The 72089-nt window shown below is 34.9% G+C and overlaps 1 protein-coding gene across 1 annotated transcript; it reads right to left on the reverse strand.

Annotated features, from left to right (window-relative positions):
* Positions 1 to 4410: 4410 nt before the first annotated feature.
* On the reverse strand, positions 4411 to 39410 carry LOC103252937 (cyclic nucleotide-binding domain-containing protein 1-like). The gene is made up of 3 exons (XM_008051520.1): positions 39248 to 39410; positions 22663 to 22735; positions 4411 to 4528 (listed from the first exon to the last, which is right to left on the reverse strand). Exons 1-3 carry the CDS (start codon positions 39333 to 39335, stop codon positions 4411 to 4413), a joined length of 279 nt encoding a protein of 92 aa, XP_008049711.1. The 5' UTR covers positions 39336 to 39410.
* Positions 39411 to 72089: the final 32679 nt, after the last annotated feature.

Genomic DNA, 72089 nt, shown 5'->3' on the forward strand with positions numbered 1-72089 from the left:
AGACATAATCCAAGTTTTTTTTAACTTTTACGTATCTTAACCCTTTATAAAAATAAATCTTTATAGAACATACTTGATATTTTAACCATTTTCTTCAAAATTAGCCAATGTTGATTTTGATTAATTTAGAAAGTATGCACAGACATGTGTTGCTTAATAACCAAGATACTTTCTGAGAAATGCAATTTCATCCTTGTGTGAATATCATAGAGTGTACTTCCACAAACCTAGACAGCATAGCCTACTATACACCTAGGCTATATTAATATAGCCTGTTGTTCCTAGACTACAAACCTGTATAGCATGTTACTCTACTTGATACTGTAAGCAATTGTAACATAATGGTATTTGTGTACCTAAGCATATCTAGATATAAAAAGATACAGTTAAAGCAAAAATACAAAATAAAAGATAAAAAATGGTACACCTGTACAGGGTACTTATGACAAATGGAATTGCAGGACTAGAAGTTGCAGTGAGTCAGTAAGTGAGTGGTGAGTGAAAGTGGAGAACTAAGACATTGAAGAACACTACTGTAGACTTTATAAACACTGTACACTTAAGCTATGCTAAATTTATTTAAAAGTTCTTCTTTTTCCAATAATAAATTACCTTAACTTATTGTAACTTTTGACTTTATAAACTTTTTGTTTTCAACTATTTGACTCTTTTGTAATAACACTAAGCTTAAAAAACACAAGCCGACGGGTTCAGTGGCTCAGCCTGTAATATCGTGATTTGGGAGGCTGAGGTGAATGAATTGCCTGAGCACGCGGGTTCGAGACCCGCCTGGGTAACTTGGCCAAACCTCATCTCTACAACAAATCAAAAAAAATTAGCCGGGCATGATAGCGCGCACTTGTAGTTCCAGCTACTTGGAAGGCTGAGGCGGAAGGATCGCTGGAGCCCAGCAGGTCGAGGCTGCAGTGGCTGGGAGCATACCACTGCACTCCAGCCTGGGCAACAGAGGGAGACTCCAACTCAAAAAAAAACCAAAAAGCACAAGCACATTGTACAGCTATATAAAAATATGCTTTTTCTTTATATCCTTATTCTTTAAGTTTTTTTCTATTTTTAAATTTTATTTTATTTTTTTAAATTTTGTTTATTCACTATAGAGTTGTGGGGTGGCACAAGTGAGGACTGACTACATAAATAGGCTGCATGCAGATGAAGTTTTGGCTTCTAGATAGCCCTCATTGCCCTTGGTAGTGGACCAGGTATCCATTGTATTGTCATATGCCCCCCATCTTCCTTATTCTATAGACAAGGATATTCTAACCTTTTCTGAATTAAAATGACCAAAATTTGGTAACCTTTTTATAAAAGTCAAATAAGATTATAACAAATATGCAAACTTCTTTGTAAATACATGAATTTCTACCTTCATAAAAATGTCACTTATGGGGTAGTATTGATATTTTAACAATACTATTTCTTCCAATCCATAAGCATGGGATATATTTCAATTTAGAGGCTCTGCTTCAATTTCTTTCAACAATATTGTAAGTGTTTATTATTATTATTATTATTTGTTTGTTTTAAAGATGTGAGTACAATTAGTTTTCCCTGTAGAGATATTTCATTTCTTTGGCTAAGTTTATTTTTAGACAATTTATATATTTTGTAGCTAATGTAAATAAGATTATCTTCTTAGTTTCTTTTTTGTGTTGTTTGCTATTGGCATTTTTTTTCCTGATTTCTTACAGTTAATTTTTTGTTTTGATATGATCAAATTATCTTATAAAATTCCCTGTAAATATAACATCTCATAGGTTTTAATGTATACTTTCTCATTTTAGTTATAATTAAACTGTGATGCAATTTTGATTTACTCTTTTGGAGATTTTAATGGTTATTGCTATTGCTTGAACTTCTAACGATTCACAATTTTTGTTCTAATTCTGATATTAATATAGTCTATCGCACTATAGTCAGAGATTGAATCAGTTTCTGTCATTGTTTACATGAGTTCAAAGTTCATTGCCAATTTCTCAAAGTTATACTTTCCCTTTCATAATTTCTTCATGTTTGTTTAATCTGATGTTGATTGGTGTGACTTCAAGAAATTTTTGATCATGGTTTATGTGTCCATTTGCCATTTTTCTGTCTAGACCTATCACGTAATGTGTGAAAATGAAACCAACCCAGCGAAGAGGAGAGAAGCAACCCATGCTTCTCCTGTTTGAAAAGTTTAGGCAGTCTGGTTTTTTGGTGCAGGAATATTTTAGGATATTGTTTTATAAATGTGTTGTGAGCTGATAAGATAGTGCACGAACTCCAGCTTGAAAAAAAGATGAATTGTAAATATTATAGGATAATAATCTTTGAGAGAAGTATTTTATACTCAATATATATAGATATACAGAGGGAAACTGAGTACCAATGTCAACATGTAAGCCTGAAGCTAGCTCTATTTCTGAACACTTCAGAAATGTGATCCTTAAAATTCTTCTTGCTGCTTACGCTAATTTATTTGCCTTTTCTGACCTTAAATCAAATAAATTTGAATTATTGTAGTGTCTTTCCCTAGTCCTTGCATATTTAGCAGTCCACTCTTTACTTTCATATTTAAAGCACAATTTTGCTGTTAAAAATTTGGAATCTTGGTCTTTTTTTGGTCTTAAAAACGCTAAGATGGTGTTTCATTACTAAGAGTTTTAAAGCTACTGGTGTGCATCCCTGCAGTCCTCTCAAAATAATATCTTAACTAAAGGAATAGACGGGTCCTGGTAGATTAATGAATAAATATGAAGGCAAGATGGATATTTCAGCTATTCATAAAAGCTCCTGGACCATTATTCTATAGAACAAAGTATACAAGTCTCATTCTAATCAACAAGATTGGAATTAAAATTGAGTATACTTGAAATCAAATAGTACAAAATATTTTTATTAGCTATTTATATGGAGTGATGTTAATTTGATACATTGCAGTATAAGTTTTGTATGATCATCATTCCAGGTAGGCATTATGTCTAGGGACTAGTTTGATCTAGATAGCAGATAAGAGCTTATAGAATGTTATATTTAAATCCGTATTTTCATGAGACTTTTATTAATTTAACAGAATGTTCTTGAAAAGACAGAGCAACACCATCTCCCAGATATGAAGTTTTCCCCAGTTAACTTTGCCTGTTATAGTCTACAAAATACTGCCTTATGGCTATAAATAAAAGAAAGGTGTAGGTTAATAAAATAGATCTAAGTCTGTCGTGCTGATGTCCTCCAACCTCTGGAAACATATTTGTTACAATAATTTTGTTTGGCTTTGTACCTTTATATTGATAATATAAGCGATGAGAACATATTCTTGATCAACTCCCTTACAAGCCAGTGAGTAGCATGTCCATAAGGTCACACACATCTATTAGTCACAATTAGGGATCAGCCTCTCCCTTGTGTCAGAAATACAAATGCATTAGTAAATACATAATTGAAATACAGTTGTATGGATATGGCAGCAGAAGTTATACAAGGCACAAAAAGGGAGTAGGGCAGTACGGTGTTTGAGGTTGTGGATAGAACAATTCATGAATAAAATGGGTTGATGGGTTTGTATATCCACTATAAGATACTGAAGAAATAACTATGGCAATACTATTCTATGAGACACAACAGTGTTTTTGGATCTGATGCTGCTCTGATGTAAGAACCTTATAGTTCCTCTGGGACTAGTGACAATTTGAGAAGAGTAGTATCACTACATGATCTGGCAATCCATCTTCATACTTTGTAAAATTTATTTATTTAGTTATTTATAAAATGTGTAGTACAAATGAGAGTTAGATACACACATGGTCATCATATAGTTAAAGTGTGGGTACCCTTACTGATATTATATGACCCCCCATCTTCATTCTTTACCGGGAGGGCAGTCACACTTTCTGCAACACACTTAAGTAATCTCATTCTTGGCTTTTAAAAATACATGAAATATATTTAAATACAGATCCACCTAGAATCAATACAGTAGGCTTCTCAAAAGCCCTTCAGTTGTTCTATGACTTTGTCATGTACTCCTTGATTCATAACATACCTCCAAATATCCTTCACCTGAAAACACTCTATTTCCAATGTGAAGTTTCTCATAAAGCCTACAGAGTTCTTTAATGCCTTTCATAAACACTTACATTATTATCAAAATGTAACTATTCTTTGACAAAACATTCAAATAAATATGTTTCTCAGCTGTGAACAGATATTTTTACTCAAGAAAATGAACTTAGCCTTATCAACTGACCTCAACTTCCTTGACTGCTCCCTAGCATGGAGGGCTAGGAACTAATCAAAGAATTTTAGTTTTGAATTCCATTTGTGGGAGCTTGAGTGCACTCGTGCACGCGCGTGCACACACACACACACACACACACACACACACCCCAAACTCACAGTTGAAAGGCAATATTATTACCTTTGCTTCTCCTGTTTGAAAAGTTTAGGCAGTCTGGTTTTTTGATGCAGGAATATTTTAGGATATTGTTTTATAAATGTATTGTGAGCTGATAAGGCAGTGCACGAACTCCGGCTTGAAAAAAAAGACAAAATAAGTTGTAAGTATTATAGGATAATAACCTTTAAGAAAAATATTTAATACTCAATATATAGAGATTAATACTATACTGACTATCCACTTTAAGAAACAAATGACAAAAATATAAAACAAAAATATTTTATTCCTTACGAGTATCCACCAAAAATTGTCTCAGCGAGTGTACCTCAGTATACTTCAGTGTACCTCAGAGAGAAATATTTTAAGAATTATCAAATTATGGTAATGTCAATGTCAAAAAATTAATTTTTTTAAGATGATCTTTCTTCAAACTTTTATTTCTGTAATTAATTAAAGTTCTTACATAATATACCACATAATTAAAATATCTCCAAAATGAATAGTTACATATACATTGTTGGAAAATGTATTTATCTGATTTTTTGCAGTGATTTACTAAAATATCATGCATTATTTATTTAGGTGTAGAACTAAAATGTGTTAGAGACCAAAAGATCAGCATTTTCCAAATCCAGATCACTGAAATCATCTAGGATGTTTTTTATAAGTAAAGATTCCTGATTATTTTCCTGATGAATCATAAACTCCAAGAGTAAAGCTAAATGGGCTTCTCTTTTTTAAATATCCTCCTCAGGATAGCTCTTATATGCAGTCAGGTTTTGATCTACAATAAATATTTTAAAATGCTAATAAATAATATCTATGAAAATGTAGCAAATTGTCATTAAATGTTAGCCAATATTTGTTTCTGGAAAATCTGCTTCATTCAATTTTAAATTGAAAACACTCTGAAAATTTGGTCAATTTTTAAAAATATTAAGCATTCATCTTGATATCTGATTACAATAATTATCAAAAATGATCATAATTCAAATTGAACACTGACAAACATTTTAGTCAACATTTGCCTCATGGTGAATGAATATAAAAGTCCTCAGGATAAGGTTTTTTATTTTATTGTCAATAAAAATAATAACAGATTCTAAATATGTATAACAACTTTTTCTTCTCTTGGCTAATGTTCCTAAGGCACCATATTGATGCTTTACACAAAACAAATTCTACACACTTTAAAAATCTTATTTATTGGCAAAGCCTCAGGGTATAAAATAAATGTGCAAAAGACAATCGCATTTCTATGCACCAATAATAAACAAACAGAAACCCAAATAACAAGCACAACTCCACTCACAATAGCCACAAAAAAAATGAAATACCTTGGCATCTTCTTAACCAGAGATGTAAAAGACCGTTACAATGAAAACTACAAAACACTGCTCAAAGAAGCCAAAGATGACACAAACAAGTGGGAAAATATTCCATGCTCATGAAATGAAAGAATCAAGATTGTTAAGATGTCCATTTTACCTAAGACAATCTACAGATTTAATACAATACCCATCAAATTACCAGCAACGTTTTTCTCAGACCTAGAAAAAACAATACAGGAATTCATATGGAAACATAAACAACCAAGAATAGCCAAGAGCAACCCTCAACAAATAAAAACAAAGCAGGAGGTATCACACTCCCAGACTTTAAATTTATTATAAGCTACAATAATCAAAACAGCTTGGTATTGGTACAAGAATAGGCCTATAGGCCAATGGAATAGAATTGAGATGCCAGAAGCAAAACCTCAATTTCTGAACCAACTCATCTTCGACAAAGCCTCCACCACTTGTTACTGGTGAGAGGAGAACCTATTCAGTAAATGGTGCTGGGAAAACTGGTTGACCACATGCAAAAGATCGAAACAGGACCCCTACTTATCCCCATAGGCAAAAATTAACTCTAAATTGATCATGCACCTAAATGTAAAACCTCAAACTGTAAGAACCTTAGAACACATAGGAGGCACTCTTATGGAAGTTGAAACTGGCGACCAATTCCTGATCAAAACCTGAAGTGCCCAGGCCATAAAAGATAAGATAGACAAGTGGGACCTCATTAAACTGACAAGCTTCTGCAAAGCCAAAGAAGCCATCAAGAGAGCAGGGAGACATACCACAGACTGGGAAAAAATGTTTGCCAACTCCATGTCTGACAAAGGCCTAACATCAAGGATCTACAAGGAACTCAAATATGCTGAAAAGAAAAAAACAAACAGCCCCATTACAAAGTGGGCAAAAGACATGAATAGACACTTCTCAAAAGAAGACATATGAGCAGTCAACAGACACATGAAAAAATGTTCATCCTCACTAATCATCAAGGAGATGCAAATTAAAACTACACTGAGATACCACCTAACTCCAGTCAGAATAGCCATCATCAATAACTCAAAAAAATAACAGATGCTGGAGAGAATGTGGTGAAAAGGGAACACTTCTACACTGTTGGTGGGAGTGCAGGCTAGTACAGCCTCTGTGGAAATCAGTGTGGTGATTCCTAAAAGTTCTAAAAATTGACCTTCCATATGACCCCGCAATCCCTCTACTGGGAATATACCCGGAAAAATTCAAATCACTTTATAAAAAAGATAACTGCACACATATGTTTATCACATCATTGTTCACAATAGCAAGAACACGGAACCAACCATGCCGCCCATCAAAAGAGGACTGGATTTTAAAATGTGGTACATATACACAATGGAATATTGCACAGCCATAAAGAAGAACAAGATCATGAACTTCTCAGCAACCTGGATGGAATTAATACTGAGTGATCTCTCACAGAAACAAAGAGCTGAGTATCACATGTTCTCATTCATAAGTGGACCTTGAACAACTACTGTAATACTATAAGGAAGGGATTTACAGTAACGGGAAACTGCGGGAATGTGAGAGGAGGTGGAATCGACAGTACTTGATATCTGCCTGAGGAAGGGAGGGTCACACCTCATCAACAAGGGTACTTGCACAATGAATATTTGTATACCTAACCCTGAACTGTATCCCACAATTTTAAAATAAAAATTAAAAGAGAAAATATAAATAAATAAAAATCTTATTTAATTTACTGTAACTTAATTAATTCAGATGACACAACATGGATGTGATTTAATGTGACATGAGACATTTCATTTCTTTTCTCATACTGTATAGACACATGGGCCAGCATTTACCTTTTCTTAAAACTGACCATTGATTTTATTGGAGGTTTTCCAAGGATTTTTTTTTCTGTTTCAAACTCACATTCTACAACCATCTATTTTACATATCCACCTGTTTTTTAAGTACTTAGCATATTCCAAGCATTGTACTAAGATCTTTACATTGTTTTTGTGTTGTTGCATATTTATTTAACCTGATTATATCAATATGCTTTACTGCCCCTTCTACACAAAATAAAACTGTAACCTTAATAATTTGCCTAATCCATATAACTAGCAAGGGGAGGATATAAATGAAAACTAAACTGACTCCAAAACCCATTATTTTAATCTCTGGAATATTCTGCCCCTCGGTTAATAAAATGTATTTGCTCTTACTGTGGGCCACACATAATTCTAGGCAATTTTACATGTAGCTATACATAAGATTTTTATACACAACTAGCTAGATACTCCTATCATCCTCAATTTATATTATTGTTGTTGCTTTGTTGTTGTTATTTGCCTGAAATCTCTATGAAATTGAAGTGAAGGCCAGAGGGAAGATCTACACTTATACGCTTGGTAAATTCCAGATGTGAAAGGAAAACCCTGAGATGGACAAATGGTTGGATCCTTTGGGTTGGCAGTTTTCCAAAGCTGTGGCTCTAAGTGGTAGAGATTGGGGTCTGTTTCTTCATCTCCAGGACAATATGCAGGATGGAGGAGTCTAACAACAGGGAAGGAGGGAGTGAAGGGAACCAGGTTTGACCTGAAAGTGAGAAAGTATTGGAGCACAGCCCAGTTTTGTATCTTTCACTTTATTGTGTCAGATAGAAGAGGGCAGTGGTGGACTGAAACACAAGTCAAGTGCTTGATTCAGCCACCAGTGGAGAAGAGGCTATGAGCGCAAGCCTATGTTGGAACTGATAGGTACATCCTCATTTTAGACCTGAAGATTGTGCAGCCCAAAGTAGAACAAAAGTGCAGACACATGCAGCCCGTGCTACAAGACTTGAAAAACTTATTCCAATCTGTGATCTGAATAGATCATCTTTGAAGTGAATAGAAAGTTTATCCCAAAATATTAAGACCTTTACCCTAATCATCATTTTCTGTGTGTGACTAAACTGCCTCCTTCACCTAATCCCTGAGACTTTCCAAGATGTGGTGCGGATATACACGGAGTCAGTGTTTATGATCTGAGTCTCCAAAAGTAGTGTGCCCAAGAAGTGAAATACATGAAAGACTGAAATGGAAGAGTCAAATGCTAGACTGAGTAATGCCATCATTGTCAGAATGAAGCCCTAAGTGCCCTGTAATGTTTTGGTGCATGTTCTGTGTCACAAAAATATAATTTGGGAGTATATTCCTATTTCTGAGTCTCTTGTTGAAAAAAAACATGTCAGTATGTTCAGTAGAAATGTATTATTGTACCAAACCATGTGAAATCTATAAATGAACGGGTCTGAATATAGAGAAGAGAAGTAGTCTGGGGAAAACATAAAATAAATATAATTAGAAAGCCAGCCAGTAACAAAGAAATTTTTAGAATTACAGTAGGGTTGGAGAGTAGAACATGGGCCCAAATAACTATCTGACACTTGTATGCTGTCCAGAAGATATTTTTCACAATTTACCAGGCTATGGGTAAAAGTCACCTATGGACAAGAAGTCTGCCTCTTCACTGAAGCTTACCTACAAAGAAATTCATCCACAAGAAAAGAACTCCAACTTCCTTAAGCAAATGAGAGATGCATTTAAAGCCTGTATGTTTACATGACAGAACTCTAGAGCACTTTCAAGATGCTCTGTATTGAGGGGTCACAAAATTAAATGCTAACAATGATCAAGTAGGTATCATAAGGTAGGAACTGTGGTGAACTAGAAAGAGTATGCTCACATAGAGGGAGCTGTGATCTCACTCTTAAGCACATTTTTCTCAAGTACTAACAGAAGTCCAATGTGGTCAGGTCCTACAGTCTGTTCTTGTTGTTGTTGTTGTTGTTGCTGCTGCTGCTGCTGCTGCTGTTTATACAAGCCAGAAATCTGAACTACCACGTAAAAATTTGTTACTTTTTAATGTTAGTAACTGCTATAGACTGAGTTATGAACCTCCCTTCAGATTCATATATTAAAACCCTAACCTCCAATGTGACTGTATTTGGAGACACCTAAATGAAAGAGAGGTTGGGAAATATTGTCTAGTTCTGTACCCAAAAAGAAGATAGAGTTTGGGGAAGCATAGAGGGATTTTTAAGATAGATATAAAATCACTGACTATTAAACCTCAAATTGTTCTTATTAGCTAGATATGTACCTATCATTTTATAAATAAGGAAACAATGTGCAATGTTTACATTACCTGCCTAACCTTATATAAAGTAGAGAAATTCGTACACACATTTCAGTTGTCTTGACTCTAAAACTAGGGCTCTTCTATTTCTTTCCATCTAGTAGAGAAGGCAGGAACTAAGGACATATGTCATGCACTCAAGGTATACTGCCAAGGCCATTAACTGGTACCCCTTTCCTGGTCTGGGGTAGTGTACTTGATGTTCTCAGGCTGAGTTCTAGTCATTGGAACATGAAGCAAAGAGTAGAAAGGATGTGCTCACCTCAATCCTCCCCTGCAAGAAATCCCCTTCACAGGGAGGAGATTCTCAGTGCCCTTTCCCCTTCCCACTTGAAGCAGAGAAACAGTGGCCTTGGAAGGCACAAAATAAAGTTGGGAGAGCAGCCTGGTGACTTATGGAGACACTGCCTCTAAAGCAAACAACAATAAAAACAAGTGGAAGAGCAAAGTCTAAGTTCCTAAACCGAGAGAACAAGCTGTCAAAGAAAAATATCCCTTTATGGCATGATGTGGGAAAGAAATAAACTTCTGTTGTACAAAGCCACTGAGATTTAGCAATTATCTCCAGCAGCCGAAAACTCCATAAAACAGTATTTCTTCCACATCTCATTCAGTTCTGCTCACAGATCTGGAAACATAATAAGCTTTTAATAAAATACTTATTGATTAACTATATTTATGTGTTTGTCCTGAGGCAATTTGCATTTTATTATAAATTTTAAATTAATTAAGACAAATAATACAAGTTGAATCTATTCAATCACTAATGGATTTTTTTCCTGAATTTGCCTTATAAATATTGTAGCATATATACATGAATTTGATGAAAATTGAAATAATATGCTTACATAATAAAGGGACAAGTGCAACTTGATATGAATTATATATTTTATATATATAATACATTGTAAATAATACACATCCATATATATTTCAACCTTTTATGACAATGAGTTTTAGAAAAAATGTCCTGGGTCATCAGTTTTTGCAGATGCCACCGCAAAGCACTTATTTTTAAAATTTTTGGAAATGTGACTCTCTAGTTATGAATCATTTGATCATCTTTCTTATCTATGGACAAAGCTCATTAGCCAATGACTATGTCTTCAAAATTATATCATTTCAAAGGAGCTCCACATGCTGTCGCAATATGTTAATCATAAAGATTAATCTCAACCCTTTCATTTTCATATACAGTTCTTGAGGAAAAATTAAAAGATCTGTTTTGACAAATTAACTGCAAATACGTGACTTTAAGACTAAATCTAAATCTTTTAGGGAGATATTGATCTGTCTTAAAATTTTACTTCTGAAATAACTGAAGTTCTCCCTACTTTGAGAACAAATGTGTGATTTGCCTATAAAACCAAAGTTGTCCTACAACCTTATACAAGGTATTTAAACCTCTCATTTATTTATATATTTCTACAAAAGAACTACCTACCTTTAAAATTGCTGTAGTAGTTAGAAATAAAGAAAGTAGTCAGGTGCAGTAGTTCACACCTATAATTCCAGCATTTTGGGAGGCAGAGTTGAGAGGATTGCTTGAGTCCATGGGTTTGAGAACAGCCTGGGCAACTTGGTAAGACCTCATCTCCACAATAAATCAAGAAAAAATAGCCAGGCTTGGTGGCACATTCCTGTGGTTCCAGCTACTTGAAAGACTGAGGCAGAAGGATCACCTGAGCCCAGCAGGTTGAGGCTGCAGTAGCTGTGAGCATGCCACTGCACCAGCCTGGGTAACAGAGTGAAACTCTGACTTTAAAAAAAAAAAGAATAATGAAAGTAAAGCTCTGGGATAACTGTTTGTAACATATTAGGCATGGTAAAAATGGTAACTATTAATATGAATCCAAGTACAGAATATACAGCTTTTAGAAGTTAGACAATTTTTTAAAAATTTTATTAAAACTGTGGGGCTATACACCTCACCTTCAGTGTCAAAAAGACAAGATTTTGAGTCAACATCAAATCTTCCTGTAACAATACATGTGAATACAGTATCTGTCATGTTAAATGTTATTAAGATAAAAATAGTCCAGCCGTGAGAAAAATTTTTTAATGAAAAGGACCTAGACATTGACTCAGAGAAAATTTTCATCATTGGAATTCATTGTCCTGTAGTATAGAATATACATTATACCTTAAAAGTACATATATGTCAGAGAGAGGAAAAAAAATATTCAAGGTCCCTACAGCATGGCAGTCTTTATTCTCTAAAGAAATCTGTTTTTGCATATATGCTGTGTAACAAATTTTTGGTGCATTGCTTATTTTACAAGTTAATCTAGGTCTCCAAGAACCACCACATTGCAAACAAAAAGAGGGAAAAGTGAGTGGACACTTGAGATGTAAGCAACAGACAGAGAGGAGGAGTAGGGTGTGCTGAGGGCTGTCACTGATAGGAAGGACCATTGCTGGAAGGAATGTGAGCCTTGATCCAGGAACAAGGAGGAGAGCACAGCACCAAAAGCATGATTCAGGATATTAAAAAATAAGCTAAACTTTATTAAAATTTAAAACTTCTGCTTTACTGTATATACTGTTGGGAGAATAAAAAGACAGTTCACTTTCCAGGAGCAAATATTTGCAAACACATATCTGATAAAGAGTCAGGCGATCTGGGGGAAAGCCTGAGATTCTGTCTTCTATTTTTTTGAGTTAGGGATCTCTGTCACCCATTCTGGACCGCAGTGGCACAATCACAGCACACTGCAGCCTTTATTACCTCCTGGGCTGAATGGATTCACCTTTCTCAGTCTCCTGAGTAGCTGGGTTTACTGGAACGCACAACTACACCAAGTTAATTTTTTTTGGTGATGGGTAGAGATGAGGGCTGGCAATATTGCCTAGGTTGGACTCAAATTCCCTGACTCAATCGATCCTCCTGCCTCAGCTTCTCAAAGTGCTAAAGTGACAAGCATGAGCCACTGTGCGTGGTCTGACTTTCTGCACTTCTAACAATCTCTCCAGTGATGTCAATGCTTCTGATCAAAGGAGAATATTTTGTCACACTTCCACCAAGTGGTAGAGCCTGGGTTTATTTCAGTTTATCTGACAAGTAAACAAAGATGAGGGCTTTCATTTTTCTTTTTTTTTTTTATTTTCTACAATTTGTTGTGGGGTTACCAATATCAAATTAAACATTCACTTTCATTTAGAAAAAGAGTTGGCAACCAAAATCTACAAAGAGCGCTTAAAACTCAAAATAAGAAAATGAATCAATTTAAAAATGGGAAAAATCTGAACACACATGTCACCAAACAAGATAAACAGGTGGAAATTAGCATATGAAAAGATGCTACACATCATATGTTATTAGGGAATTACACACTAAAACAACAAAATACCACTATACATTTATTAGAATGACTAATATTCAGAACATTGACAACACAAAATGCTAGCAATGATGAGGAGCAACAAGAACTCCTATTCATTTTTGATTGAAATGCAAAGTGTTACAGTTACTTTGAAACACAATTTGCTAGTTTCTTATAAAGCTAAGCATAGGCTTACCATATGATTCAGCAGTTGTGCTCCTTGGCATTTGCCAAATTAGGGGAACATCTATGCTCACACAAAAACCTGCACGTGAATGTTTATAGCAGCTTTATTTACAATTGCTAAAGTTTGACGGCACCCAAGATATGCTTCAGTAGGTGAATAAACAAAAACGCTGTGGTATAAACCATATGAGGGTGTGGAAAAAAAACTGAGAATTATTTTTTTGAGGACTAGTCCCTTGTTGTTCAGGCTTCCCCCAGTAGGTAAGTGCTCTAGGAACCTATCAGCATCATTGTATCAGCTGGCATCTTGTGAAAGACCACATTCGACTTCAGTGATTTTTTTTTTTTTTTTTTTTTTTTTTTTTGAGTTGGAGTCTCACTCTGTCGCCTAGACTGGAGTGCAGTGGCCGCTTCCGGCCACCGAAGCCTCGACCTGCTGGGCTCCAGCGATCCTTCCGCCTCAGCCTTCCAAGTAGCCGGAATTACAGGCAGGCGTTACCACGCCCAGCTGATTTTTTGATTTATTGTAGAGATGAGGTCTCCCTGCCCAGGCGGGTCTCGAACCCGCGGGCTCAGGCAATCCACTCACCTCAGCCTCCCAAAGGTGCGGGATTACAGGCTGAGCCACCGAGCCCGGCTGATTTATTTTTTATTTTTTATTTTTTTAGAGTCTTTCAATGCATTTGCCCACCTGATTATGAGCTCACCTACCCACACTGCACTGAGTGTTAGCAGTGTTTGACCAAAAACAGCACGACTCCCATGTCCCACCCTCCCTGTTCTCCCAATCTTATCCCAAATAACTTTTTTTTGTTTGTTTGTTTACCCAGATGAAAAAAGTCCTCAAAGGAAAATGTTTTGCCGATGTGGAAGACGTGAGACAAAAAACAGCAGAAGCACTAAAAGTCATCAAAATGGGCAAGTTCAAAAACCATTTTGAGCAGTGAAAAAGCCTCTTGATAGGTGTATTGCATCAAACGGAGAGTACTTTGAAGGTGACTGAAACTTAAACATGTAAGAATAAATACACAACTTTTTATAAATAAATTCTTGTTTTGGGGGGGTTCTCCCTTATACAACAAATATTATTCATTAGTAAAAGAAATGAGCTATCAAACCACAAAACAAAACTGGAGAAATCTTAAATACATATTGCTCTGCAAAAGAAACTACTGTGGTTTAAATGTGTTCCCTAAAATTTTATGTGCTGGAAACTTAATCCCCAGTGCAATGGTGTTGGGATGTGGGGCTTAATAAGAGGTGATTGGGTCATGAGGCAGAGCCCCCATAGATTAATTAATGTCTTTATCATGGGAGCAGATTAATTATTCTGAGAGTGGGTTGATATAAAACAAGTCCAAACTCTGGCGCCTTTCTTCTGCCTTCTACTCTTACATCATGAGATGACCCTCAGCAGATGCCAGCAGCATACCCTGCAACTTCTCAGCCTCTAGACATATAAGAAGTTGGGGGTGGGGAGAAGGGAGAGAGAATAGGCAGAGAACAAGGGGATTTTTGGAGTAGTGAAACTCTTCTGTATTACACTGTGCTAGTTGATACATGTCATTATATGTTTGTCAAAACCCCTACAATGAACAACATACACAGCCATCCCTAATGTAAACTATGGGTTTTAATTAATAAATACCAATATTGGCTAATCAATTGTAACAAATAATATGGGAAACTAGGAGGGGAGTCAGGGTGTGTATAGAAACTCTGTACTTTCTGCTCAAATTTTCTGTAAAATGAAAACTTCTCAAAAAACATCTACTATAATACATAAATAAATAGATTTAACTTGTAATACAAAATGTGGAATTAAGATGAGAAGAGATCTGAGAATGTAATTGCACCTGAAAGTTTGATAGTCCTGAATTCAGGTTCTTAAAAAAAGCTAGAATTAAGTAGTGGATTTTTTTAAAAAGAGAGTAATAAGTAATATAATATACAAAGGAACAGCAGAATCTAATTACAATATATGGAGAAATAAAGATAAAGGAGAATTAAACATACCTGCAAGATTTTCATGCTTTAATTACTGGTTAAATGGCAACCATTCAACAAGTATTTTTTGAATGTCAACTATGTGTCATGCACTGAAATAGGCAATAAAAGTTATGTGATGTACCAAACTCACAGAGCTGTTTTTCTCCAAGAGTTTATAGTCTGACTGTGATAATATGGATAGGAAATGGAGAAGGGAAGCAGGTTTTCAGGAAAGAATAAATTTGTTACTTAAATCAAGATCAAGGGAAATTTGAAGGTTAATGAAATCTTAGAGATTATCTATAGCAACTCCTCTAATTGGAGGAAGTTTATCTAAGATAATATCCTCTAAACCGATGTAGGAGGGAGGGTGGGAGAAGGAGAGATATTGGCACTTTTGATGGGAGAATGTGCAAGATTTTACTGCACATTACAAAAGGTTTAAAATTTCTAGCACCCCCTTGTTGTCGTGATTACTATAAATGTGTTTACATTTCCAAGTGCTCCCCAGGGGAAATAGAAAAGATCTCTCAGGTGGTGATCACTGCCATAGAAAACTGGTTATAAGAGTGTACACTTTGGGTAAAAAGATTAACAATCATACCTTGAATTACAAGCCTTCAGCTTGTTAACAATCTATTAGATAAATGTAAGATTCCATCTGTCTCTCACCATTAAAGACAACAAGGCTGTGTTGTATTGACAGTGCCAACTGGTGGCCATTGAGGAAGATTGCTCAAAATTAAAAATGGCTTCATTCCAGACAAAGTAATGTCATTGGATCACAGCTAAGATAATTTCTTTCACGTGTATATAAAATACTATTTTAAAAGCTCTTTTTCCCTCTCCTTTCTTTTCCAAAACTTATATCCTTAAATATAAAAATCGCCTATCCATTTCTTCATTTTTAAGCCAAAAACACACACTTAATTATGTCTAGATGGCCCACAGTTATCAAGATTCTCATTGAGTAAAAGGATGACAATATATTTTGAAACAAAAAAAGTGACAATTAAGAATCAAACAGTCATGCACCTTCTCAGACCACAGCGGAATAAAAATAAATATCAACACCAACAAAATTTCCCCAAAGCCCACAAATACATGGACACTAAATAGCATGATGCTGGACAACTCCTGGGTCAATACTGAAATCAAAGCAGAAATTAAAAGATTCCTGGAAACAAATGAAAATGAAGAAACACCTTACCCAAACCTCTGGGATGTCTAAAAACAGTTCTAAGAGGGAAAATTATATCTCTATGACCACACATCAAGAAAATGGAAAAATCACAAACTGAGAGACTGATAAATTACCTAAGAGAGCTAGAAAAAGAAGACCACCAAAACCCTAACTTTAACAGAAGAATCAAAATCACCAAAATAAGAGCCCAAATATGGGACATAGAACAAATATATCATAGAAAACATCAACAAAACAAAAAGCTGGTTCTTTGAAAAAATTAACAAGATTGATGGACCCCTAGCCAGAATGAACAAGAAAAAGAGAGAAAAAGCCCAAATAAATACAATCAGAAATACAAAAAATCACATCACAACTGACCCTGAAGAAATAGAAAAGATGTTCAGAGATTACTATGCACACCTATATGGAAACAAACTTGATAACCTCAATGAAACGGAAGGCTTTCTGACATCACACAACCTACCCAGGATGAAACAAGAAGATACTGCGACACTAAATAGACCAATAACAACCCAGGAAATTGACTCTGTCATAAGAAAACTACCTACCAAAAAATGTCCTGAACCGAATGACTTTTCAGGAGAATTCTACAAAATGTACAAAGAGGAACTGATACCAATCCAATTGAAAGTATTCCAGTAAATTGAGAAAGAAGGAATTCTCCCCAAATCATTTTATGAAGCTAACATCATACTGATGCCCAAATCGGGTAAAGATTCAACACAAAAAAAAGAACTACAGGCCAACATCCCTTATGAACATAGATGCAAAAATCCTCAACAAGATTCTAGCAAACCTGATACAAAAACACATCTCAAAAATCATCCATCATGACCAAGCAGGCTTCATCCCCAAGATGCAGGACTGGTTCAACATTCGCAAGACCACAAATATAATTAAATACATCAACAGATGCAAAGAAAGAACAATATGATTACCTCCTTAGATGCAGAAAAAGCTTTTGATAAAATTCAGCATCGCTTCTTGATAAAAACCCTCAAACACCTAGGTTTAGAAGGAACATACCTCAAAATAGTGTCATCTACAATAAACCCAATGCTAACATATTGCTAAATAGACAGAAACTGGAAACGTTTCCCGTGAAAACTGGAACAAGATGAGACTGCCCACTCTCACCCTCTTGTTCAACACTGTTTTGGAAGCCCAAGCTAGGGCAATTAGACAAGAGAAGGAAATCAGGGGTATCCAAATAGGAAAAGAGAAAGTCAAGTTATTCCTCTTTGCTGACGATATGATCCTATACCTAGAAAATCCAAACGAATCTGTCAAAAACCTGCTTGCACTAATAAAGGGCTTTGGCAAAGTCTCTGGGTACAAAATAAATGTGTACAAGACTGTGGCATTCTTATACACCAATAACAAGCAGGTAGAGAACCAAATAAAAACCACAATCCCATTCATAATAGCCACAAGAAAAATGAAACACCACAGCATCTTCCTAACAAGAGAAGTGAAAGACATTTACAATGAGAACTACAAAACACTGTTCAAAGAAATCCAAGAAGACATAAACAAATGGAAAAATATTTCATGCTCATGAATAGGAAGAATCAACATTGTTAAAATGTTCATCCTACCAAAGGCAATCTACAGATTCAAAGCAATATCCATTAAGTTACCAACAACATCATTCTTCTCAGACCTGGAAATAACAATACAGAAATTCATATGGAAACATAAACGACCATGAATAGCCAAAACAATCCTTAGCAAAAGAAACAAAGCAGGAGGTATCACACTTCCAGACTTCAAACATTACTATAAGACTACAGTGATCAAAACAGTCAGTACTGGTACAAGAACGTGCTTATAGACCAAAGGAACAAGATAAAGATTCCAGAAGCAAAGCCTCAATTTCTCAACCAACTCATCTTTGACAAAGCCTCCAACAACAACCACTGAGGAGAGTAAATGGTGCTGGGAAAACTGAATGATCATATGCAGAAGGTTGAAACAGAATACCTACCTATAACCATACACAAAAATTAACTCTAAATGGACCAAAGACCTAAATGTAGAACCTCAAACTGTAAGAATCTTAGAAAATGCAGGAGACACCCTTATGGAAATTTGAAGTGGCAACCAATTCCTGATCAAAACCACAAGTGCCCAGGCCATAAGAGATAAGATAGATAAGTGGGACTTCATCAAACTGACCAAGCTTCTGCAAAGCAAAAGAAACCATCAAGAAAGCCGGGAGACAGCCCACAGAATGGGAAAAAATATTTGCCAACTGTGTATCTGACAAAGGCCTAATATCTAGGATCTACAAGGAATTCAAACACGCCGAAAAGAAAAAAAAACCCATTAAAAAGTGGGCAAAAGACATGAATAGACACTTCTCAAAAGAAGATATATGGGCAGCTAAAAGGAACATGAAAAAGTGCTCAGCCTCATTAATCATCAGAGAAATGCAAATGAAAACCACACTGAGATACTACCTAACCCCAGTAAGAATGACCATCATTTATAAAACAAACAACAACAGATGCTGGCAAGGATTTTGAGAAAAAGGAATGCTTCTACTCTGCTGGTGAAATGCAAACTAGTGCAACCTCTTTGGAAGACAGTGTGGCAATTTCTGAAAGAACTAGAAATTGGCCTTCCATATGACCCAGCAATTTCCCTATTGGGAATATACCCAGAGGAACTCAAACCACTCTACAAAAAAGATACCTGCACACGCATGTTTGTTGCAGCTCTATTCACAATAGCAAAGACATGGAACCAACCATGCTGCCCATCGAAGCTGGACTGGATTTTAAAAATGTGGTACATATACACAATGGAATATTATGCATCCATAAAGAAGGACAGACCTATGGCTTTGCAGCAACTTGAATGGATTCAGAGTCTATCATACTCAGTGATCTATCACAGAAACAAAGAACAGAGTACCTATGTTCTCACTCGTAAGCGGACCTTGAACAATTATCTTAATACTGTAAGAAAGGGATCGGCAGTAATGGAAAACTGCCAGGGGATGAGAGATGGGATTGGCAGTTTAGGGAAACTGCCAGGAGAAGGAGGAGCACACCTCATCAACAAGGGTACCTGTATAATGAACATTTGTATACCTGACCCTGAATTGTACCCCACATTGTTAAAATAATAATAATAAAAAGAATAAAACATTATCAATAGACCCTAAAGCCCTTTTAATTGTCCAAGAGCCTCCTTAAAATCATCATAAATGTCTCTATCAAACTCTTGATACTCATATAATTTAATGTACTTTAGCCTAACCTGAAGCAATGAGAAAGAATTACCTTATTTTATTTTATTTTATTTTATTTTGCATTTTGACTAATGACTATAATTTTTTAAATGTTATCTTTGTCTTTTGTATTATAAAAGAATAAAATTTTAGATATATTTTGAACAAATTTGGGGAAACTGGGTACACTATGACTTTGTCAGCTTTTTTTTTCCCTAACAATGATTAACAATTAATCATCTTTATGTTAAGGAGTGCCCACCAGAAGATTTCTGAGTTGACCTCCTGTTCTACAGTTCTTAGATTCTATAATTTTTTTGTGGGAAAATTCTGAATGCTTTACAGTAACTTATAAATGGATGTGGGTTAAAATTTATTTATGGATTATAGTTTTTATAAGCACAAAAATATTCAATCAACATAACTACATCCATATTTGAGAATAAGTTGGCTATATATTAGTAATATTAATCACTAACAAATATTGATCTCTTGGTATATCACAGTCACAAAGAGAATTGTTTGACAAGAACCATTCTGTACAAATTCAAAAACTATGTTGTTGTTTAATGTTTCTAATACAGATATGTTTAAAGGTATGAATTTATAAGAATATTTAGTCACTCAGAAAAATGTAGTAGCAAAAATATAGCCTCGTTTTTCAATTTACAACTTAGAAGAGCATGACTTTCCTTTTAAACCAGATTACTTTCTTTATTACTAAGTAAATTGAACCTTAGAACATAAGAGCTGACCAATCAAGTCATAGAGTACTTCAATAAATGAAAAATATCTTCAAAGCATATTTATGTTTATTTCCAAAGCATACAGTATAAGATTAAAATTCGAATGTGAAACCAAAAGGAACTACACCTCTTAAAAAAAGGAAAGAAAGAAAAGAAATCAAGGAAGAAAAAAGGTATGTTTGAAACTAATAGTTCAGGGATCAACATCAGTAAGATGCCAGAATAGGATTTCCTCATTTCCAGTCAGCCTCACAGGAATTCAACAACTATCCACAGACTAGAATACCTTCATGAATAGTTAAAAACTCGGGAGTGGCCGACTCTGTGGCTCAGTCTGTAATCCCCCGCCTTTGGGAGGCTGAGGTGAGTGGATTGCCTGGGCCCGCGGGTTCGAGACCCGCCTGGGCAGCGAGACCTCATCTCTACAATAAATCAAAAAATCAGTCGGGCAGGTAGCGCATGCCTGTAATTCCGGTTACTTGGAAGGCTGAGACGGAAGGATCACCGGTGCCCAGCAGTTCAAGGCTGCGGTGACCGGGAGCAGCCACTGCACTCCAGTCTGGGCGACAGAGTGAGACTCCAACTCAAAAAAAAAAAAGAACTCGGGAGTGAATCTGTGTCACCCCCTTGAACCAAGCTCATGTCCCCACATATCTCAGCAGAGAATCTGGTCCCACCTGGCCAAGTGGCTGAGTGGTAGCCCCTTTCAGCCTCAGTGCTCCATGTAAGATTTCTTCAGGTTAGGGGACAAGGCCAAGTTTCTACATGGAATCTGTGAAGCTCATATTTCCACATAGAATCTGTGGAGCAGAGCATCTGGCCCCACCTGACCCTCTGTTGGAGCAGTGACCCTACCCAGCTTTAGAGAGCAGCCTGAAGTTCTGTCAGGGTCAGAGCAGTGAAGCAAGCTTGGGAATACACATACTTGTGGAGGATAGCCTCCGTTCTGGCCTTGATTAGCTTCTTATGTGTTAGAGAAAGGATCGATGTATAAGTCAGATTCAAAATTTGGATGTTAAGTTTTTTAAACACAGTTAAAAACTTGAATGAGCTTTTCTGAATAACAACCATAAAAAAACCATCACTTTTATAACACTTACTATGTGATAGATACCATTTACTTTACATATATTAGTTCATGTAATCATCCTGATAACTCTTTTAAATGGCTACTATTATTATCTCCATTTTACAAAGGAGAAAACTGAGGCAAAGAGAAATTAAGTAATCAGTCAAAAGTCACACGGAGGGTAAGTTGCTGAGCCAGGATTTAAAACAGGCAACTCTGCTCCAGAGTGTGTGCACTTAATTCTTTACCCCATGTTGAAAGGCACTGGGAGTGGCAAGGAGGCAGCAATGCACAGGGGGAACAAAATCCCCTTTGATAGAAATCTAAGAAATATCAAAGTTACATGCCCTATTCCCTTCTCTGAGAAAGAAGAAATGAGAAGATAGACAAAAGCATAGACATAATTTGAGATGGTTAAGAGTATGTGACTTAGAGATGCTTTCGAGTAGAGAGAGAAAATCGGAAACCTAAGCTATTTTCCTCAATAGTCCCATAAAAGATGAGGCCAGGCTTCCGACTGAGTGAAGGAAGGTGGTAGGGTAGATGGCAAGGAAATGGATTTTTAAGACTTAAATCTTCAAATATCATATTTCTTAGGAATCCCAAGCTTTGAAAAGTGATATTTCCTAGTTCTCAGGTTCCAGTATATTTCATCTAAGGCATCCCCTATTCACAGCTCAGGTACTTATTTCACTCGATATTTGTGTTTTCAACCATTTAAGGCTTTTCCCCCTATGACTGCTTTTTCAGTACTAGAAAGAGCCAGCTAAGGGATGAGTTATGTTTATTCCACACTAGATTGTTTTCTTAAAATATGATATATATTTTTTACCCCTTCAATCTGAAGAAATAACCTCCAGGTTTTCAAATGTTTTTATCTGTGTGGTAAATCAGGTACCTATGAGAGTCAGCAATGGTTTATTACTATACTTTATCCATAAAACAAACATATTCATATCCATTTGAACAACAGAAAAATAAATGCATGAATAACTTACCTGTATTGTAGTCCTCTAATGTGGCATAATGCATTCAACTGACCATAATTAATGCGCTTAGACATTTTCAAGTCTGAAAAAAAATCAATTAAAAATGTGAGTAATTTTCCATAATCTTATTAACCAAGTGTGTAAATAGAGTTTAATTGCAAACATTCATCATAGCAAAAGAATTAAGTGACTATGGAAGTGAAGTATTAACAGTCTTTGTTTGATACACAAGCAGAATTGAATAGGGTGATTAAAATAAGAAAAAAAATTAATGTTTTTTATTGATGTCAAGTCTGGTTTGGCATTTTTTAAATTTCCAATAAATGCTGAGGTTTGTATGTGTCATATATAATGCCACATCTCTAAAAGTAAATCTTTCAGAATCCCTATCCAATACTGTTAGAAGGTATACTAGTTCCAGAACTCCAGACATGACAATTCAAAGAAGAAATTTTTAAATGTTCTCTCTCTGTTTCTCTGTCTCTGTCTCTGTCTCTCTCTCTCTCTCTCTCTCTCTGTGTGTGTGTGTGTGTGTGTGTATGTGTGTATGTGTGTGTGTCTTTCTCTCTCTCTCTCTCTCTCTCTCTCTGTCTCTCTCGCTCTCTCTCTCTCTCTCTCTCTCTCGCTCGCTCTGTCTCTCTCTCTCTCTCACTCTTTGATTCATTCCTATCCATGCAGACCTATTCAATTCTATGCAGGCCCGCATCTTTAGATCCCCATCTTCAGAGCACCTTCCAATGTCTGGATTCAGTTTGCAATTTCTTAAGTTCAAATGTAAGCAAATCACAAAAGATCCCTTAAGAGCAGAAAGATGGTAATCATAGCCAATAAGGAAACTAACTGTGATTCTCCTTCAGTGTCAGAATGAGCTCGCATCCTTCAAATGAGATAGAAAAGAAGACTGAGTATTGCATATTAGAAGCATCTTTACAATGATGGGTACTCACATCACAATGTCTCTGGTTACTCCCAGAAGAATGAATGCTGTTAGAAATGTGGCAAAACAAGGAGACACCCTTATGGAAATTGGAACTGGTGATCAATTCCTGATCAAAATCCTAAGTGCCCATGCCATAAGACATAAGATTGATAAGTGGGACCTCATCAAACTGACATGCTTCTGCAAAACCAAAGAAACCATCAAGAAAGCAGGGATACAGCCCACAGACTGGGAAAAAACATTTGCCAACTGTGTATCTGACATAGGCCTAACATCTAGGATCTACAAGGAACTCAAATGTGCCAAAAAGAAAAAAACAAACAGCCTTGTTACAAAGTGGGCAAAAGATATGAATAGACACATCTTAAAAGAAGACATATGAGCAGCCAACAGATAAATGAAAAAATGCTCAACCTCACTGGTCATCAAAGAAATGCAAATTAAAACTACACTGAGATTTCACCTAATTCCAGTCAGGATGGTCATCATCAATAACTCAAAAAAAAACAGATGCTGGAGTGGAGGCAGAGAAAAGGGAACACTTCTACACTGTTGGTGGGAATGTAAACTAATACAACCTCTGTGGAAAACAGTTTGGTGATTCCTAAAAGATCTAAAAATCAACCTTCTATATCACCTCGCAATCCCTACTGGGAATATACCTGGAAGAACTCAAATCACTCTGTGAAAGACGATACCTGCAACACATATGTTTATTACAGCATTGTTCACAATAGTAAAAACATGGAACCAACCATACTGCCCATGAAAGAAGACAGGATAAGAAAATGTGGTACATATACACAATGGGATATTACACCGCCATAAAGAAGGACAAAATTATGAACTTCACAGCAACTTGGATGGACTTAAAGAGTCTATAATACTAAGTGATCTAACCTAGAAACAAAGAACTGCATATCACATGTTCTCACCCATAAGCAGACCTTGAACAATTATTGTAATACTATAAGACAAGAAATGGCAATAGTGGGAAACTGCTGAGGGGAGGGGAGGTGGGATTGACAGTAGTGGGAATCTGCCAGGGGAGGGGGAGTCACACTTCATCAACAAGGGTACCTAAATAATGAACATTTGTACACCTAACCCTGAATTATATCACACATCTTTACAATAAAAAATTTTTTAAAAAGAAATGTTGTAAAACAGAAAGTAGTAATAAATACTACTTAGGCATGTTATTCCTTTTCTTCATGAAAAGTTTTTGAGAAAATCAGTGGTTTACTGCATTTCTAAAAAACTTTTAAATGTATTCCTCGGCCATATTCACACTATGAAGAATTGTAATTTGACATGTCCAACCTTGTTTATGCTAATTTCAGCTTTCTGAATCATAAAATTTGACTTTTTATAAAACTTTTGTGATCTAAACATTAACCAGCAATAATAGATACTGCTCCCTAAATATGAAATAGAAATAAAGGAAATTTGGAGGAGGAGAGGGAAGATGGCGGCCAAGCCAGTCAGACTGTGAGTCCCAGTGGAGTATACACATGTACCCATTGCATCGTCATATACAGTGGTGGTGGGGAGTGAGTCTCAAGGAACCCATACAACAATCAGTGAACATTGTGATTTGCAAGTAGTTTCTGAATTCTAGTTCTCCATCCTCTACCTTATTCGACTCTCAAAACTACAAGAGATAGCAAAGCTTCCCACCCACAATCCTGTTTCAAAATAAAACAAATCCAGAGCCTGGATCAGGGAAGAATAGAGGGCTGAGCAAACATCAGAAGTGGAATAAAGAAAATTTAAGCAGAAAACTGATTGCCATTCACATAAATCATGCCATTTAATAAACTTGAAAATACCAATTACATAATTTAGGCATTTTTTAACCCATATTATTCAGGTAAGCCTTAAGAAACAAAAACTTACCAAATTGTATGATAGCATCATGGGACTTCATTTATTTTAAATGAGCCAAGTTACAGATTAGATATATCTAAACAATTTTTAGTAAACTAATATTTTACAAATACTATAAAATTTTAATTATTTTAGTTTTAATACATGAATTAGTAAGTGGTTTTTATAAAGTATTCATATTGTCTATTTCCCTAATGTGGTTCAAGAGTGGTATCAGTAATAGCTCTATGAATGATGTAAACAGGAAAGGAAGATGGTGCCAAAGAGATTTGGAAAAGACCATGTTTTGAGAAATTCTGACCAAAAAAAGAGAGGCTTTCAAAAAAATTAAATATACTTTATTCTTCAGTTAAAGCAGCTTACAAAAAAATAATAATTACAAAACAGAGATTACAAGACTCAGAATCGCTAGCAAAGAATACAAAAATTAAGATACAATTTTGCTTTATATCTAAAAATCACCTTGCCTTAGAAAAACTATAGCATGGTAGACTCAGAACAGGCAAGTAAACTCAAAAATAGAATGAGTATATAGCGCTTACGGCCTAGTAGAAGAACACTTTAGTTCATCAGATTTTTCTTCACTGATCCTCAGTTTTGAGAGGTATTTCTCACAGGCTCTTTCTATGAAAGGTGTTGAGCAACATAATGGATCTTGTCTTTGAAAGCAGTTTTATTAAAAAGAAAAAAGCTAAAAGCTTCAACATGAAATTGTAACTTTGTAAAGACCAGATGCTGAGATTTTCTGGTGATCAAATTTAATACAGGGATAAAGCTTAAAAAGGTTCAAAGAGTACAAAGTTTATATTTGTTTTCCAGTCTTGTTTTTCCCTTGTGAATATGTCTTAGCCCAGCTTTTGACAGAAGCAGAAGGGGCTTAACCCTAAATGGGGTTAAAATCAAGGGTTTAGACCAGGGTAAGTTTGAAAGAGGATTAGAAGGTGATATAAAAGGGGGTTACAAAGTTAATCCTAAACTAGAAACCTACTGTGCAATTAAAAAACCAATTATCTTTATTGATATAAAGTCCATTGTGTATTATTAAAATGAAAAACTAAATTCTAATGTTTTACCTAAGTGGTACATTGATGATTATTTGTTCACATGTGCTAATGTTTGTCTGGGGTAGATATATTTTCATATTTTTGCAGTATGGTCAATTAAGTATGCTTGTGAATGGGAGCTAGAGATTTTTTTGTGTGTTAAATGTTATTAAACTAATTTTTTTGCCAACAAGCTTTGCCTTAAGAGGCAGACAAACATTCTTTGTAAAAAGCTAAGAGGAAGCAATGGAATAATGAAGCTTTAGAAATATTATAAATACACAACCACTATTTAGCAGGAGATTAGGCTTATTTGAATGGCTATAATACAAAGTGAAAGAGATAGACAGCATAACCATAGAGAAAATGTTACTCTGACCTTGTGGAAACGTTAGAGTAGGGTTAACTGGAAACAGAGGGTGAAACCACTTCAAGTGGCTACAGTATACACTCTAATAATTAATCCAATGATCAATGGAACCTTGCTTAACATAATTTTTAAGGCACAAAAAAGCAGTTCATCAACAATAGCAACAGAAACATTAGCAACAAACATTTTGTAGTAAGAAGAGCAGCCTCTGTACTACAATAAGCAGAAGGTTAATTCTAGAAGTACTGAGCCAGAAGCCAGACGGGAGATAATGAAGAAAAGGATCCTTCAGGGACAATTAGCATGACATATATTTGGCTAAGTGATTCGATTCTAGGGAGGAGTATGTTTTTAAATAATTCTTCAAGTCCTATAATAAGAGGTCTTTAAACCTACCTATGCTAATGGTTAATAGTGTGTCTATTCATTTTTCTTCAATTTAATTTTTGTTGTTTTCTAAAATACCAAAGTAATTCTCCTTCAAATAATATTGGGTAAACATAAAGGACCCAAAAAAAAGGCAACTAAATAAGGCATCAGGAAGCAAAAGAATAGTGCCTAATCAAGATCTTCTTTAAATAAAAGTTGGCACACAAATAGGGCAACTACCCAAGTGGGCCTATGTAGTCTCTGACCATCGTCTGGGTGAGTTAAGATGTTTAAGTAGAACTGTATTACCTGAGAAGAGAAAAAAAGCAAAGGGTGGGAAAGTAGGGTCAGAGGAAATGTTTTACAACAAATTATAAAAATGATTTCTTAAGCCGGGCTCGGTGCTCAGCCTGTAATCCCGCGCCTTGGGAGGCTGAGGTGAGTGGATTGCCTGAGCCTGCGGGTTCGAGACCCGCCTGGGCAGCGAGACCTCATCTCTACAATAAATCAAAAAATCAGCCGGGCGTGGTAGCGCATGCCTGTAATTCCGGCTACTTGGAAGGCTGAGGTGGAAGGATCACCGGAGCCCAGCAGGTCGGGGCTGCGGTGACCGGGAGCAGCCACTGTACTCCAGTCTGGGTGACAGAGTGAGACTCCAACTCAAAAAAAAAAAACGATTTATTTATACCCAACATTTTTGGAAAAATAATCTACATTCATCTTCTCTATTTCCTCAATTCAAATTCACTTCTCCATTCACTATAATTTATCTTCTGCCTCCATTATTTATTGAAATTGGTTTCATTAAGATTATCAGAGTAGTTTCTAGTAGTATAATTTCTGGAGTTTCTAGTCCAATAACCTTTTTTTAGTCTTCATCTTACTAACCCCTGTATAACATTTGATACTGGTGAAGTTTCTTTCTACTAGGCTTCTGTGACCAACACAATTCTCTCCTTTCTTGTTTCTGCTTTATTAGACTGCTGACTCCTACCTTCTTCCCTTAAATGTAGATGTTGGTCAAGAATCTATCCTCATTACTTCCTCTATCTTATTCAGTTTAGATTCTCTTTTTTGCATGATCTTATCTGCACTCATGTCTCAACTATCACATACACACTGGGATTCTCAAATCAAACTCTCTAGCAGAGATCTCTAACTTGCACTCCACTAACATTCATGTGAGGATCACCCAGGAAAATAAAACTCAAGAAAACCGAAATCTCTCTCAAAATTTCTCCCATACTTCTTGTACTCAAAAAACCTAAACCTTGCCTGCATTCTCTGGGTTAAGAAAATTCCCATCACTGATAACTCTATCACTAATCTTGAGATCTTATTCTTTCCTTTCCCCTTCAAGACCAATGTGTTATGCAGACCTCACCTCTTTTGAAATATATTCTAAATATCTTCTGTATATAGTCACCTCACAACATCCACAAGGGGTTGGTACCAGGACACCCCTCTCTGTCTCCACTCCTTTCACTTTCCCACCTCCCCATACCAAAATCCAAAGATGTTCTCAAATCCCTGATATAAAATGGTGTCGTATTTTCATCTAACCTGTGCACATCTACACATATATTCTAAATCTTCTCTAGCTTACTTGTCATACCTAATTCAATAAAATGCTATGTATATAGTTGTCATACTGTACACTCTTTTTATTGTATTATTTTATTGTAGTATTCTTATTTTTAATTTTTTAGTAGTTTTCCAAATAGTTTCAATTTCCTGTCAGTAGAATCCACATGTGAAACCCACAGATATAGAGGGCTGGCTGTACATCCTCTCCAACCTTAATGGCAATCAGAGTCATCAAACAGAAAAAAACGATAGAAAAGTAAACAAATTTAAGAGCTAGTTCTTTGGAGAAGAAAATAAACTACTGACTTATCTAAACAACCAAAAAATGGCATAAGTAATCAACAAAATAAAGTTGGGAAAGAACTAACAATATACTTCATTTAAAAGAAATCAAGAGGCTCTCTCTACTGTGTGCACACACACACACACATACACACACACACGTGTCAGATAAGGCATTATTCACAGTGAATGCTATCAAATCTTTATGGAAGAGATCATACTTATGCTTGTTGAGTTTTCAAATTTGTCTGATGAAGCAGGCAAATCAATTAGATTCAAGTGTGATAAAGCATGAAAAAAACAGCAAATAATCTCACTGACAAACACAAATAAATATTTTGGAAAAAATATATTAAGGATATATTACCAGGTGCCATACTAGCAGAGTAAAGATTATACAACAAAGTGTGATTTATCCAAGAAACTCAAAAAAGTTAAATTAGGAAATATAATAATATAATTTTCCACAGTAAGTCAAAACTTTTAAAATCATAATATCCATATATACAGAAAAAATTAATAAAATTTAACATAATTTTTAAATACCCTAAATAGAAAAAAAGTTTATTTTCTTAACCTGGTAAGGAGATCACACCAAAAGACAGAATCATGTTTGATGTTGACACACCAGAAACAGCAGCATCAAATTCAAGAGCAAGATAAAGATCCACTAGTGCAAAACATTTCTGAAAGTACCAAAGGACATAATTTGACTGAAAAAAAAAAAGATAAAAATCAGGGGAAAAAGACAAATCATTTTTGCTAATATGTAACTATATAGGCAGAAAACAAGTACACAGACTGGAAATCCATTAGAGTCCTCACTGAAGTACTCTAATGTGGTACTTTGAAGTGGCTGATTACAGAAATAACTAAGTAGCTTACTTTTCCTTGAACAGTTGAGTTTTACTTTTTCCATTGGAACAGTAGAGGATGACAAGCATCTATGCCAGCTGTAGGTGGGGGTGAAAGTAAGCTGTCACAGTAGCCAAGACCAGGGTTTTGGAAGGTATCCATGAGTGGGGATGAGCCCGTGCAGAATCTCAGAGACCAAAGGAGTAAAGAGAGCAATCATGTGAGAGGAAAGGGAGAAAGGATGTAGGTTAGGGTGGAGATGGGGTAGTAGTGAATATAGAAAATAGATTAAATACTGGGAAACTAATCAAAAGTCTTATAGACAAGTTAATGGGAGAAAGCTTTCTCATTTCAGAGATGGGAGTTACACATACCGAACAGGAAAAGACCAGAATGAGCCCCATAGTATTACATTGGAATTGGAGAAATTGGTGTAAACTCATGATTTTCAATATATATAAACAGATATACAAACAAACATAAATGTAAACTTATATTCCCTAGATCTGTCTACTGAGAGGGCCTGGGAGTAGTGACATCCTAAAAAAAATGAACGCACAGAGCACCCAGATATTGAGTTCTATTGTGCATTAAAATGAACCAGGGCTCTTCGGGGAAATGGACCATTCCTGGGATTAGACATAAAAAGTACAAAATGATCCTGAAAAACCTTATTGTACCAAGAAGCAAGGAAATACTCAAATCAACTTGAAGAGGCTCTCAGGAGCCAAATTGTGAACAATTTGAACATCAGAATATATTATGATAGTAATTCATTAAAATCCTTTGAGTAAAATAGAAAGTCCAGTGTTTAGACATTTATTTTTAATTTAACATTTCATGGGAAACAGGATATTTATATGCCTTGCAATATATCTACGCAAAAGTATTAATTACACAATGGAAAAGAGTAAAATTACAGCAGAGAAGCTCTCAATATATTACCTTAATCAATTATTAACTGAGTATTATCAAGAGTGGGACAAATTGAAACCAAACATCCCCTAAAAATATGGAAGGAGAACATGGAATCACTCCTGTGATATTTCTGCTAAAGATGTCTATTTGAATCTAATCATGAGGAAACATCAGAAAAACAAATTGAAAGATATTCTACAAAATAATTGTTTTTAATCTCTCAATATCAAGGTCATGAAAGTCAAGGAAAACTGAGAAACTCTCCCAGACTGAATGAAACTGAAAAGACAAAACAGTAATGGAGTCTAAGGTTTAGCTTATGGTAATGGATCAGTGTTAATCTACTGATTGCGATGTACTATCCAGACATGGACTCTTTTCCCCCTATACCTGACTTCCTTCTGCTTCCTCCCCCAGGGAATGCCCTTGGCCAAGGCTGGTCACTGAAGATTATGCATATTCTCAGTAATGAGTCACAGAGTGGCAGATGATCAGGCAAAATAGCAAGCAATGTAGGCATCACACTTAATCAATGTAATCATAAGCACCATATAGCAATTTGAATAATTAACTGACTTGATTATAAAATTGATTGCTGTGCTGCCCTAGAGGCAAATATTTCTTCACCGACCAGCCACCATCAGCATCTCTCGTAAGTTTTAAGAAACTACTGTCATTTCCTGTTGCACCTTCGGATGACTTTTTTGGATCTTTTATACTGAACTTACAACATCTGTAAGATTATGATAGTTTAAATTTTTTAAAATTTAATGTTTTTTATAATAAACTGACTTTTACAGTTGGAAAATGTGAGAAAACTATATCATTCATAATAGAAAGAAAAAAAAAGATAAAATGCCCAGTGACAAATTGTATTTAGTGGCATAAAAAAGACATGTAAACTGGAAGTAGGAAAATTGGATATTGTAAAGATAAGCATTTTTTAATAGGAAGATCCAATAGCATAAAATATTAATTCTGTATAAATTAATATAAATATATTGGGAAAAGTATTAAATGGCAGTCTTATTTCAGTATTCTAAACCCAAATAAAATCCAGATACATCAAAAATATTTAATGAACTCTACATTGAAAAAACAAAACTATATAAGTACTAAAAAAAAATACTGAGGGAATTATTTTTAAACCTTGGCACAGGGAAAGATTGTCTAAGCAAGATCAAGAGAGGATATTAAAAACTACACACCCATTCTAAAACTTCATATTACACAAGGACCATAATGACAAAAGACAAATATAAACTGTGAAAAATATTTGCAAAATATATGGAAAGAGGCTAATTTCTTTTGTAAACAAAAAATCCTTTCAAATAAAGGAAAAAATAAATTTCAATAAATGGTCAGGGACCATAATTATGCTGTTTATATAAATACAAATGGACACAAATATGTGAAAGGAGACTGAACCTCACTTTTAAAGAAATGCAAACTTAAATAGCAAGATTACTATTTCAACTAATTTATTGAAAAATCTGTGTTATATAATACACAAAAATAAAAATATAAAATAGATATTGCCTATACTGTTGATGGGACTAGAAATTAGTACAACTCATTTGAAGGACAATGTGTCAGTATCAAAATCTAAAATGCACACATCCTTTGGCCTGAGAGTTCTAGTAATGCACTGGCTACCAACACTAAAAAAAGCTATGGACAGGACGTTTATTTGACCTTAACAGCGAAACTAACTGGAAATAAATTTCCATTGTATGAGTCAAGATCCAGCAGTCAATTTAATGTCAGTCTGTTTAATGCAGAAAATTGGTATACAGAACTGTTAACCAAGTATTAGAAACTGAAGCAACAAAAAAGGAATGTGAGTGCTCACCCAGGAGGCAATATTTTTGCTGATAAACCAAAGAGAAAAGAATGAATAGTGAAACACAGAAGTTTGGAACAAAGGCCCTAGGAATCTGGGATCTGACCTGTGAGAACAGGACACCAGCAGATGGCGCCAGGTCTCTGAGGACGTGCAGTAGGGCTATTTCTAGGAATAGTGACACATTTCTGGGGAGACTGCCCAGAAAAAGAAGACAAATACCAAAACCAAACAAACAAAACAACAGCAAAACACTTTCCTTAACTTTCATTTTCCTTCTGTTCTTTCTCTAATACCACTATTGACAAATCCTAACAGGAAGCCAGCTGGTTTTCTGGGGAGTGGGAAGGTGTGGAGAAAGCAAAAACAACTGTGGTTTGCATAATCCCAGGGCTGGCATCATAAAGTAGAATACGGGAGATTAAACTTGAAGATTAGACACAATATCATAATAACTGGTGCACCACTTAGTTGGGTTTTGGTATATTCAAACAATGCAATATAACATGGTCACTAAAATGGAAATTGTGCTAACATGAAAAGATTTTGATAGTATACAATACTGTTAAGTGAAAAATAAAGTTATAAAATAAAGTAATAAGATATTTTACCATTAGTACTAAAAAAATGATATCTCATGTTCATGGATTAGAAATATTGTTAGCGATCTTACTACTTAAAGCAATCTACAGATTTAGTGCAATCCCTACCAAAATTCCAATTTTATTTTTCACAGAAATAAAAATAAAATCTAAAATTTATATGGAACCACAAAAGACTCTGAGCCACCCAAACCAATCTCAAGTAAAAAAATTTTTTAAGGCTACAGATATCACACCCTCTAATTTCAAAATATATTATAAGGCTATTGGAATCAAAACATGGCACTTGCATAAAAGCAGATACATTGACAGGACAGAATAAAAAGCCCAAGCAAAAAATAAAATAAAATAAAGGGCATTTTTAGTCAATTGATTTTTGGCAAAGGTGCCAAAAGCACATAATGGGGAAAAAGTCTCTTTAATAAATGCTGTTGAGAAAACTAAATGTCCAAATGTAGAAGAATGAAATTGGGCCAATTATATACAAAACTGATTTTGTATATAAGATCACATTGTATACAAAAATCAGCCAAAAATGGAGTCCCAAAGGTACATGTGTATAAGGTCTCTTATATAAGCTTAAAGGCATTGAAAGTAATTGGGGAAATACAGAAAAAGAACTAAGAAAGTTCAACGATATGAAAGTGATTGCTTTACCCAAGAAAGTTCAGAAGATCTCTTTATGGAGATTAAAGTAATTGACTTAGAAGAACTGAAATGATAAGAACAAATAGAGGAAGATAGAAGGGCACCTCAAAGACAGGAAACATGAGCTAAAGCACAAGTGAAGATTATGAGGGTACAATTCAAAGAATAATTTTCTCCTCAGCATGGAAACTCTCCAGCTCTATTTTCTAGGGGCCAGATTAAGGTAGAGCATTAACTGTATTGCAAGGCAACATTGTTTATGGTAGCAATGATCTCTGATGAGTTGCATCTGGACTAGAAGGAACTATAGAGGATTTACAAATACTTGATGGGGAGCCATTGAAATGGGCTTTGCTGAAAACCTTGACTCTTATAACTGAGAGGTTCTTTGCAGGAAACCTATAAGCAGTGCGTATGAAATTTTTATAAAAGGCATTGACTTATGAAGCTTTTAAGCCAAAGCAATTCAGCACCTGCCCTATATGACTCTCATTACCTTGAACCTGAGCTACCACTTGGGCAGCCAAAGAGGGTTGTATGGGTTGCTAACTAAGCAGCTGACAAATTCTCCCACAGAAGGGAAACCCCTGACACTGCCCTTCTGGAAGGCTGTAGTTTTAACCTTTATGTGTGCTGAGTGTGGCCACCTGTGTGTTTTAATTAAACATAGGAAGTCTCCCTGTACCCTGATCAGTATTGGCAGTTTAGCTGTAGTGGAAAGTTTTGTTTTTGGACTTGTAAGATCTAGAACATAAGAGACACATTTTAGCCTCATCATGAAAAACTGCCAGATTGTGGAAAATAGTTGAAAAACTGCCAGACTGTGGAAAATAGTGGGTAATCTAAGTGTTGGAGGAGAGTAGAACCTGACAGGTTTTGAGTGGAGTTAATATCATTTTTTTTAATCATCCTATCAAACAAGTAATCTAGTTCATTATATATGTTAGAAGAAAGACTAGCGATCAGTTCAGTGAAAGGTGACGGAAGACCAATTTAGATGGCTGAATGACTGATAACACAGTATTAACAGAGGACTAATTTCTGAGATAGACAGGATAGAGTAGTAGCCTAAGACTGAGAGGGGCCCTAACCTGACATCTGGTGGTAAGATCTGACTTGCAATCCATTGCAATTCACTTTTTCCAGTTTCTTGCCTGAACTCCCAGGTACCATCCAGCTCAAGTTTCAGCTCCCGTAACTTTATTTCTAAAGACCACTCAAGATGGTCTGACAGAAAGTACAAGTACATTGAGATATCAGTTGTAAGAAAAAAGAAGAAGAAATGTTTGTTTTCAATAAAATAACCATCTTTTCTCCTTGGGATTTTTTTTTTAAGTGACTTACACTGAAAATATAGAGAAATAAATTCCTAATGCTTCTTGTCCTAAATTACATGACGGCATTGCCAATTATACAAACACACAAAAAATACGCATTCAAATGTTTTTTCCTTTTATTTTTTTCTTGGAATTTTCATTCTAATTTCTTTTAGTGTCCTTTAAAAAAAAACCTTTTAAAAAATAGATTGTATGCTTTTCTGTTTGTCTCATCCACTAACAAGTCTCCCTTATTCTTACCTGCACTCCTAGGATTTGACTGGTTTAAAACTTTAAAATGGAGCAATATTTACTTTTTCAAATAAATACATATTTGAAACTCCTTTAATCTTGGGATACTCAAGAACTGAAAACTCTCAAATTATAGAAAATGCCCTTGATGACTTAGAAATGATGGCACAGTCTTTTCGGATTTTCAACAAATGTACACCATAAATTGAAAAAGAGCATAGAAAAACATTCACTTAAGAGTACTATCTTGCTTCTAAATTTCTTAAAGTGTCTCTGATCTTCTTTTGAATGCTCTTTTATTCCCCTTCTATATCCTCATGTATTGGAACAAGTAAAATGAACCTACAAATGTTTTATAAACTTAAAACACTTTTGGTACTGAAAAACCACAAAAAAATTCTAGCTCTTAGATCAACTGGTAGACAGGATGTAAAGTGTATTTTTAAACTCATCCTTTCTCAGAAGGACAAGCCTAATTAAGCGTGAAGAAAATAGGGGTACAGCATACTAACCCAAACAAAGGGAGCTGATTGGACCATATTCCTAATCAAAAGCCAAATGGTGAAGGATAGCCTCCCGCCTTCCATTAGCAATTTTTAAGACATTGTTTTCTTCTCTCTTTAGGAAATCAACTTATTGTGATAATGGGTCATGTGTGTACTTAGACCAGATGTTATTTCACTCAGGTGGCAAAACTGTGCACTTAACTAACAGTAAGTTTTTTGAAAATAATTCTCATCCAGAATAAAAAGTGGTACAACATGTTTGCTTTTGAGAACACGCATCCCTTCCCTAGAGTTAGCAAGCTGTGAAGAATGCTGAGACACAAGTCAAAGATACTACAGAGGGAGAAAACTTGAAAATTTCAAAGAAAAAAAAATTTTAAATAAGCACTAAACTGACTCAAGAAGTTTAACTGCTTGAAGTGTCTGTGTCTGAATTTCAAAGTCAGTGACACAGCACTGAAGGAGTTTTCAAAGACATGTGATATGTTGCCTCCCATAAATCAATATCAGCTAAGTAGTCAAATGGATAATGAATTTCAAGGTAGTCAGTAAGGGGAAAACTGGAATGCTGCTGGTTTTAGTGTTGTTGTGAGTAGAGAGAGTTCATTTACACAGATGATATTATGAGATGCATCTACCATTTGACATCTGTGTATAAAACCTAAGCCTCAATGTCCTTAAGTATAAAATGGAACATGTATGAGTTTTCTATTGCTGCTGTGACAAATTACCACAGCCTTAGTGGCTTACAACAACAAAAATGGGCAACCCTCTCAGGTCCCCTCCCACTATGGGAGCTTTTCTGTCCTCTTAATAAATCCTGCTTTCTCACAAGAAAAAAAATAATAAAACAAAAATGTATTATCTTTCAGTTCTGGAAATCAGAAGTCTGAAACTGGTTTCAAGGCTAAAATCAAGTTATCAGCAGGACTTCATTCCTTCTGCAGGCTCAAGGGGAGAATCGTGGGGGTTTTTTTGTTTGCTTTTGCTTTTTTGCCTTCCCCAGCTTCAAAAGACTGCCTTCATTCCTTGGCTTGTGTACTCCTTTGATCTTCAAAACCAGAAATGGACAGTTGAGTTTTTCTCACATTTCATAATTCTGACTGACTCCTCTGCCTCCCTCTTTCACCTATAAGGGCCATTATGATTATGGTAGGCATTTGGATAATCCAGGATATTCTCACCATCTCGAGATCAGCTGATTAGCTGCCTTAATTCCATCTGTAGCCTCAATCCCCGCCCCCTTGCCATATAGCATAACATATTCACAGATTTTAGGGGTTAGGGCAAGAACATCACTGGGGGCCGTTATTCTTCCCTCCATAGACATAGACTTTTCATGAGAAATAAATGAAATAACATAATATGCAAAATGCTTATACACTGCCTAGAAATCATTCAATAAACATTATTCATATTTAAATACAAAGGTGGATTTGAGCCCTTAAATCTGTCTTAAAACTAACTAAATCCAAGTTAAACAAGGATGTTTAAAATGACTGGATTTTCTTCTTGGGTACTTAACTGAGCATTCCTATTTATGCCCATTACATTTTAAACCATTCCCGTGTATAACTCCTTGGTAATCAGGTTCAGTCATTTTATAGATTGAAAGTATCCACCACACATATGCTTTAATGAGGTCATTGTTTCAGCAGTGACCATTAGAGTTTGCTAAGGGAAATTGTTCACTTGCTACAGTTAGCACAAAGACACAGTTATTAAGCAAGCAGGACACGTCTACAAAGAGATGTCAAAAACATAGAACATCAAGTAGGAACCTCTAAAGAGAACATTGGGAGCTCCGCTGCTTTCCATTACGCTCTATTCAATTCTGAGATCTAAATTGCTGCTGATTTTTCATCTTTTAATCACTTCACAGAAGTTAAGTGTCCTTGGGAAGCACTACAGTGGTAGCACATATCTCATCTCATTGATTCTAAATTAATTTGATCTTTTAACTCCCAGCTATTGAGTTTTCTGGGCTGCTAAAAAAAAAAAAATCATATTAGGGTGATAGGACTTCTTTTTTCTTTTTCACAAATAAAATCTGAACAGCAGAATCTGTGGTTTGGGACAAAATTACATTTAATACTTATTTCCACTCAAATAGAAATATAAAACTTTGGCCACATGCAAGAATTTTTCACAATAATAACAAGAATATATAAAAGTAATATATGCCAGAACTAATCTGGTTTGATATGAGGACTTTGTCTAACACTGTGGGACGTAAGTATACTCCTTCAAAGGGTATCAACTGCTGCCTGAGATACTTTTTTCCCTGGGGACTATGAACATTAATTTGTAAAAATTCATTTAGAAGAGTTATAGCTTATAGAAGGGTAAAAGGATAGATTGGTTGGTTTCTACAAATCAATACTATAAATCTCCCCAGTGAATAATAAGATAATAGAGTTAATACTGTATTGAGTTGAAAAGGGTCATGAGTATTATTACCTTTGTTATCTAATTTTGTTTTAAATTTCAGCTAATAGTAGGACTCATACATATTGCTAGTCAGTATTATGGTGTTCAAATAATAGATCTATGAATTTGATGGCTATAACAAGTGTTTACAGTCTTGAGAAAATATTCTGAGTTTAACTACATAAAATAGGAAAATATTGTCAGTTGTGTAAACTTCAAAATATTTAATTCTACATTTATAATTCATATGATAAGTTAAATAATAGAAATAAAAATTAAATGGGAGTAAATTTCACAGTCAGAACAATGAGAATCATCTTTCTTTTCCTTGCCAATTTGAAATGAGAATTCTCCTAGTGAAAACTAAATATTAATTATCCCACTAAGGGTAGTAAGTAAGACCAACTCTGAGTAGGGACTAGAAGATCTTCTGGAAACAAGGATCAGTCAGTAGGCTATGTGACCTCTCTGAGCCTTTTTCTCTTCTCTTTAAAAGTATTTCAATGTCTATGAAGTTATGAGTTCACAAAGATTCTCATTATGCAAATAAAAACTATTTGAGACCTAGAGAATTGAAAAAACTTCAAGCAGACAAAGCAGGATTTACACATCTGTATTCTTTCCATTCTCCAATATTGTTAGTAAGATTCCCAATGTCCCTACCAATTCTGAAATGTCCCATTTTTATATGTCACTGAAAACAGTGACAAATGATTGAGACTCTTGAAGTATTTCACACCCACCTGGTACATTGCGAAGTGGAGGAGGAGGCACGTTGTTAATAACTGTCATCTGAGATAAAAGAGCTGCTGGAAGAGACGATATAGGCATCTTGAAGGCTCAAAGGCAGCTGACGAGAGGATACTTGAGGGGTAAGTGATCACTCTTTTCCTTTAGGTTCATAAAGCAGAACCCTCAAGGTACTCTCTGATAGGGTGAATCCTACAGAATCTTCTTGTTCACAGTTCTTATCCATTGTTTGTTCAGCATTTCCAAGAATGAATTTGAAACCAGGAACAACTATACTATATTTGAGTCCAGTGGAATTTATGATAGATTTTGTGAACTACAGGGAGTAGTAGGAATGAACAAGGAAGGTGTAATTTACAAGACAGCAGAATAAACAACATTCATGATTCTAGGTTAAATGAAAAAAGAATGTGCTTCATTGATCTTTCATAGTCCAGAGACCTTTCCCTGCCTGGAAAATAAGTACTTTAGTTTCACCATCCCACCCCCTGCTTTTTTTTTTAACAGCAGTAACAGGAATAGGACATTTATACCACTCTTCACAACTATATATAGGGTAAACATCCATTTTAATAACATACCAATAAACACTTACATTTAACAATATTCTTCTGGAGTGGTATATATTTTGGGTTATTTTCTGCTGCCTCACAATAATTAAGGCTAGTTACAATGACTAAGGTTTAGAATTCTAATTAATGTATCTTTTGATTTTGTGCATCTTTCAAGAGCTTTAAAAACATTTTCCTGGTGTCATAACTGCTATAGGTATAAATAAGCAGACTATAGCTGTCTGACACCTTAACCAGAGTGTTAACTATTTATTGACAACTTCATCTAGATAACATCAATAACTAGAATGGAAAACATTAATTATATTTAAAAAGTAACAAATTTATCTTGCAGCAGTTTCTGTTAAATTGCATCTGCATAATAAACTTACTCCAGCATAACCTTGCAATTGAATATATTTTCCTGTTTTATAAACTCTGCATCCAATGTAGACTCAAATTTGTTGAGTCTCATTGTTTTCTTTATCTTGAATTTCTTCTTCATCTTTATTTCTTCCACAGCAGCCACCAGATTGACTCGTACCTCAGAACGTCACCTTGCCATTCCAACTGGCTCACCTTGGTAATCCTACTGCTTTCATCTCATAGTCTATACCACATCCACTATTTTCCCATTTAAAACTCAAAGAATCAAGGACCCACCTTTCTTGTGAATGTTAAGCAGATGGAGCTATATAATTTTTTTTTTCTTTGACGAGTATTCAAATGAATGTAAGCAAGGAAGTTTTCTAAGGCCCTAAGTCTATGCTGGTCAATTTCCTCTCTGATTCCAAAGTTTATCAGTTATTTGTTGTTGTTGTTTTCCCTTCTTTTCTATATTCTCACCCTTCCTTTTTAATTTTCTGTGTTTCACATAGAATAAAACTTGCACACTGTAAGCTATTTAATTTCATAGTAATTTCACATCAAACTGGACCTTGAAAACAGTTTTCAAAAAAAAGAAAATATGAGAAGTGCTAAGCAAATAAACAAGATCAAGGAGAAAACAGTAAAATGAAGAACTAAAATAGTTTGCTTAACCTTAACTAAGTCTGTAATATTAATCATTTTATGTGTGAGCATCTGCTAGTATCTGCTGATATATGTCCAGAAAAAAAAAATCATCAAATCACAAATTCAACTTTCCCTAAATGTTTTTGATTAGTCCTTCAAATGTATTCGGAATCCTTTTAAAATTCACTCCAAGAACATAATCACATGATGTGTCTTTGAGAGCCAGATGTATTAAATTTTTTAATTGCCAATGCCTGGATAGTCCTCATAAGTCTAATCGTTTCTGAACTACTTATTTGCAAAATTATCTAGGGCAAGTCACTGAATCTGCATTGGTCTCAATATCCTAATCCATACAATAGGGGTAATGATAATATTTCATACAAATGTTGTGAATATTAAACAAAATAATGGAAATAAAGATACTAGTAGAGTGTTTAGGTGTAATGATGCATGATAGTCATTGTTATTAATACATATAATTACTGCTGAAGAAAACTTTGAGAAGTTCACAGGGATCAAATATTTTAGTACTTTACTTTTTTTCTTTATATTATTGTAAAGACATGGGGTAGAAGTCAAGATTAGGTCCATAAGTAGTATGCATGCAGGTGAAGTTGGGCCTCAAACTTGTTCTCACTTTCCCTGGCTTAGGATCAGGTATCCTTAGTGATATTATGTGCCCACCAACCCCCCGCTCCAGCAGTGTCTCACTACTGCCAATCCCTCTCTCCTAGTATTAATGTTCAAGACCCACTTACAAGTGAGAACATGTGGTATTCAGTTCTCTGTTTCTGTGATAGATCACTGAGTATGATGGACTCTAAATCCATTCAAGGTGTCGCGAAGTCCGTAATTTTCTTCTTCTTTTTGGCTGTGTGAAACTCCATCATGTATATGTACCACATTATCTTTATCCAGCCCACTTTTGATGAGAAGCAAATACTTTTTTTTTAAATGTATGTTTTATATGGGTTCTATTCATTCCTGCTACATAGTGAGCAATAGTATGTTAAAGTTTCACTTTTTAAGATAAGCCTTAGTTCACTGCATCTGTGAACTAAGCACTACGTTGAGTGTTTTATTGTGGTACAACATATTTTTAACTTTATTTATTAAGAAAAATATGGCAAATTAAGATAAACTTGCATAATTTCATTGGGGGTCTCAAAAGAGTTACCAAAACAATTTCCCCGTTGGTTCAGAGATTCATAAGCATAGCATATGTCATACCCAAATAGTTTCACTCTGTATTACAAAAACCAATAATTAATAATAATAATAAATCTATCATGATAAATTTCCAGATACTATTAAGATTTCCAAATAAAGTAATTCCAGAAAGAAGATTGCTTCAACTTAAATTAAAACAATTCAATACACATATTTAAATTAAAATATAATTGTCAAAGCATTTATATAAATTAAAATTATTTCAATGTAAACTCATTTGTGTAAAATAAAGTGTAACATGTCATTGACCAATCTAGTCTTTGGCAGGATAGTCCATAAGTTACATGTGCACATGCACGTGTAAATTTTGCACATATATTTTCACATGAGCGGTTAAAACTAATGTCTAAACTAACCAAAATATATACAATCCGCATGTAATCATACCCTGACTGATGAAGTTCAATATTTATTTATATGTACATATATGTAAATGTATGGAAATGAAACCGATATGGTAATTTATAATTAGTTCAATTTATGTCACATTAGCTAATAAAAAATGAACATACAGTGCAAAATTACTGTCATTATCTTCTGAATTTAGCAAATTATTTTGTTTCATTTACTGTAAGTTGCTGAGTTATAATGTTTCTGTTCTTCAAAATAGTAAGTTTTATTGAAAGATTTATAAGCAATTTAAACTCTAATTTATCGCGGGGCTCGGTGGCTCAACCTGTAATCCCGCACCTTTGGGAGGCTGAGGTGAGTGAATTGCCTGAGCCCGCGGGTTCGAGACCTGCCTGGGCAGCGAGACCTCATCTCTACAATAAAAATCAAAAAATCAGCAGGGCGTGGTAGCACATGCCTGTAATTCCAGCTACTTGGAAGGCTGAGGCGGAAGGATCGCCAGAACCCAGCAGGTTGAGGCTGCGGTGGCCGGGAGCGGGCACTGCACTCCAGTCTGGGCGACAGAGTAAGACGCCAACTCAAAAAATAAAAAATTTTAAAAATTTTAAAAAAAACTCTAATTTATCAATACATTACTAAAGAAGTAAATCTATTTTCTGGACCCAATTTACAATGATATATTGGTATTCATAAATTTGAAAATATGTCTACCTATAATATGTAAATAATATGCTATCTGTAATTTTAAAATCTCCTAAGTTTTGTTTATGTCCCTCTTTTACTATATGTGGACCTAAGAATAATATATTGTATTCATGTATGAATATTCACAGCACTTGTCACAGATATGCAGTTCACATTTTAAAAATTTATACTGAATTTTAAACCACAATAAAATGATCTTCTGTTTGAATGTGTTATTTATTTACCTGAAGAAGGGCACCAAATTTCTCAATAGACAAATCTACTTGTGTTTCTGTATTGTTTCGCTCTTGTTAACTTAAGATACTTTTTCCACAGCTGCATTAATCACTGCACCTGTGAACTAAGCCTTATGTTGAGTATTTTATTCTGGTACAACATATTTTTAACTTTATTTCTTAAGAAAGATAAGGCAAATCAAGTTAAACCTGCATAATTAGGGAGTCTCAAAAGACGTACCAAAACAATTTCCCTGTTGGTTTAGAGATTCATAAGTATGAAATATGTTATACCCAAATACTTTTATTGGATGAATTTTAACTTTATATTTCCAATGCTTTCATAAACTCCATAGATTAGGCATGTAACTCAAACATCAGAGTCAAGAAAAGCAACGAGCAAAAGTTCAAACAATTACAGAGAAAACAACTCCTGAATACTAGCAAATAAGCTCTCAGAAGACATAACCCAGAAGATATTTTGGAATCCTAAAACCAGAGAAATAGATTTTTTAAATGCATAAGTCTATAAATTTATAGAAATCTACAAAACAATCTTACAATAGAATCTATAAATATGTAGCAAGGTAAACTGAGTTCATCCTAGGACCTGCAGTAGCAAAATAGATGGGCAAAATGGAGGTTTTTGGTTTGCTGAGGTGGTACACACACAGTTTTAGTTTGCAAAGTGGGGAAAACAAGTTAAAATATTACTGAGAAGATAAGAGAAGATCAGGATAGAAGAGTGAGAGGAAAATGGGCAATAATAATAGAGATGGACCTTTGGATGAGGGAGAATAGAAATTACTTAGAATCTTTGGGAATTTCTGCAATGCAAAAAAAATGATCACTCTACAAATATAGGTTCTTCTGTAAAAATTGCATGTTAGCTAAGTCTTGTGGGGAGTGCAATAACCAGTTAATATTGCTTTCAAAAAAGTTCTAGCAAGAGCAAAAGGAACTTGGTCACATGGAGAAGCTATTCACACACAGAAGGGACTTCGAGAGAGTATCTTCCAAGAATACTCTCAACCAAGGAAAATTAAAGTTTTGGTACCCTTGCTTTTAGTAAAGTCATGAAATTTCAAATAAAATTAGCTATATAAGACATAAAAATATTTTTTATAAAAGTCTGAGATATTATAGCAGAAAGTCATTGTATTTTTAAAATGGAATTTAGAGTATTTACAGTACGTATCATATGGGCTAGCAGATAGTACCAGTACAGGATAGAGCCAACAGGATTTGAAGCCATAAGCCCCTGAGCCAAGACTGTTTCAGATACCTCTGGGTGTGACTTCCTGATTAAGTTACTTAAATTAACTAAGCCGCCCTTTTTTTATAAATTATAGAAATGAGAGTAAATTTACAGGGTTATTGAGAGAATTGTAAATAATGTCAGTGAAATGACTACTTCATGACAATTATTATAAATGTTACACTATATAAAACATGGAAAACATTTAAGAAACTTGGCATATAATAAGGATTACAAAAAGAATTCCAGTTTCTGTTCTTTCTCTTTGCAATTAGTATATCTAGATAATATACAAGAAAGTGGAGTGGAGTGCAATAAAGACTGGCATACACCAACATGAGCCAAGGGCTAACTTGGAACACTGCAGAGTAGATCAGTATTTGATTCAGAAACTAGAAAATAAGAACAAGCATAAAAACCAGGGCAGAGAAAATATACCAGTCACTCCTGGCTAAGAACTTCACCAACAACTGATGTAAAGGAATTATTTAATTACAACAGACTCCACTGTACTTTTACATGTATGTTATCCTGCTAAGGATGTGATACACATAAGCACAGTGCCTCAGCAAACTTAACCACAAAGTACTCCCAAATACACAAGTCCTCAGATGGATGGTTGACAAAAGTTTTTTATTGCATTTAAGTTGTATTTGAGTTATTTTATCTGTGTTTTAAATAGGTAATACTTGCATATAATATAGGCCCACATTTTTTAAAATGACATATACACTGTGAAAATCTTCCCTTCCCTTCTTATTCTCCAACTATATAAATCCATTCCTCAGCTACAATCTATGCTTATAGAACCATAAATCTTCTCTTTTTACACAAATCTACACAATGATACATACTGATAGTTATATCTTGAACGTTTTTCTCAAAGCAGTACATATAGACCTGCCTCATTTTACTAAATTCTTATTATACTATACTTATTTGTATTGCTGTATTATGAGGTATCAGTACCATGATGATGACTATTAAGGTGGTATACAAGTTGTTAACAATGCTACAGTTAATACTCCTGTATTTATTCCACTTTTGTACATGTGTAGATATCTCTATAGGCTACATTCCTAGCAATGAGATGACTGAGTCAAAGGAAATGTGTATTGTAACTATTGATTAATATTGTCAAATAGCTCCCTATAAAGTATACTATTTTATCCCAAAATAGAAATTTGCCTATGTGTGAGAGTGCTTCTATTCCCACATCTTCATCACTAGAGCAGTGGCCAACTTGTTGATCTATGGTAACCAACTTGTGACTTTAATTTGCATTTTGTCTTATTAGGATTAAGACTATCTTAAATGTTTAAGAGCCATTTCCATTTTTTTCTGTATGTTGTCATGCATATCTTTTACCTATGTTTTCTGTTGAATTGTTCACTTTTTCTTATTGATTGTGAGAGCCTTTATATGGTAAATTAACGAACCTTTGTGTGGAGATTGAAAAAAGTTTTTCCAAGTTTTGCATTTGACTTCTGGATTCATACTTCCTCATTTGTGATAGATTAAGTAAATTAATTTGTAGTCAAATTTATCAATCTTTTGTTTTATAGCTTCTGATTTCTCTTACATACTTAGAAATGTTTCCTTACTCTAATAACAAAATTACAAAAGTTCTCATTACAAATTCTCCTAATTGGTGTAGTACTTTTGTCTGTTTTCTGAGGCACTATGTCTGCTTGATTAAGAATTCAGTTTTCAGTTACTAATGGCTTATATAGTTTCAAATTATGGCTATTCTTCACAATAATCTTTTAGGTAGATATTATGAACCCATTTCATAGATGAGAAAAATGAGGATCTGAAAATTAAAAGTGTAGAACTGAAATACACAACTAGAACTTGAAATCAAGCTTGCCTTGTTCACAATGATTCTTTGCTTTCAATATGTGCAATTGTCTTGAAAGGAAATTGTGTCCTGCATTATAGTAAATAAATTATCTTCTGAATGGAAATAACATTCAGAAAATAATGATCTAGTCTTCCCAGCAAGGAATCCATGTGGAAGATCAGAGATGTGTTAATTTATTTGTTTGCATTTGCAAGATTCCAGGTTAAGCAGATGGGAAAGAATTGCCTAAGTAGAGAAATTTCTATAGGTACAAGGAGTGGCCAGTGAGGTGATGCCCATCTTATGAAGGGAGCATCCAGTCTGTTTTAGAGATGGAACAGTGGGATGGAGTGAAGTATAAATTGAAGAAGACAAGATGAAGGAATGTAGACTAGTTCTGGGGCTGTTAGAATTGCTCAGAGGAGTAAAGATGAAGATCTCAACCAGGACCAGGCAATAGGGAAGAAAAAGAAGGACTGACTAATGAACAATGGAGGCTGGGAGAATCTGCATTTAGTCTTAGGGTAGATGCAGCTACATTAACAAAAATGGAGACCAAAAGATAACGATGATGATGATGATGATGATAAAAATATAACCAATATTTAATGAACAATTTGTGCAAGGCATTGATTTAGACACTCCACATATATTTATCCCTTACAACCTTATAAAGTAGGTAAAATTTATTAGCTATTATTTTATAGATAAGAAGCTGAGGTACATGATGCTAATTAATTTGAGAAGATCATAAAAGGAAGAGAAGGTCTTACTTTTAACCTATAACAAAAGGACAAGAAGATGCTGGACATGAAAAGGGATGATTCTTGAAAGTTCACTAAAGTGGATTAGAAAAGATAAGAAATGATTACCTGCTCATCTCTCCTTCCTCAGAGTAATTACATTGTATTTTATCCATGAATCCCAACAATTATTTTTTCACTATGTCCTTCAGAAAGTGTCTATAAAATTTACAGAACTCATTTATAAATAAGAATTTCATTTTTATATAAAATTGCCATGAAAATGAAACAAGGTGCAACATGATTTTTTTTAAACTGAGAATATTTCTCAAAAGAGGTAATAATAATACATAATCCTACAACTTACAAATAAACTATCTTTCTTAAATAGCCTACTGGCCTTATTTAATCAATACAATCAAAATAATACTTCATACCAGTCATTTTTAATAAGGAATATATTCAGCAGAAAAGGCAGAGCATATCAATGCCAGAGGATGACTTGTTTAAATGATCAAGATCTTATCAACTGTAGATTATCAACAAAAAACATCTCATATGAAATCAACTGTTCAAAGGAATAATTAAACATAACAACTATGTAGTCTGGAAAACTACTGAGATGAGAAACTCTTGTTAGACTCGATGGCATTAGCAATTCTTTAATTGCCAAAGAATGCTGGCTTTCAGATGAAATTATTTGAAGTACATTCAATATATCACAAAACTTTTAAATAGCTTCTCTTCCTGACTTTTAGAATTCCTTCCCATTACAGGAACTCACAGACAGATGGAGTTTCCTTACTAAAGTTAGCTTTTTCCTAAGCAAAATAAAGAGTGCAAATGTTTACATTACCAAGAATTTTAACTAGAATAGCATACTAAGTAATTCATTTTACTAGATTCTGAAGCGTTCTAGTATTTTAATATCTATTCAAGATGCACTCAGAAAGTTACAAACCCATTTGTGCTCTAGTTACAACCAAACACCTTGAGTTTATTTGATTAAAAATCGAGTTTAATAACATGGTGACAAAAAGCTAATTCATATCATCTCTGCTTAAATTTTTATTCTCATGAAAGTAATAATCAAATGACCAATAACATCTGTGAACTCTAATCTAATTGCCAAGCCAAGTAATTCCATGTACGAGCTCCTTATTCAATTCTCACAAAAGTCTGTGAGACAGAAACTGATTATCTTCTCATTTTACAAATTTGGAAACAAAGTCTTGGTGATGTTAAATAATTTCTCAGATCTCTCAGCTATTGAACTACAGTTCCAGCATTCAAACTTGGATTAACTCTGCATCCTGTGGGTTAAGCATTAGTCCAAGAAAAGGAAAACCTGTTCAACAATCATTTTCCCAAACTTAATTTAAATGTTACCATCTCTTGATAGAAGGCAGCCCCAATTTAAGCTAGTAAGTGTTCTTTTAAAGAAGTATATTATCAGACTGCTCTTGTATGCTGTGAATACTTATTGGCATATGTTCTTTATAGTCACAATCTACTTTTTCCCTCAACATTTCTGCAGATACATTATTTTGAATTTACAATATTTTGCTCTGCAGGTGCTCAAATTTTATTTAAATGTAAAAGTATTATATCCACTATATACCCAGGGATGCTGTGAACCATATCTTCCTGGCCCAAAATGAAAAAAAAAAATTAATGTTACTTTCTCTTTCATTATATTCCTCTCATTTACTTTCTTTAGTATGACTTCAATGTTCTCAAAGATTCACTTGATTATATTCACAACTGCTTAAAGATGCATCTTGGAAGGGTCATACTGGTGTGTATAGCATATGATTTCTTGTTCAATCCTCCTCATTTCATATATAACCTTATTTTGTAGTTGGGAGCATGTAGCCAGAGACAGGCAGAATTTGTAGAGTCTGGGAACAGCTTGAGGCATTTCTTCCTTCACAGGATGACACTACCTCTGTTTTCTGAACATAACAATTCTCCTTTTCATTTTTGTAGCAGAACTGGACACACTCCTTCATTCAATCTAAGTTCAACTTTTCAAAGATCACATATTGAGTTAGTAACGGAGTCATAACTGAAACTCAGATCACAAATCCTTTTTCCAACCAAGTTCTGCATCTTGATTTGTGTTTTTTTCTTCACTTATTTCATGAGTGACTATTATTTCCCTCTTCATCCAATCACTTGCAGGGCTTCCCTTTGTAAAAAAAAAAATGTGTAGAAAAATCACCATAAGTGACTTTATGAAAATATCATGTTTGACATTAAATGAGTCATTTGTCATCTTGATTTTTTTTCTAATGTAATCTCAGTGTCATTTAGATTTGACATTTCAGAGACTTGAATTTCAATGCACTGCACTATTATTCAAAGTTGCTTGGGAACAAGTGCTGAGCTGTGCTTCTTTTTCCCCCATGATTCAAGGAAGAACATTATTCTTCTTTCTTTATTGCTCCAGTCTTCCACTCTACACTTCCACAAATCACCATAATTTGTACCACACAGTACACTATCTGCACGAGGTGTCCTGTAGCAACTTCTAAAATGTCCTATAATATTATAAATCATTGTGCTACTTTGGCATAAAATGTTACTTAGGTAAATATCCATTGTTGTGCATTTCTTTCCACCAGAGAACTATTAGTCATATTTTATTATTCAAAAGAAAAATCTGTTACCAGTTATATTTTTCCAAGTATTTTTTTTGGATAGGGTGGGAATTGCTGCTATTGTCTATAACTATATTTTTGTACTTATTAGAAACAACGTCTTAAGACAAAAAAATGTGCACGTGTTTATGTTAGTAAACCATTGATCACGTCCAGTGGCAAAAAGAAGCTGATGCCCATTTGAATATTTTTATTAATCATTATTTAGTTACATGTTACCTGCAACAAATATAGAACGATTTATAGGCAATGGCAAGTGGCTTAGTTGAGCAAAACTATGACTTCATTAGGTCAAATATAAGACAGCAGCAGCTATCCAAACAAATCTGACTAAAACACAGCTTTGGATCACATCAGTTCTGATGCTTTAGCTATTTTCTGTGATATCTCAAATTGTCCTTCAAAATTGCGCATGATTCTAAAAAAAAAATCTTAGCTGTTTTTCAGATTTCAACTGCTGCTTCCTTTATCAACTGCATCAGACAGGGCTTGATCAGAGAAGCAAAAGTGAGAAGATACACAGAATAAGGAATTTATTATAGGGATTTGAGCTTACACAGTAACACAATACAAATCCACCTCATCAACTCATGACTTATCTTTTACCTTACCCAATTTTCATTTTTTTCTAAACAGACTCCCTAAACATATTAAGGGAAACTACCAAATCACCATTCACAATAGTTTCAAGAGAACAAAGCAACAATACTGCTCAAAATAGTATCTGAATACCAACTCCAGTATAGTTCTTCCAAGTTCTCAGTGAAATATTCATAAAAATACTTTAAAAGACAAAATGTGTACTATAAATACTAAGTGATAGACAACATAATGAAAATCTGAGAACTCTGAAGATTTTTTTAAATAGAATAAGATTGATGAGAATTCTATTGAGTCCTAACCCCTTGTACCTCAGAGTATGACCCTTTTTGTAAATGAGGTCTTTAAGAAGATAATCAAGTTAAAATTAGGTCATTAATGTGGCCCCTAATCCAATGTGGCTGGCATCCTTATTATAAAAATGGGAAATTTAGACATAGTAGTCACAGAGGGAGAAGACAATCGTGTGACTGGAGTGATATACTTATAAGCAAAGGTACATCAAGGATTGCTAGCAAACACCAGAAGCTTAAAAAAGCAAGGAAGGACTCTCTCCTAGGGCAGAAAAAGCAAGTCCCTGACAACACCTTGATTTCAGACTTTAGGCCTCCAGAACCGTAAAACAATAAATATCTGTTCTTTTAAGCTACCTTGTTCTTGGCATTTTGTTACAGCACCTAGGAAATAAATGCACTTCCACCCTTCATTCCATAGCGTAATTCATAATGTAGTCTTTCTTTAGCTCTACACCTTAAGCCAGCTTGGTGCGCAAACTTCACTAGAAACCTTTATGACCACCCACCCATCTTCTGACTTACAAATTCCTTCAGGTTTGCTTAATATGTGTGTGTTAAAAAAAAAAAATCTTTTATCATCAGTTCTCTCTCTCTCATCTCTGTCTCTCATCTCTCTCTCCCTATTCCCCTTTCCTCTTTGTCTCTCTGGTTTTTTCCCCCTACTAAACTCACCCTCAATTTGGCATCTTTCACAAGCAGCTAAATTCTAGAATCTTTCCCCAGCTCTGTTTTTATTCTCCCTTTTAAGAACATGTCACCTTGTGTGTGTCCATTGATTCTGTGCACCACAGATCTGGGACATCACCTAGTCTTGCTTCCTCTTACCTGTTCCACACTTAGATCAGAAAACAATATCATAAGGAAATAGAAAAATTCCAGTACAAACTTTCTCTAGGCAACTGAACTTACACTTTATAGCACCAAAACATCCTTTAAGTTTTTGCCATTTTAGGTTGAAGTCTTTCTAAAATATTAATTAATCAGCATTTTAATTAAGGTTAATTAATTAATAGAAGTTGCTAGATTAATTTTTTGACTTGCTGATTCAGGATTATCACCAAAAACAACAGTTATTATTCTAAAGTACTACAATAGTGCCTTAGGAAGCTATTAAGGTATATAAAACCACAAGAATCTATTAAACAAACTCATTCTTTAATTTAGAATTATTTCTGAATTCAATATTCTTTTAAAATTTTTGGTCAGTGATGTCTGACATCTGTTACCATGTCAACTCTTCCCTTCTAATTTGTTTCTTCTAATCAACATTGCCCAAGGTCATCAGTTAAACTGTCTTACTAGCATTATATTTGTGAATATGCAGATGCAACTACCAGAATCCTCCTGCAAGGGAGGACCTGCTACTCCCACAACAGGTTTAGTCTCAGTGACAGAGAATGCTGCCTCTTTCAAGAGCACACTGTTCCCAAAGTCTCACAGTGTTTATGTCCAATAATGTGCATAAATATGTAAATGTAATGTGTGTGTGTGGCACACACACATTAGTCACCCACGTACCTGCAATTTTGCCTTCCGTGGCCTTAGTTATCCATGGACCACCACTGTATGAAAATATTAAATGGAAAGTTCCAGAATTTCAAAATAAATAATTCATATGTTTTAAATTGCACACCTTTAAGTGATGAAATCTTGCACCATCCCACTCCATCCCACCTGGATAATGAATCAACTCTTTATCCAACATATCCCTGATATATAAATTACCTGCCTGTTAGTCATTTAGTAACCATCTTGATTATCAGATAAATCATAAGAAAAAGAAAGGTAAGTACTTTACAGTAAGATATTTTGAGAGAGAAAACATATTCAAATAACTTTTATTACTATTATAATTATTTTATTTTAATGTTAGTTGTTAATCTCTCACTATGCCTAGTTTATAAATTAAACTGTATCATATGTAGGTAAGTATAAAAAAATATATACATAGAGTTCAGTAATATTCGTGGTTTTATCCACTGAGAGTTTCAAAACGTATCCTCCAGAACAAGGGGGATGATTGTATATGGATATGTATATACTTTTGCATATAAATATATATATGTATAATATATACGTGTGTGAGAAATCATTATTACAGATGATTAGTTGACTGTTTAAGAAAAAAATTTCCCTAAGAATCCCCAAGTCTCACCAGAAGCTTTGCTGTATTTCATTATATTTTCTTAAACCTATTTTTTAAAGTATTACCATTGATGTATGTTCTAAACATACCAAATTGTTTTTTAAGTTTTTAAGTATTGACAATTCCCTTGAAAGTAGATATTTATATGAATGTGTCATTTCTTCATTAAACAAGAATTAATTTTATGATTGATTTAATGGGCAATTTAATTAAAAGTATTTTCATAACAATTTTTTGTGTCAGATATTTCTTAGAAAATTCAACTGATTTAAATAATTTTATATTATATACATAACTAGAGTGTCTTTTTAAGCTTAAGTGTACCTTAAACTTTATTTTTAAACTTAAGTGTGCCTTTTTTCTTGTGTAAAATTAACTGTGTACTGAAAACTTCCTGTATTTGACTTAAAAACGCTTCACAGTGGAATGAGACACTTGGCACTCATCACTATTGCCCTTTTGCAACACATTAGAATAACCTACAACTTTTGTTTTTTATATTTTCAGCTGCTAAAAAAAAGAGTGAGAGACCATTTGCTCTCAGAATTTCTACATACAAATGTATGTAATTGTTCTTTTTTTTTTTTTGAGTTGGAGTCTCACTGCGTCGCCCAGACTGGAGTGCGGTGGCCAGAAGCGGCCTTGACCTGCTGGGCTCCGGAGATCCTTCCGCCTCAGCCTTCCAAGTAGCCGGAATTACAGGCATGCGCTACCACGCCCAGCTGATTTTTTGATTTATTGTAGAGATGAGGTCACGCTGCCCAGGCGGGTCTCGACCCCCCGGGCTCAGGCAATCCACTCACCTCAGCCTCCCAAAGGTGCGGGATTACAGGCTGAGCCACCAAGCCCAGCTTGTAATTGTTCTTAAAGCATCTTGGTCATGATGATGATAATGATGATGGTCATAAATATTTTGAGACAGTGGTCTCCAACCATTTTGGCATCAGGGACCCGTTTCACAGAAGACAGTTCTTCCACAGATGGGGTTGTGAGGGATGGTTTGGGGATGATTCAAGTGCATTGCATTTATTGTGCATTTTATTTCTATTATTATTGCATATTATTTCTATTAATATAACATCACTGCCTCAGCTCCACCTCAGATCATCAAGCATTAGATTCTCATAAGGAGCATGCAACCTAGATCCCTCACAAGCATAATTCACAATAGGCTTTGTGCTCCTATGAGAATCTAATGCCACCAATGATCTGACAGAAGACAGAACTCAGGTAGTAATGTAAGTGACAGGGAGCAACAGTAAATATAGATGAAACTTTGTTCGCCCTCACCCACCGCTCATCTTCTGTATCACCCAATTCCTAATGCCACTAACTGGTAGGGATTGGGGGACCCCTGTTTTGAGAGAGCTACATAGCAAGAAAAAAATAAGTGAGCTTGCATTAGTATCAGTCATTGCTAAGAACATATTAGAAGTATATGAATTATTTTAAAACCTTAAACAGATTCCCAATTTTATACTCAATTCATCTGGAATTATACTTTTTAAAATGAAATCAAATCTAAGACGTGTTTTGAGCCCCACATTTAGAGTGCCACATATATTTTTAAGTTTTAAAAGCAGGTACTCTGAGGGAAAATATTATAAATGTTCTTCAAAGTAAAAACTACTTCAATACTGTCTTGACTAAACATTGAAAAAAACTGTCAAGCTGAACCATTGACTGATGATGACCCTAGTTGATATGTCTGTTCTTAGCTATACTTTCAAAAGCAATATCCTGGTAAGTTATCAAATCTGTCTGGAACTGCTATTCAGTTCCAGTTATATTTATCTATTCATGAAAAGTTGGGGGAAAAAAACTACCAATAAGCACAGGCCATTCAATTTGAGTTCTTATCAAAGAGAAGTAGTTGTATATTTTTGTTTCCTAAAAGTACTTGCCCTTTTAGTGAATTATCTGAATTACACTCACTACAATAACAGCAAATTTCAGAATGAGTTGATTGCATCAGAACAGATATTTGAAGCAACTAAGAACAAATATGCCGTTTGAGGTTAAAAGAATATATTTCATAAGACTCAATGACTTTAGAATTACTACTTATGGACCAACTGATTTAAGAGGCAGGCATGACAGTGCTCTTCAGCACTAGAATACCTTCATAATAAAGATGTACCTAAGAGGTAACTAATTTTGAACATAAATTAGATAGAGGAAAAAATACTAAACATGATAAGTTATTCTCCTGTCATTACAATCCAGGGAGCATTACAGCATGAGAGTTCTAAAATGAGGAGAATAGCCATTGGAATTTCTTTCCATTGAGTGAGGTAGAGAAACCTGGAAATGTGTAAGATGAGTAGGCTGCAAAACAATGGGGGAACAGAAAAGAGTCTATACAACAAGGAGAAAGAAAGTCGAGAGTATTATTAACAAGCAGAAGGCACCACCAGCAAGAATGGAGCTAAGCTCCATTACTTCCAAAGGAACTAATAACCAAGTTCACGCTGTTCTCTGTGTAGTACTTACATGCAACCCAACTGAGGCAAGTTCACACGTTGACATGACTTCTGATCTTTTATGTAATGGATTGTTGAAAAACATTTCATTTTATTATACCATCTATGACCACTGTTGAAATAGATGAAAAGATTCAAGTGAGTGATAGCCTAGCTACCTATGGGTACACATTACTTTTAAAAAATGTGATCCCTCTTTCTTCTTTAATGTCTTTGACAGTGTTTTCAATGTATAATTTTGATCCTGAACGACAGAGAAGTCTGTCTCCAATTCTGTACAACATTCTTCACACAGGAGCAAAAGTCTGGAATAAATTTGTTAAGTTGAAAAAGTTATTTAGCACTGGTTAGACATGTCACCAAAGAATTTCATAAACTATTTCTTATGCAAGTTACTATATAATTATTTTTATAGGTGAACATAAACATAGGGAGACACAAGCATCTGAATTTTCAGAATAATGCAATTGAATAAAAGAGATATGACATTATTTTTTCTCATAAATAATTCTGCTTCCTGTTAATATTTGTGCCTTTTAAAATTAAAATTTTATGACATTGTAAGATGAGGACAATCAGATTGTACTTACATATTCAAGGAGCCATCACTATCTAAATACATGAATCTGTGTTATTCCCACAGTTACAATTGTTATTTGATCTGACACTTTAGGCCAAGAAATTAAATGCTGAATAAAAATGGCTAGGAAAAAGTGATAGTGAGTTTGCAATCCTCTCATTACTGTAAGATTGGAAACAAGGTTAGGCTCTGGGATTACTAGGGTAGAGCATGTAGTCAAAGTCAGTGTGGCATAAATCAGAACAAATGCCTTTGTTGTTAATTAAAGTCAAATAACTAGCAGATAAAAACACACAACTGATGTAAGATAATCAAAAGCAGACAAGGCATAGGGAAAGAGTTAATATTTCAGTCAAGAGAACAAGGTTTACTGCTATCCAAAGAACCCAGTCAGATACAAAAAAAAGTCACAGGAAAATGTAGGATGGTAGCTTGTCTCTGTGAGAATAACTGTTCTGAAAAGACAAGAAGGAACTATGACTGACATTTTCAGAGGCCTGGGCCTAATTGGTCTGATTCACACTTTGTCTGGAAGATCCCTATGGGACAATAGAATCTTTTTTTATCCTTTAAAGGCAATTAGGGACATATCGTCTTGCCTCATATTCTCAGCTCATAACACAGAGCCTGGCAAATGATAGGCACTTTAAAAATAATTGTACTTACATCACCTAGAATTGTCCTATAGATCAGAGATGCCTATGCCCTCAAAGATTCAAAATTGTTAAATTTAATTCAAGAATGGTTCTTTTTTATTATTTATATATTTTAACTGACAAAAATTGTATGTATTTATGGTATACAAAATGATGTTTTGAAATATGTATACATTGTGGAATGATGAAATAAAGCTAATTAACATATGTATTACCTCACATAATCATCACTTATTTGTGGTAGGAACACTTAAAATGTACTCTTTTAGCAATTTTCAGGTACTTTTATAGGTACAGTAGTAACTATAGTCACCATGTTGTACAACACATCCTTTGGATTTATTCATTCTATCTAATCAAAATTTTATATCCTTTTATCAATCCCATCATCCCCTAGCCCCTGATAACCACCATTCTAGTCCTATTTCTATGAATTCAACTTTTTTAGATTCCATATATAAATGAAATTATGTGATATTTTTATTTCTAAGCATGACGTTTAACTTAAGATCCTCCAGGTAAATCCATGTTGCTTCAAATAACAGAATTTCTTTTATTTTTTGATGACTGAGCAATATTCCACTGTGTTTATGTCATATTTTCTTAATCTATTTATGTGCTGATAAACATTTAGGTTGATTTTATATATTGGCTATTGTGAGTAATGCTGCAATGAACATGGGAGTGCAGACATCTCTTTGAAATGCTCATTTCCATTCCTTTGGATGTGTACCCAGAAACAAAATTGCCAAATCACATAGTAACTCTATTTTTAGTTTTTTAGAGAAAATTCATACTGTTTTCCAAAATGGCTATACTAATTTACATTCTTACCTGCAATGTAAGTGTATAAGGGTTACTTTTTTTTTTACCACATCCTAACCAATACATATGCTTCATCTTTTTAATAAACAGTCATTCTAACAGGTGTGCAGTCATATCTCACTGTGTTTTTAACTTGCATATCCCTAATAATTAGTGACATTGAACACAGTTTCATAAACCTGTTCGCCATATGTATGTCTTCCTCTGAGAAATGTCTATTCAAGTTCTTTGCCCATTTTTTAATCTGTTTTTTGTTTTGTTTTGATTTGGTTTTGTTTTGCTATTAAGTTGTTTGAGCTCCATATTTATTTTTAGATATTATCTTCGTATCAAATGTATGCTTTCTACATATTCATTCAGTAAAGACCCATGTCATTGTTTGTTCATTTTGTTGATTTTTTCTTTGCCATTCAGATTCAAGTTTGATACACTTCAAATTGTCTACATTTACTTTTTGTGCCTGTATTTTGAGGGTTATATCTAAAACAATCATTGTGCATATCAACAGGACTTTATTAAATAATACAGCAATACTGATTTACTTGTACAGCTGCTCCTCGGCTTACAATGGAGTTATGTCCCAATAAACCTATCTTGAAGGTGAACCATTATAAATTGGGGACCATCTATATGTAACACCTGACAATTTACAAAGCATTTCCACCAGTGTTACCCTATTAGATCTTCGCAGTCATTCTGAAGTAACTGTTAATTACAATCATTCAACTGGTGTAACTATAATCAAGGCTGAGTTCAAAGAAATGAAACATGCTTCATTTTAAACTACACCTCTATGCTCATGTTTGCTGAAGATATGTAGAAACCATTCAAAATTAATAATTTAGCTAGCCTAAAGGATAGAAAGATGGGAAGAAGAGGAAGATGGGAAGAAGTGTGTCTTCTCAGATAAAAACAGAAAAGAAATGTAATATGCTTTTTAGTGTTCAAATTTGTTATTGTTCATACCAGATAATTGCATCTTCAGAACTAAGTTTACAAGTTTTATTTACATTACAGGTTTTACTTTCATTGCAGGAATGCTCACATTGTTCTTGTATAATGTAGCCAAAGGAACTTCTCAACTTGAATTCACAATTCAGCTACGTGGATTAATAAAAGGGAGAGTAAGAATCCTTAAAAGTCACAAGCACTTTAAAATGTCAGTGTAACCTCCACAGCTGTTATTCATCCATCCACTTATCCATTTAAAAATATTTATTGTAACTCACTAACTTTTGTATCAATGATAAACCTGTTATATATGATATACCCCTTATGACTAATCAACATTATTTTCTTACCCCATGTTCGTTCCACTTGCACAACCCTTCTCTCTCTTTCAATGTTGAACCAAAGCTTGAAAAATATAACTTTTTGTTTCGTACTGTGATTGTCTCTCTCCACTACTAGACTGATTTCTCTTTATCTCAAGTACCTTGTCATCAATGTCTACAAAGCAATGTATAATGCCTAGTACATATCAAATACTCAATAAATTTCTTAAATAATTGATTGAGTGAATGTTAGGGAGTGAGAATAAAATAAATCATTCAACTCTTTTGAATTATTTGTAATCTTTCCCTTGTTTATTTTCAGCTAACTGAAATAAATAGCAAAAATGTGGCCACTGCAAAAATATTTGAAGAAAAAATTATTCCTCAAAATATGAGTAGTAGCTTGTTCCTCTATTTTTCTGTAAGGATTGCCCTAAAGGGAAATTGGTATTTAGGGAGGCCTATTGGATAATCAGCATTTTCTTTACTTTTCATAGAATCTGAATGATTTATTCAAACATTTTTAAATTCATGACTCATGAATATTTTGTTACAAATATTCTGTCAGTATGGTACTTGATTGCATGTAACTGAAACAACTTATAAACTAAAATAAAAGTAACTCATGGGAGATATATTAGGAGGCTCACAGAATTGGCTAGAGGATGGAGGTTCACATCAGAGAAGTAGGCAGACATCAAAGTATTGCAGAGGAACAAGGGGCAGCAATCAAAAGAATCGGTCTGAGCATGAATCAGTCTGGCATTGCTTGCTCAAGTTTTGAAGGTCTCTGGGTATTCGTTTTTCACCTCGCTAATGTTCATGGGTCCATTACCTGGCATTCCCTGACAGAGAGACAGAGATCCTCAATACTTCAGTTTTCACAGTGGGAGGTCATCACCAGCCTTACCTCCCACCAAGACTGCATATAATGGGAGAGGTAATTTCACAAAACAGAAACAGGGTACCATTAAAAAGGGAAATTGATGTTAACTAGCCAGAAAATTCACAAATATCACCTAAAATTATGTGTTATATGCAAAGCAGTCTTCAACACTGTCTAGGTAGTAAATATGAAACAGACATAAATGCTGTAATTAAGAAACTGGGCATGGTGACTTACGCCTGTAATCCCCGCACTTTGGGAGGCAGAGGTGAGAGGATTGTTTGAGTCCAGGGGTTCAAGACCAACCTGGACAACTTGGCGTGACCTCATCTCTACAATAAATCAAAAATTATCCAGGCATGGTGGTGCAATCCTGTGGTTCCAGCTACTTGGAAGGCTGAGGTGGAAGGATCACCTGAGCCCAGCAGGTCAAGACTGCAGTGGCTGTGAGCGTCCCACTGCACTCCAGCCTGGGCGACACAGTGAGACTCCTACTCAAAAAAAAAAAGAAAGAAAGAAAAAAAGAAAAAGAGAGAAATTGAAAGTCATAGAGTAATTAATTGCATGAGAATTGCACTGTATCACTATATCCTGAAAAAAAACAGGACAATAGTAGGTAGAACTATTAGTAATTGGTAATAATCACCCATTTTTTCCTTACAAAAATGGCAATTTCACTTGGTTCAATCTAAAATAGGCTACACAGATAATAAATCATTACATTAGCAAATTCTGAAGGTTCATCAGCAACTTATATTCTGTTTTTATTTCCCTCACCTTCCCAAATTTATAGTAGTTATGATAAACTAAAATAGGTGTGCAATGAGTGTTTGTCAGTACTGACCACTATTTATCCAAGCATACAGCTTTATTTCTGCTACCTAAGTAATAAAATTTCAAAGTATCTGTAAACACATAACAAAATAATTTCACATTGTGTTTTGTATCTGATATCATTAAAATGAGCACATTTTAATGGAGTGAAAATAAACATGGATAATAGAAAGTAGACTATCTGGCCAATGGGAATTATCCCAGGAGAAAAAAACTTTTTATGACTACTATATAAATAAATTGAATGACTTCAAATGCAATTTTCATGGAAAATGACTGTGTTAGATGTTCAAGTTAGAATAGTATTCAGAATAGTAAGGAGGAAAAAAGTCATGAAAAGAACATTATTATAAATCAGAGAATAAATAAGAATCCAAAGAAGAAAAATTTGAGTTGAATTAAGGATCAGCAACCTCCTGAATTATGTGCCAAAATCTCAATCCCTACTTTACTGGTTTTTCAGGACTATGTAGATGGTAGGTAGTTACTGTGCCAACTTATTGAAACAATGTTTCCATGCCAACATTAATTGTGGATTGTTAAAAGGGTATTTTTCCACCGTAGCAAAAACATGGAACCAATCATGTTGCCCGTCAAAACTGGACTGGATTTTTACAATGTGGTATATATACACAATGGAATATTATACAGTCATAAAAAAGGACAAACATATGGACTTCGCAGCAACTTGGATGGATTTAGAGTCAATCATACTCACAGAAACGAAGAACAGAGGGGAAGGTGGGATGGGATTGGCAGTTGAGGGAAACTGCTAGGGAAGGGAGGGGCATACCTCATCAACAAGGGTACCTGCATAATCAACGTTTGTATACCTAACCCTGAATTGTACCCCACATCTTTATAATAATAAAAAAATAAAAAATAAGAAAATAAAAGGGTGCTATTTTTCCAATTCTCTCCTTGAGGTAGCTCTCTCAAGCAGTGAACTGTGGACCTGGTAAACTGTGGCAGAGTGGTGCTTGACAATCCTTCCCCACTACCTCAGTTACTGAGACCTGATCAGTTTGAGTCTAAATTGCTTGAATTGATATATTTGATGCTGTAAATACTCTGATGTGACTCAATGCCAGATTCACTGTGTTACAGAGTATTCCTGTGACTTGAAAGAGTTAATGCAACTTTTTCACATACTGAATGTATTCTCATAATTTTTTAAAGAGGAGTGAGGAGGATTTCTTTCTAAAAATGTATACCTTTATGCATTTGGTTACAGGTATCTTCAAGAATCAAATTTCTTCCTTTCATTATTTTAAGGAAGAAATTTGGGTCTGTGTCAGGAGCCCCTAAAACCACCCTCAGGCTTGATGATTCATAAGGAAGATCACCAGACTCAGAAAAACTGTTATATCACATTTATTCTTTATCACAGCAAAAGGATATCAGTTAAAATTAACTAAAGAAACACCTTACAGGGAAAACTCCAGAAGAAATCAAACACAATCTTACAAAAGTCCTCTCTCCGTAAAGTTGCTAATTTTTCAGCAACAATGTGTGACATGAATTCTGTGTTGCTAGCAGGGAAATCTCACCCAAGCTTTGGTGCCCAGAGTTTTTATAAGGGATCAGTAATGTAAGAATATGGTGCTTGTATAACTGACCTCAGCTACTCAGACTCTAGCATCCTACAGAGCAAACACAAATGCCCATCACAAATTTTATCATTTGTATAAATTATCTGTTCAAACTGGTATCTCATGGCCCAAGGCCTCCAGTATGCCAAAACACTCTTATCAAGCAGAATATTCCAAGAGTTCAAAGCTCATCTTCTGAAAGGTGATCCAAAGGTCTTTAATAAATCCAAACTTTTCTTGGGAATGTGCAAGATTTGAGCTATCCTAAGCTTTCTAAGTTAACTTTTTCTGCACAGGGCCTTTATTTCTTCATAAAAGACTTTCCAGTTTTCTGCAACTAAATCTCACTCTGCATTATCTTGTAGAAATCCATTTAATATACAATAACTTCTGGAAATCAACAAAAATGAATCAGAAATCTCAGGTTAAAAATTGGCATGCAGATTATTAATTGCTATATAAAATCTATCTCCTTTTAAAATACGATTATAGCTCTAACCAGGCACATGACAAGACAGTTAGAGATTGCATTTCTCACCCCTTGCAGTTAATTGTGACAAGGTCACTAAGTTCAATTAGAATATACACTCAAGAACTACATAATGACTCCGGCAATAATGCACTGCATATACAACGGTGGGCCCATAAGATTACAATGGAGCTGAAAAATTTCCTATCACCTAATGATGTCGTAGCCATCATAACATCATAGCACAACGTATTACTCATATGTTTGTGGTGATGCTTGTGTAAACAAAACTACTTTGCAACCAGTCATTTGAAAGTAGAGCACAGAGCCGGGCTCAGTGGCTCAGCCTGTAATCCCGCGCCTTTGGGAGGCTGAGGTGAGTGGATTGCCTGAGCCCGCGGGTTCGAGACCCGTCTGGGCAGGTGAGACCTCATCTCTACAATAAATCAAAAAAATTAGTCGGGCATGGTAGCGCGCCCCTGTAATTCCGGCTACTCGGAAGGCTGAGACAGAAGGATCGCCGGAGCCCAGCAGGTCGAGGCTGTGGTGGCCAGGAGCGGCCACTGCACTCCAGTCTGGGCAACAGAGTGAGACTCCAACTCAAAAACAAAAAAAGAAAGTAGAGCACATACAATTATGTACAGTACATAATCTTTGAGATAATGAGAACAAATGACTATGTTACTGGCTTATGTATTCACTATACATTTTATTGTTATTTTAGAGTATACTCCTGCTTGTTTAAAAAAAGTTAACTGTAAAACAGCCTGTGGCAAGTCCTTCAGGAGATATTCCCGAAGAAGGCATTGTTGTCATAGGAGATGACAGCTCTATGCATGCTATTTTCCCTGAAGACCATCCAGTGGGATGTGGAGATAAAAGATAGTGATATTGATGATCCTGGTCCTGTATAGGCCTGAGTAAATATGTGTGTCTGTGTCTTTTATTTTTTTAACAAAAAAACCTTTAAAGTAAAAATAAATGTAAAACTTTTTAAATAGAAAAGAGTTTATAGAATAAGGATATAAAGAAAGAACATATTTTTGTATAGCTGCACAGTGTGTTTGTGTTTTTTAAACTGTTTTTTAATCCAAGGAACCAAAAGTTTTTAAAAATTCTAAAGGTTTATAAAGTAAATAAGTTACAGTAAATGAGGTTTTATTTACTGTTGTAAAAGGAAAATTTTTAATGCATTCTGCATAGCCTATGTGTCCAGTGTTTACAAAGTCTACTGTAGTATACAGTAATGTCCTAAGCCTTCACATTCTCTCACCATTCACTCACTGACTCACCCAGAGCAGCCTACAGCTCTTCAGACTCTATTCATGGTAAGTGCCTTTACAGGTATACTATTATTATTTTCATATCATATTTAAACTGTACTTTTTCTGTGTTTAGATACGCAAATGCTTACCATGATGGTACAATTCCCTACCGTATTCGGTACAGTAACATGCTGTACAAATTTGTAGCTTAAGAACAACAGGCTATACCATATAGCCTAGGTTTGTCATAGGCTATACTATCTAGGTATGATACACTCAGTGATGTTCGCACAATGACAAAATCACCTAGCAACACATCTCTCCAAAAGTATCCCTGTCATTAAGCAGTGCATGACTGGATATGAAAATCCCACTGCAATGCTTAAAAGGAAATTGCTTTCCCTGGGCTGTCTTTATTTTCTCATTCTTGTAGGAATAAAGATGGGTCAACAACCCAGTTTCAACTACACAGTCAGGAGAGCATCCTACTCGGTGACTGAGCATTAAGATGAAATGAAAACATATTTCTGAATAGCCCTGAGGAGCAGAGCTGCTTTACAACCTTGAACAGTAAGGCTGTTAGGAAAGAGAGAAATATATTTCTAGTCTCTATTTCCACCAGTAGTAGTAGGTTTTTATATCCTTGCATCTCCATGATACTGATATTATTTGATCAAGTTAAGGATAACTGTAGCATATGGCCAAAAATTCTGTATTTAATAATATAGCCTAAGAAATTCCTATATATGACCAGAAAGGACACGCATAAAACTGTTCATCAGGCATTGTGTGAGGTAGCAGGACATTGGAGGCAATCTGGTTGGCTGTCACTGGACAATCAGTGTTGGATTCATCAAAATGTGGTGGATTTAGAGAAGTCAGGAATGATACTCAAAATATGTAACAAATTTGGTAGAGAGAGAGAGAAGAAAAGCAGGGTTCTAGACACTTTCCACTGAGAGAGAGAGAGAAGAAAAGCAGGGTTCTAGACACTTTCCACTGAGAGAGAGAGAGAGAGAGAGAGAGAGAGAGAAGAAAGCTGGCACTCCACAGTGTGTGCTTGGTGCTAACCCTGTAGATGCTGGATTGTGGAGAAATCCGGAGATGTGGTAGAGAAGCCCTTAGGAAACTCTAAGCAGAGACTGTTTACCAATCCATGTAAAGACAATTCTATATTTGAGCAATTTGCATGACAAAACACATTCGTGACAACTGAAAAACAGCTCTGTATAGGGTACTAGGCATTAATTTGAATAAAAAGACTCCATGTTCACATAGTAAAATAGATTTTAAAATTAAGAAATAAAATGAGAAATACAGTAGAAATTCATTTAAATTAAATATATTTGTATATGAGCAACAGTATACTTTTTATAAGAAAACATAAGCAAAGGATATTCTTTATTTTCACTTGTTCCATGAGAGGAGGGAAACAGCAAAATAGAATGGGGTAAATAATGACACATAAACATGAGAGGACCGTGTGTAGACCAATGATAATAATGTATCCAAAATATTCCATTTATAACAAAATTTTGTCTTATTCCAACCAAATGCAATCAGCCTGTCTCTAAACATTTTTATGTCAATGGACTCATACAGAAGAAAATAACGGGGTAAGAAGCATTTTTTTTTTTTGCCCATATAGCTTTTTTCTACATTAAAAAATAAAACACTTTCAAAATTCAGTTTATAGGAGAGAGATGACTTAATAGGAAATTAGAGAAGAAATTAGATAGAAGATGGAATTTAGGCTGAGGCTGAAATAATAGATAAGATTTCTACAGGTAAAGATTGGCAGGAACAGGATTCCTGATAAAGAAAAGAACATACGAAAGAGCAGAGACATGGAAAAGCCTGAGGTGTGAGGCAGAGTGAATAATATGAGAAAGCTGCTGCATAGGGACGTAAAGGAGAAAAGTTGAGGATGCAGCAGGGAGGACAGTCTATGGTCAGAATTTGAAGGGTTTGAATGTTGAACAAAGATGTTAAGAAGAAAATAAGAAGAAATTAGGTGTTGCTGTTGTTATCATTATTATTATCAATACAGAAGTTGTATTACCATAGAAGTTATGCAAAACTTGTGCTTCAGGAAGATTATTACTGCCGTTCTGTTTAGATGTGTTAAAGGAAAAGCTACATGGAAAGAAACCAGGTAGGAGGCAATTACAATAATCTAGATCAGAGATTAGGAAAGCTTCCTCTTGGACAGCACGATTAAAATAAGAGGATAGGTATGAACAAAATTGACAGGTAAAAACCTATAAATTATACAAGTGATTGGACGCAAACTTAAAGGTGAAAAAGGAGTAGAAATGACTCATATTTGTTGTTTCAGTGACAGATAACTGTGATTTCTCCCAGAAATAAAAAGTCAAAGGAAAGAATTGTGGTGGAAAAAAAGAGTCAGAGCAGATATTAACTGTAGGTAATACAAGAAAAATTCTTCAGGGAATGAAATTTTAGATATGTAAAATGTGAGCACATTTGTAGGTCAGGTCAGAGGGAATGATTAAAGGTGAAAAATCAAGATGGCAACATTTTAATATAAGGTACTAAAGGAAAAGCAAGAAAAAATCATGACCTTGTAAACAGTGAGAAAATGTCTTCCAGCCTGGTTAGATGACTATTATATAAAGAAATATGTTCATTCTTCTGTTATGGAAATGTCTGTGGTTTCTTAAAATGAATTTTAATTTTTTTCTGCTTGCAACCTAGAAACAAGGTCACAGCCTAAATCCACTATTATTTTCAAATCATGAATTGCTAGAATCTTGAGGTGATTTCAGAAAGGACTGTGAGAAGAATATTGCTGCTTCATGCGGGTTCTATTATGCATCCTACGTATGCTGACCTAAGAGCTCAAGTTCCCCCTTATTGAAAGGATATACTATTTGAGCCCAGAGGGAATCATGTATTACCTCCGAGCTATGATTATTTGTTAGCAGAATTTGAACCTAGATAACTATTAGCAAACTTTATCTTTTAGCCGTTAGTTAAGAATTCTCAAATATTTTTTCACAATACAATATCCTTCCCGCTGATAAACAACAAAAATATAATGGATATGCAGACATTTATAAGTGAGAAATAATATGAGATTTGCCATTGTAATTCAGAAACATTTTTTACTTTTAAAACAAATAAATATTTTTACATACCTGGGGGATACATTTCCAGAACACAGCTAGTACTACATGAAGACTTGCAACTGTGATTCTAAGATACATTAAATCTTTTATTTCTCTCAGGTCCAGAAGTGATTTTATAATAGAAAACAATATTTCCCCAAGTGGTTAGCAATAAAAAGTTATTTACTCAAAAGTTATTTTCAAAGGGAATTTTTTGCAAACTAAGTCACAAATTGATTAAGTTCCTTTCTATTCTTTTCTGTTGGACACCTATAGTGACATGTGGAAAACCAATGCAATATATTTGTTTGTTATTTTGTTCTTTTTCACCTTGTTAACATACTTTTCAGGAATAAGCAATAAAGATTGCACAAAATAATGTGCTAAGGTTTCCTTTGTGCCCTAAATCATTTTAAAATTCATTCCACTAAACAATTATTACTTTCCTTCAAATTACTCCAAAATAATAATTCTGTGCCAAATTGAGCATTTATTATTTGCCAGACACTTTTGCACCAATGAATAATAAGTCCTTGAGGTAAGGAATGGTCATGTGGTTTGGTTTGGTTTGGTTTGGTTTGGTTTGGTTTGGTTTGGTTTAGTTTTGCTTGGGGAGAAAAGGGGGAGGGTGAGTTTATCAACTTATTTTTATACTTAGTGACTACTTCTTTAATCTGCCCTCTCCTTTCTAAGCAAAATTTCTACACTGCTTCCTCAACAATTCAAATCCATCCTTCACAAATCAGTGATATTTCGGAAGATAAATTTGTTCATATTTTTTCACAGTCTAAAACTCATCAGTGACTCTTTTTATCACAAAGTTTAAGACCAAATTCTTGGTTTCCTTTCAATGTTTATCTTTCAGTATACTTTTATTTATTTTTTAACCTTATAAAACAACTACTTTCTTGGTTTTTTGGCTCCTATAACATGTAGTTCTCTTCCGTGACTCTATGCATTTTCACTTCCAATTCCTCTGCCCAGGATCTTTTGTCTAGCCCTATACATATCCCACATGAGCACTACCTAATGTCTCTCATTCCACTCAGCCCCTACCTTCAATCAGCCTGACAAACATCTATTTGTCTTTGGAGACTTATTTCAATCTTCTAAACTCATGAAGGTTTTCTTTTTAAGAAATGTCAGCCCCATCCTTAACCATTTCCACTTATATTTTTCTACTTATGACCCCTTTTTTATTTTCAGCTTCATTTTCTCTGATTAGAGCTATATTATGTCACCTATGACATTCAGTCATACTTATTTGTTTTTATATCTATTATACTATAATCTCTTTGAGAAAAAGAACAATATCTAATATAGAGGGTCCAGCATATAGTATGTGCTCAATAAATATTAATTAAATGAATGAATGAACAAGTACTCAGTACTAGATCTATCTTATTTAGAGTCTATCCTTTCTAGGGACTAGCTTTGTAGCTTTGAAAGTAGAATTTTTTTCCTTTGATTTTTTTCTTTTTGTCATACTTTATGTGATGGAGAGTAGTGATATATTTATTACATAAAGTGATTCTTTTGAAAGAGCAATAAAGTTCAGTGATTTGGAGCTGAAGTTCTTCAGTCTTATAAAACTGAATTTGAATCCCAGCTCAGTCATTTTATGGCTGTATAACATTAGCTATATGCTATGGTCTGAATGTGTCTCCCAAAATTTCACATGTTAAAATTTAATCACTAATGTGATAGTATTAAGAGACTTAGGGGGTGTTACGAAGACAGAGCCCTCAGGATTGGGATTAGCAACATTATTTATTTATTTATTTATTTATTTATTTTTATTTATTTATTTATTGAGTTGGAGTCTCACTCTGTCGCCCAGATTGGAGTGCAGTGGCCGCTCCCAGCCACCGCAGCCTCAACCTGCTGGGCTCCGGCGATCCTTCTGCCTCAGCCTTCCAAGTAGCCAGAATTACAGGAATGCGTTACCATGTCTGGCTGATTTTTTGATTTATTGTAGAGATGAAGTCTTGCTGCCCAGGCGGGTCTCGAACCTGCGGTCTCAGGCAATCCACTCACCTCAGCCTCCCAAAGGCGCAGGATTACAGGCTGAGCCACCGAGCCCGGCTTAAAAAAAGGTTGAAAAGAGCATCTGAGGTCCTTTTTGCCCTCCTGCCACGTGAAGACAAGGCATGTTCAAGATGCCATCCTGGAAACAGAGACAGGACCCTCACCCAACACCAAGCCTGCCAGCATCTTAATTGTGTACTTTCAGCCTCTAGAACTCTGAGAAATAAATATCTATTCTTTATCATTCCCCCATATTGCGGTATTTTTTCATGGAAGAAGGAATGAACTATGACAATATGTTTTTAAACTGTTGAATAACTTATTTTCACATCTCTGCAATAAGGATAATAAAAGCACCATCCTCACAAGGTCACTATGAGGGTTGAATGAGAAGATGCACCTAGAAGTGGACTACAAAATCTAGAACAGAAAAAGCATGAGTCAGTTTTAGCTACAACTACCTATTATCACTGTTATAAGAGCTATGCAATGGAATCCAGTAGGAATTATCCAGCTATTCTATTCTTCTGATTGATTAATGTAGTATGTGCCTGTAGACGCCTCCCTTTTCTCCAACCTTAGTCCTTCAAATAGGTGCTCTCTTTGTCCAGATTACCTTCCTTTTTTAATTTTTAATTTTGAAGATGTGGGGTATAATTCAGGGTTAGGTATACAAGTGTTCATTATGCAGGTACCCTCGTTGATTAGGTGTGTCCTCCTCCCCTGGCAGTTCCCAACTATTGTCAATCCTATCCCCTTCCCTCCCCTGGCAGTTTCTCACTATTGCCAAACCCTTTCTTATAGTATTATGATAATTGTTCAAGGTCTGCTTATGAATATGTGGTACTCAGTTCTTTGTTTCTGTGTGAGATCACTCAGTATTAAAGGCTCTAACAGGCTACTAAGTGGGAATACAGCCACAATCATTATGCTATGAAGAAGATCCAAAGCCATGTCAGCAATCTTGATCAAAAGTAGCAGTCACAAAACCTTGGCCACCTGTGGTCCATGACACTTCTCACTGAAATGCAGATTACAAGACTAGATGAATACAAAGCCCTGCTTTGCTTTGGTTGAGCCAACTTTCTACCTGGAACACCAAAAGCGTAGAACTTTAATTACAGAAATGACTTTATGTTATAAGTCACATTTTGTAACTTATTTCTGTTTTCTCTACTTCCCTTTCTCTGCATCCAGCTGTATATTTAATCATTAATGACCTACCTCTGCATACTCTCCACACACAAAAATATATACAACCAGAAATTAAGGAGAAAAGTGGATTTAATTTCTGTTTTCTTTAATCCACTTTGAAATACCCCCACATTAGAGTTGATAATAGAGTTGATTAGAATTATTTTTAATCAAAAGATATTCAATTCCAAAATGGCTTTTTGTGAAAATTTTAAAAAGCCAAGGGTAATTAGAGTTTCTTATGTCATTAAGACTGTGTCTCCATGTGCCTGGAGGTGATATTCTTTAGGACTATTCATGTTTACAGGTAATAAAGTAATAAATTTTAGGCAGACCTTATATATGCCAACCAATTGGCTAAAGTATAACTGAGCCTCAAAAATCTTACCTGTTCAGTAGCTCTGCAAAGCTCTACAAAGTATAGTTTAAGGATCACATGTATATTTCCAGTATTTCATTCAATAATTCAATACACAAGCTGGGTGCTTTAAGAGATTAATCATTTCTGTTTCATTTTATATGCATAATTTCTCTTTATGGTTGTATTCAATTATTTCATGGCAGCAAATAAAAATACTTTGGTTCAAAAGACCATCAAAAAGTTGCTGAAATTAGATGCCTTTAATATAAACAATTGTATTTTCTCATATTCTTTTTGAATGCTAAACTGTTTAACTTGAAATTTTTATTTTAGGATATAAAAGCATCCTTTCTTTTCTTTTCTTTTTTGAGTCGGAGTCTCCAGTAATTGTAGAAAGCAGCACAGAGTCTAGTTCATAATAGATGTTCAACAAGGGTATATTATATTGGATCTTAGTTTTAAAGATTTAGTTTTGGGTAAAAATAACTCAGTCATATGTGAATTAACTCTCCTTGTGCTGACTGCTAAAAACACAACCTCAGACAAGCTATTCATTTTGAAAATTCTCTACTGTGAGTAATAAATAGTACTCATCTCCGTACTAGAGGCAATACCAGTAGATACAAGTTCCCTTTTGTCTCCTGATAAAAAGTCATGAAAGGAAATTCTGACTTCAATGGTATGTCAGAAAAATCCTACTTTTCTCAGCAACTATATAGGCCATAGATTTCTCTGTTTCCAAGAAACAACACATAAATCTTTGTAACAAGTCAGAAGAGAGTAGATGGAGGTTAACATGGACTTCTTGAGCCAGGCTCTATGGCTCAGCCTGTAATCCCGCGCCTTTGGGAGGCTGAGGTGAGTGGATTGCCTGAGTTCGCGGGTTCGAGACCCGCATGGGCAGCGAGACCTCATCTCTACAATAAATCAAAAAATCAGCCGGGTGTGGTAGCGCATGCCTGTAATTCCGGCTACTCGGAAGGCTAAGGTGGAAGGATCGCCGGAGCCCAGCAGGCGAGGCTGCGGTAGCCGGGAGCAGCCACCGTACTCCAGTCTGGGCGACTGAGTGAGACTCCAACTCAAACAACAACAACAAAAAATGAACCTCGTGGCAATTGAAAATTTTTTAGAACATTCCTGAATTTTTTATGTTTTTCCATATTTTAAATTCCAATTTTCTTCATTCTCAGGCTTCCTTGCACTTAAGGTACAGCCATGTAGCCCAAGTTTGCCAAGCAAATGCACCATATGGAGTTGGAATTGTAATTAAGAAATGTAAGGTAGAGCCAGCATGGTAGAGGATTGATCTTCTGGCAAGTAAGGGAGCAAAGACATTTGATTCTTGGGAACATAAGTAACCGAGCCTCCAGTGTCCAGTCCTAATTGTCACCTGCAATGAGTGCAATAGCAATGGTGCTTTCATTATAGAAACCTCCAGGTGTGACTGGGCAATCATGACCACCAGACTCACACTGTGCCCTCTGTGGCCCTCCTAGAGATTCTGTGAGCTACGCAAGCTCCATTTATAAATTTCTTTTGTGCCTAAACTGACCAAAATGGATTCTGTCTCTTTGGTTAGTGGAAATAGAAGACTTTCATTGCGAAAAAGCTGTGGTTCTTGTTCTGGCTCTGCCACTCA

The sequence above is a fragment of the Carlito syrichta genome, unplaced genomic scaffold (assembly GCF_000164805.1).
Source record: "Carlito syrichta isolate Samal-C Ts95f unplaced genomic scaffold, Tarsius_syrichta-2.0.1 Scaffold183193, whole genome shotgun sequence".
Taxonomy (NCBI): Eukaryota; Metazoa; Chordata; class Mammalia; order Primates; family Tarsiidae; genus Carlito; species Carlito syrichta.

Coding starts and splice junctions, on each gene's coding strand:
- LOC103252937 (XM_008051520.1), bottom strand. CDS start 39,335: ATGCCTATATCGTCTCTTCCAGCAGCTCTTTTATCTCAGATGACAGTT. Junction 22,736..39,247: donor TCCACTTCGCAATGTACCAG/GTGGGTGTGAAA, acceptor ATTTTTTTTCAG/ACTTGAAAATGTCTAAGCGC. Junction 4,529..22,662: donor ATTAGAGGACTACAATACAG/GTAAGTTATTCA, acceptor TTTTTTTTCAAG/CCGGAGTTCGTGCACTGCCT.